Raw genomic sequence first — 72,089 nt, 5'->3', positions numbered from 1 at the left:
CATTTACTGGCTGTGTGACCCTGGACAAGTCACTTACCCCTGTTTGCCTCAATTTCCTTATCTGTAAAATGAGCTGGAGAAGGAAATGGCAAACCACTCCAATATCTTTGCCAAGAAAACCCCAAATGGGGTCACAAAGAATCAGTCACAGTTGAACAACAACCACATCTTTGCCAAGAAAACCCCAAACAGGTTTGTGAAGAATCGAATACTACTGAGATGGTTGAATAACAACAATAAATACCTAGTCACTTCCTAACTTATGAATGGGTCATGGTCAAAAAACCCAGCCATTTGTAGATCAGTTATTCTGAAATCTGGATGTATTTTCTTATAGAAACAATGTGATTAAAAAGCTAAACTTTTCAGTGGCCAGCCTCTTCCCATCTCCAGGTTATTTAACTGATAATAAAATTGATAGATAGGATTAGCTCTCTACTAGACCTAACCACACTTTCTTCATACCATTGGTTCTATGTGGAAATGGTACTACAAGTTCTAAATGGGATAGATACCAGAAAAAAAAAAGCGTTCTTCTCTGTCCCAATTACTAATCCCCTTCTTCTCCCTCCATTAGGGTCTTTCCCTTCTTGCTTTTTATAGGGGTGAGGCTCACATCAAGTTGTGGGTGTGCATGCGTGCATGTGGGCATGTGTGTTTGTGTGGATGGTATCTACTTGGGTAGGAGTGGAGATAGTATCTTTGGCAGTTGGGAAATGGAATGGGGGCAGGGTGGAGCTAAATCAATGGCTCCAGGATTTTCTTGGGCCTCTACCCTTTTTCACTTTGCAGTAATTTCCTGATTCTCTTTCCTCCCACCCCTCTACCTTCCTCTCCAATTTTTAAGCTCATTGAGGCTACTAACTGTTTTGCTTGTATTTATTTTCCCAGCAGATGGCCCTGGCTGTGTAATTATTAGGTGTGTGGATAGGGATCAGACCCATGATTTCATAGGCATAGGGAACTTGCAGATGAATGAATTCCCTCACCTTCTCTACAAATTATAGGCTTACTGAGTTAGCAAGAACCTGTTCAATCCTGTCCAACTCTTCATGCCCCCATTTAAGGTTTTCTTGGCAAAGATGCTGGAGTGATTTGCCACTTCCTTTTCCAGATCATTTTAAAGATGAGGAAACTGAGGCAAACAACATTTGCCCAGGGTCATGCAGCTAATGTCTAAGGCCAGATTTGAACTCATAAAGATGAGTCTTCCTTACTCCAGGCCTGGCATTCTATCCAAATCCAAGAAGCTGCTGTGCTCTATGAGCAACACAGAATCGCAGTAGCTCAAAAAACAAAAATAGAACAAAACAAAATCCTCATGAAATGCACACATTTAGAGACATCTCCACTCCAAATGTTCATATGGACTGTTTGTGCCCAACCTTCTGTAAAGTCTCATGAAATTATATGGGTATGATCAACCACAGTCAGACACATTATACCTTGACCCCAAGACAGTGCTGTCATTTTGGTCCTCTTTGAGCACAAAGGACAAGAATGAACCGTATTCCCAGTACCATTTCCACATAGAAACAATGCTATGAGGAAAGTGTGGTTAGGGTCTAGCATAGAGCTAATCCTATCTATCAACTCTTTCTCTTAGTTAAGTTGAAGTATCTCACTCCCAAAGACAGAGCTCCTTCAATCTGTTCTGTCTGCTATATATTTTCATATGTACACTTTATCTGATTTCTGTTTTGCTATCAACTTGTATAAAAGGATTTCTTTGATATTTGCTTTGTGTGTTCATCATGGAACTGGCATCGAATGGGAAGGGAGTCAACCTTGAATACAAAGCTTAGGTATGCAGATGAACAACAGCAACAAATGCCTTCTAGAAAGCACTTAATCAATGCTTTATCTTACTTATCTAATAACCATTATTCTATTCAGAATAGTAGCATATAAAGTGAAGAGATAGTGAGGAGATAGTCTGTGAGCATCTTGAGGACAGGGACTCTGCTATTGCTTCTTTTTTTATTTCCAGAGTTTAGCACAATGCCTGCCTGTGTTTAAACACTTGATAAATGCTTATTGACTAAACCCCCTTGTCTTCTTTTAGACACTTTAAATCTACGATCCCACACCTGAGCAGGTGAAAAAAGCCTTGGAACCAATCTTTTCATTCCTCCTCCATTTTCCACTTCTTTCCTCCCTTCTCCTCTCTGTATCACTTAGTAGAGAAAAGAATTTGAAGAGCAGAGATGAGGTAAAAGGAGGCTGGTAGATCCCACTACATCTAATACAGTCTTGTAGTCTTCATCTTGAGTGATAAAGCACTGTGCCTGGATGCAGGAAATCAGGAAGACCTGATTTCAAGTCTGGTCTCACTTAATAGCTATGTGACATTAGGTAAAGTCACTTAACTGCTATCTGCCTCAATTTCCCCAACTATAAAATGGAGATTATAATAGCACTTACCTTATGGGGCTGTTGTGACAATCAAATGAAGTAATATTTATAAAACACTTATGTCTATATACAAATACACAAAATATGGGAAATAAGTAGTGGGAAGTGGGAGAATGGTGGCAGCCTGTACAAATAACTTGGGCCTCAAAACTTATTGACATGAAGATTCTCTCCTCATTGGTGGCAATCCATGCTACACACGTGTATGAGGGTCTGGGCAGAGTTGTCCAGAGTGGAAGAGAAGAGAAATACATCTTTTCATTCTCTGAAGTTCTTCTGGCTGCTAGCACTGAGAGAAAAGATGGATGAGAAATTTCAACCATGCTTCAAGGCCATGAAGGCAGAAAGGTTTTGTGAAGAAGTCGACATGTAGAACTCTAATCATGTCCTCATTCTCAGTTTGCTACACTAGAGACCTCAGGGAATTTCCCCTTTTGGTGAAACTTGGGACTCTTTCTCTTAGTTAAGTTGAGGTATCTCACTCCCAAAGAGAGAGCTCCTTCAATCTGTTCTGTCTGCTATATATTCTCATATGTATACTTTATCTGATTTCTGTTTTGCTATCAACTTGTATAAATGGATTTCTTTGATAGTTGCTTTGTTTGTTCATCATAGAACTGACATCAAGTGGGAAGGGAGTCGAACTTTGGATATAAAGCTTAGGTATGCAGACGAACAACAACAACAAAGCTTAGGACTCCCCTTTCCCCTTAGGAAACAGCATTCAGGAGTTTGCCTTGAATGTAAAAATCAGTTTTCCTAGACTAATAATATTTGAGATTTATTTAATATTTAGACTAACAATTTTTAAGGAAGCAGGTAGAATTCTAGACTGGTAGCTTCTCTCTCTGAGGAGAATAGGGTGACCTGGGTCTGGCTCCAACCTCTTGCTACCCCTTCTGGAAGGAATCAAAATTTTCCTTGGAGAAGGGTCAGGGGGTTGGGCTCAGGGGGAGAGGAGATGCCAGAGATATCTATTTTTGCCTCCCTGAGAGCCACACATGAAACCTCATGTTATACATATAAATATGTATATACAAACTGTGCATGTAAATCACAAAAAAGGACAGTTAGGGGTGCAGTAGATAGAGTATTGGGCTTAGAATCAGGAAAACTCATCTTCATGAGTTTAAAACTGGTCTCAGACATTCACCAGCTGTGTAATCCTGGGTAAGTCACTTAAGCCCTTATAAAAGGATTTGTTCTGTGAAGTTTGGATTCAGTCAATAGGCCTCACTTGAGGAACTAGAAGGCCACATGTAGCCTCAAGGCTGCAGGTTCCCCACCCCTGATCTAAAACTTATTTTACTCCTCTTTTCTCTTCCAACTAGAGGAAGGTGATTGGACTGGAAAGGAAAGAACAAAAATGATTAGAAGAGAGTAGAAACAGAAGTTAAATGAAGGAATGGCCAGACAGCATCTAAATATCCTTAATGAGTGCAAATTACTGGGAAGAGAACTGAAACGGCATTGTGATTATTGAGCTGCTGAAGGTGGTTTCTGAAAATATTTTGGAGAACAGGAGAGATGCTGCAAGATTTGAGAAGGGCAAATTTCCCTATTTTCAAAGAAAGAAGAGTCTACAAACTATAAACTTTGAGCTTGACTTATTCCTGGAAAAATCCTAAAACATATTATTAAGTAGGTGGTTTTTGAGCACTTATAAAGGGAAGCAGGGATCACTAAAAGCCAGAATGGCTTCACCAATAACAGAGCATGCCAGACTAATTTAGTTTCCTTTTTTTTTGACAGGGTGGCTGAACTTTTAGATCTGGGAAATGCTGTAGACATAATATACTTAGGTTTCTAGACAGCATTTGACAAAAACTCTCATGCTGTCCTTATGGGCAAGAAAGAAAGATATGGGCTAGATCAGGGGCTGGCAAACTGCTGGGCTAAATCTGGCCTACTTCTTATTTTTTGTGTGGCTCAAAGGCTAAGAACATTTTTATATTTAAAAAAATGCAATACTTTGGGGGCAGAGCAAAGATGGCGGAGAAAAGGCAGTGACTCACCTGAACACTCCCTCAAACCCCTCTAAACACCTTTAAATAATGCCATAAAACAATACCTGCAATAGTAGAACTCACAAAAAGATGGATGAAATAACGTTCCAGCCAAAGACAACTTAGAATGTTTTCAGGAAAGGTCTGTTACACCTGGGTGAGAGTGGAACATACTCCAACCAACCATGCCAGCAGAGACTAGCCCCCCAGCAAACCAGAAGTAGGTCTTGGGAGCCATTGAGTCAGCAGTGGCAGGAGCTTCCAAAACTCTCAGCCCACAGACATTAAGGGGGTTAAACAACTGGTCAGGAGATTACAAAGGTCTCTTTTTTAGCACTGAGGCAGGACTCTGTTGCTTTGCCCATACTCAAATCCAGGTCCTAGTCCTAGGTGGCAGTCCCAGGGTGAGAAGGAGCACTAGCACAACAGAACTTGCAGATGTAATAGAATAGGGACCCTGATCACAGTGCCAGGGCAGAAAAGAGTGCTTGCGGTCACTCACAGACCATAGTACATGCCAGGAGAATAGTAAATACACCTCCCCTTTAGGTCATACCACCTTGGAAGAATTGAAAACTTACAGGTCCCTAGAAGTATTTCTGAAAATAGCTGCCCCAAACTGCTGAATCTTGGGACAGTGTGTCTCTACACTGACAGCAGAGCCCAACTTTACAAAGAGTTAAAAGTCAAGAAATAGGCTGGAAATATGAGGAATTAAAATAAAAAATTCTGACTATAAAAATTACTGTGGTGACAAGGAAAATCAAAACACACTCAGAGGAAAATAACAGTCAAAACTCCTACATCCAAAGCCTCCAAGAAGAATATGAATTGGTCTCAGACCGTGGAAGAGGTCAATCAAATAAAATTAAATCAGAGAGGTAGTGGAAAAATTGGGAAGAGAAATGAGAGTGATGCAAGAAAATCTTTTAAAAAAAGAGTCAATAGCATGATAAATGAGACAAAAAATGCTAAAGAAAATAACACCTTAAAAAACAGACCAGGTCAAATGGTAAAAAAAAAAAAAAGGTACAAAAAGCTAATGAGGTGGTCCTTGAAAAGCAGAATTGGCCAAGTGGGAAAATAGGCACAAAAATTCACTGGAGAAAATAATTCCTTAAAAATTAGAATTGAGCAAATGGAAGCTAATGACTTTATGAGAAATCAAGAAACAATAAAAACAAAACCAAAAGAATGAAAAGATACAAGACAATTTGAAACATCTCATTGGAAAAACAACTGACCTGGAAGATAGATCCAGGAGAGATTATTTAAAAATTATTGGACCACTTGAAAGCCACCATCAAAAAAAGAGCCTAGACATTATCCTTCAAGAGATTATCAAGGAAAATTGTTCTATTATTCTAGAACCAGGTAAAATAGCCATTGAAAGAATCCACTGGTCACCTTCTGAAAGAGATCCCAAAGTGAAAACTCCCAGGAATATTACAGCCAAATCCCAGGTCAAGGAGAAAATATTGTAAGCATCCAGAAAAAAACAACTCAAATATTGTGGAACTGTAGTCAGGATAATACAAGATTTAGCAGCTTCTATATTAAGGGATTGGAGGGCTTGGAATATGATATTCCAGAGGGCAAAGGAGCTAGGATTATAACCAAGAAACACCCATCCAGCAAAACTGAGTATAGTCCTTCAGGGAAAAAAAAATTGATATTAAATGAAATAGAAGACTTTCAAGCATTCTTGATGAAAAGATCAGAGATGAATAGAAACATTTGGTTTTCAAATAAAAGTCTCAAGAGAAGCCTAAAGAGATAAGCAGCAAAGGAAATCCTGAGAGACTTAAGGTTAAACTGTGGGAAGATGATACTTGTAACTCAAAAAAACTTTCTCATTACTAGAACAGTTAGAAGGAGTATATACAGACAGAGGGCTTAGGTGTGAGTTGCATATGATGGAATGATATATAAGAACAATAAAGTTGAGGAGTGAGAGGAATGAATTGGAAGAAAGGTAAAGGGAGAGGTAGAATGGGGTAAATTATCTCACATAAATGAGGAAAGAAAAAGCTTTTACAATGGAGGGCAAAATGGGTAAGGTGAGGAGTAGTGAGTGAACCTTACTCTCATTAGAATTGTCTCATAGAGGGAAAACCTTGCACACTCAATTGAGTATAGAAATCTATCTTACCCTACAGGAAAGTAGGAGAGAAAAGGGATAAGAGAAGGCAGGGTAGGGAGGGGGTGTGATAGAAGGAAGGGCAGATTGGGGGAAGGGGTACTCAGAAGCAAAACACTTTTGAAGAAGGACAGGGTAAAAGGAGAGAATAAATGGGGGAAATAGGATGGAGGAAAATATACCTGGCTGTAGTAATTGTGAAAAAAAAAACTGAAGCAATTTTTTCTGATAAAGGCCTCATCTCTCAAACATATAGAGAACTGAGTCAAATTTATCAAAATAAGAGCCATTCCTCAATTGAGTTGAAAAAATTCCATAATTATAGGATTGGAAAGACATGGCTAGGTTAGAGTTTCCTTGATAAAGATCTGAGTATTTTAGTTTATTGTAAGTTCAATATGAGAAAATACGATGACATAGCAACAACAACAACAAAAAAGCTCAAGTTATTTTACGCTAAATTAAGGATATATTTTTACTATACTTTGCCACATCAGGGATACTGCATTTCTGGATACCATATTTCATGAAAGATGTGGATAAGCCAGGAATTTTCCAGAAGACAGTGACCAAAAAGATCAGAGGACTGGATACTATGCCACAAAAGGACTGGTTGAAAGAACTGAGATGTTTAGCCTGGAAAAGAGAAGATAGAAGGGAGATATTGAGTGAATGAATGAATGAATAGAAATGCATTTATTATGCATGCCCAGGAACCGTGTTAAGTCCCTGTGGATACAATTATAAGTAACATGGACTCTACCATCAAAGAGCTAACATTCTAATAGGGGAAAACAATTCATATAGGAGTGTAATATCCAGAGAGGAATGTTTTGAACGGGGAAATCAGAGACAGTAGTTATTGGAAGCACAGGATAAATATCTGACCAGAGATTATATTTAATGGCTATCTTTCAGTATTTTAAGGCTGTCATATGGAAGAGATATTGAAACTGTTTAGCTTATCTACAACCATGAAAAATGATGTAAATTACTATTAATTAGAAAAATGCAAATTAAAACAGCCCTGAGGTACCACTTCAACCTATCAGATGGGCTAATATGGCAAAAAAAAAGTAAAATGTTGGTTATTGGAGGGGATGGGATGTGAGAAAACTGAGACACTAGTGCCCTGTTGGTGGAGTTGTGAACTGATCCAACTATTCTGGAGAGCGATTTGGAACTATGCCTAAAGGGCAACCAAACTGTGTATACCCTTTGATCCAACATTACCACTGCTAGGTCTATATCCCAAAGAGATCTAAAAAAAAGGGAAAATGACCTATTTGCAAAAAAAAAATATTTATAGCAGCTCTTTTTGTGGTGGCCAAGAATTAGAAATCAAAGGGATGCCCGTTAATTAGGAAATGGCTAAACAAGCTGTGGTATATGATTGTAATAGAATATTATTGTGCTATAACAAATGACAAGCAGTATGATTTCAGAAAAAAAAACTGGAAAGACTTACATGAACTGATGCACAGTGAAGTGAACAGAACAGGAGAACATTGTACACAGTAACCACAACACTGTATGATGAATTGTGACTGACTTTGCTATTCTCAGTAATACAATGATCCAAGATAATCCCAAAGGACTAACGGTGAAACATACTATCTCCCTCCAGAGGAAAAAAAATGATGTTTGAATATAGACTGAAGCATGTTATTCTTCACTTTCTTTCATTTTTTTCTTTTGTTCAAGTCTTCTTGTACAAAATTACTAATATGGAAATGTTTTATATAACTGCACATGTATAACCTATGTCTGATTGCTTACTGTCTCAGGGAGGGGAGAGGGAAGAGAGAAATGGAGTGATAGAATTTGGAACTCAAAACTTTAAATAAAAACATTTTTAAAATTGTTTAGCTTAGCTATGGGGCAGAACTAGTTGCAGGGGATGGAAGCTGTAGAGAGGGAGGTATAGGCTTGATATAAGGAAAAACTTCTAACAATTACGGCTATGCAGAAATGGAATGAGATGTCTTGGGAGGTAGCTTCACACTAATTGGAATTTTTTGAGCAGAGGTTAGAGTCAGACAATCACTTGCCAGCAAAGTTGTATGAGATTTATGTTTAGATACCCATTGGTATCTGGCCTCTGCTGTACCATCCAACTCAGGTTCTGTGATTCTAAGAATTCTCTTATTTCCCTCACCAAAGCTGGCATCCTAGGTTAGATGGGTTGTGGTCAGGGTTGGTAATAATTGTCATGATTTTATTCTGCTCCTTTCTTTTACCTCCTTAAACTTTGATTGACAGGGAATTGTACATGTCTGAATTATGAAAGAAATTGCCATGAAATGGATTTTAAAGCATTACTAAAATTCAGGTAGACTGTTTCTGTCTTCCCTTATGGGGTCACTTTTTTTGTTTCGTGTTTGTGTCCTTTAAAGATAATTTCCATTTTACTTCAATATCCAGTGTGCGTAGTTAGATAAAATATGGACACTTCAAGAAAAGAGAAAATGAAAGTGTTAATAACTATGACTTTGATGATAAAATATCTATAAACCTAGTTCAAATATAAAAACCCTACATATGGAAGAAACACAAGCACAACAGCAGATATTTCCAACATGATCTTACTACTAAGGATAAAATCAGTTACTTTGACAAATAAATAAATGATGTGTATTTGCATGAATGTGTGTTGAGTACAGAGAATCGTGTTTGGGGAAAAACACTGGATTTTTAAGTAAGACTTTTAAATCCTCACTGTTTCTCATTGACTATGTGATTTCAGTAAGGCATTTAACTTCTGTAGACCTTGTTTTTCCTCATCTATTAAATGAGGAGTTAAACTAATCTCAGAGGTCCTTTCCAACTCTCAATCCTGTGAGCCTATGACCAAAAGGATCTCTCTCTGTAGCTTACAGAATACATGCATTTCTCTCCCTTTACTCAACAAGGTGTTGTATAGAGTTAGCTAGGTTGTTAACAACTAAAATAGTGGAGAAGCAAAGCTATCAAGAAAACATACACTCACCAGCATACCTATTATGGCTAGAAGTTGACTTCTCCATCATTTTTCCAATCTCAAAAAAGAAATAAGCTCTCTCTTCCTTTCTGTAATTTTCAAATGCCTTAGTAACAAAGCTTAGGGAATGAGAGCTTTTGCGGGACCTCTCAGAATTTGTCAGTCAGCACCATTGTTTTGAATTTGTTGAATGCTTATGGCTTATAAAACAGCACAATGTGCTAAGTCCTCTGGGGAATTACCAAAGAGATAGAAGACTTGTCTCTAGCTTTCAAGAGTTTACGTTTTCTCAGATTGACAAGACGAGATAAAGATAATGCATAGTGAGCGAGAAACAGAAGAGAGCACAAGAGAGTATGGAAATGATGTCTGAGAAACAGCACAATGTGAAAGGCATAAAAACACTTACAAAGAAATGTAATAAGAGAAGAGAATTAATAGAGTACAAACCGTGTGATTAAAGGCTGAAGAGATAAAAGGCTTTCTCTTAAAAGATTAGAAGTCACAGATGTTGGTAGCCAATAATATTACAACATATCATTTTTGTGGATCAGTATGTCCAAATGTATTTTCCATTCTCTGCCCTCAAAAGGCTTTGAAGGCAAGTATGGCCAGCACCCCAAAAGCCATGAAATTGGCAGGAAGAAGCCAAGGAAGGATAGAATTCGAAATGGATGAGTTGGAATAGCAAGGGTGGGAAATCTATGACCTCTAGGCCATATATGGCCCTCTAGTTCCTCAAGTGTGGCCCTTTGACTGAATCCAAACTTCATTTAACAGGTCCCCTTAATAAAATGATTTGTTCTGTAAAACTTGGGCTCAGTCAAAAGGTCAAACCCAAGGACCTAGAAGGTCACATGTGGCCTCAAGCCTGAAGGTTCCCCACTCCTGGAATATGGGAATGAGAATGGAAACATAATTGACCTGCTTGTGGGAACAGGTACCTTTTCTTCCTCCTTCTTCCTGACAGGACTGTGATATTGATACCTCCCTCTCCCCATTTAAAAAAAGTTTGGGAATCCATTTCTTGCCCAAGCTGGAAGTATAATGACAATCATGGGCTAAATATCACTATGATCATCTCAGAAGCCTTAAACTACTCCGTTTCTGACCTGGGCTGGTTCTCTTCTTCTTAGATAATTTGCCCAGCCCTCCTCCCCCCATCCTGGTAGCCATTTATTTCTTTTCAAAGGTAGGGTAGGTGTGAATTCCCTTAGAATTGCCCGGTGCTACAGGGAGAGATCTTCCACATGCTTTTGTCCCATTATCCGTCTATGCAAACTCTCTATATCAGCCAAATTGTTTTACATACAGTCAATCTTCAACTTTCCCAGGGTAATGTTCCTGGAAAATGAGCAAAAGTATGCAAATGCTGATATACAGAGCCTGTAGGAAATAGGAGGTTAGGTTCCCACAACTACCAAAAGCTGTAATGTTTTCCTGGAGATTGCTGAGAATACACCTTTCTAGGTATAATTATTTAAAAAACATTAATTCTGATAATATGTATTTTTCCTCACATAGCAACCTTGAAATAACCGATAAAATGTAGGGGAGGGAAGGGGAGAGGTAACACGGAATGGGCCAGGGAGGGCCAGAGGCTGGGATATCAGAAGAACCCCATGTGAAAAAAGGAAAGGGGCAACACCTGCCATCTCTAATCTCCCTTTCAGCTTGATGGTTGAACTATCACCAATGAAAATCACATGTCTCAGGGTGAGTCCTTGCTCCATCCTAACCAGGATTTTTGCCAAGGGCAGCTTGGCCCAGCTCTTCCTGGTGTTACTCTCCCAACTCTGAAGCAGCCAAAGAGGTTGGATGCTTAGCTTTGTTGAAAGGGTGGGGTGACCACCATCTCATATACCGACAGACTTAGCTGCTTTTCCAATTTTTCAATTCCCTTGTCTCACACTGGAGAGGTTACCTTCCCACTTTCTGGAGCAGATTCACAAATACTTTTACAAAAACTTTCCTCCTTTTTTCTGGATTGTGCATCTCACCTCTCTTTTTTTTTTCTCTACTGCACGTAACGGTGAATGTATGAGGTTACCAACATGAAAGTGAAAATGAGGTTAACTAATAAAATCACAGGAAGGCCTGAAGTCCCAAAATTAAATGTGCCAGTGTTGAGGATTGACTATACTTGACTTGTGTCTTTTGGACTACGAACCTCTGTTGATATCATCATTTCTACCCAAAATTCCCAGCCCCCTACATGCTACTTCGCTAAATTCTGCCTGAGCTTTACAGTTCTGCTAAAGCTATAATTCTTCTGTGAACCTGATAACAGCCCAATCTAGTCTATACTTTTTTTAGTCTATACCTTCTTTGTCTTCTGAAACAATTTATCTATACCTCTTATTAGACATTTAACATCTACTGCTTTAAATTGTAGGCTCAATTTTCATGTATACTTCTTTCTATATAGATCTCTAGAAAATAAGTTCACCAAACAAAGGAGTATTTATTTAGGTGGAAGCAACTGGTGCTTTCACTCTTATGCTGGATTTTGTGTGTGTGTGTGTGTGTGTGTGTGTGTGTGTGTGTGTGTGATTTCCTCCCCACAGCAATTCAGAGAAATCTCCACAACTTCTACCTTGTGGTCCTTTGATGATCTGTAACCTAAAGAAAGGGCGCGCGCAGTGCGAGAGAGAGAGAGAGAGAGAGAGAGAGAGAGAGAGAGAGAGAGAGAGAGAGAGAGAAGAAGAAGAAGAAGAAGAAGAAGAAGAAGAAGAAGAGAGGGAGATAGAGAAAGAGAGGAAGCAAGGGAGAAAAAAGAGAAAGAGAGAGAGGAGAAAGAGAGGAAGCAAGATACAAGAAAGGAAGAGAGAGAGAGAGAGAGAGAGAGAGAGAGAGAGAGAGAGAGAGAGAGAAGAGTGCTTGTTGTTTTAATCAGTAGGAGACTGATCATGTGAATTTAGATCTGGAAGATCATGGAGTTTGTAAATATAGCAGACAACAAATGGAGCAGACTGAGGTTAATTTTCACTTTTTATTTTCTTGGCAGGGCCATAGACTAGACTTGGATTGAAATGGAAAGTCCCATCCCTGGAAGGGATAAGGAAGAGCTCTTTCCACTCTATATGTCTTGGATATATAGAAATGGCTCTCTTTTAGTAAAACTCAGAAACTCCATAATTTCAGTGTACTATTCTTATCCCACATCCCCAGTAATAATGAAATTCTGCTATACTTTTTACCCTTTGTGAGAAAATATTTTTGGTAATGGACTGTATGTCTGTTATTCAAGGACCAATTTAGCTAAGGTTGGATAGCTTCATCACCATGTTGGCTTCAAGTCTCACAGTTTATGTTTTTGGATGGAATTCCCATGTGAGGGTTTAAACACCGCATCTTTAAAGTATTAAGTATGAGATTAATTGTAGAGGCAGAGCGATCCTTTCTTAGAGATCAGGAAGCTGGGCAATGGCTTCAGTGAATAGTCAAAAGAGAATTACAGATGATGAGAAAGAAGGAAGGAAAAAATAAAGGAAGTAAAGAAGGAAAGAAATGAAAGAAGGAAAAAAGGAAGGAAGAAAGTATAAAAGGAAAGAAAGGAAGGAAGGAAGAAAAGGATGGATACATGCAATTGGCATGTAAATCCTACCTATCTAGTCTTCTCCAACAGTTGTCCTTCTCTTCCTCTCTGTCTAACTTATATTTATTTTGTATTTGTTCTCTAACTACATATATATATATAGATAGATAGATAGATAGATAGATAGATATAGATAGATAGATAGATATAGATAGATAGATAGATATAGATATAGATATAGATATTGCTTCTTCCAATTAGAACGCAAGGTTAAGAGTAGCAATTTTTTTCCTTCAGATTTGTATCCTGAATACCTAGCATAGTGTCTGGCACATTTTTGTAAGTACTTAACAAATGTTTGTTGATCTGTCCATTGATTGAAGAGTTTGTACATTGGAAGGCTATGCTTGCTGCTCTCAAAGGCTGCCCTTAATTCTCATGTAGACCAAATTTCACTGTAAATGGATGTATGTTGAAATGCAGAGTATACTGTGTCCTGGTCTCTTCATCCTTCAAAGGAATGGTATTCTGTGGAGGTATTATCATTGCCTGACATCCATTAAAACTGATTTTTAGACTGAATTTGTAAAACTGATCTTGTTTTTCTTTACCATCAGAGAAAAGCTTTTATCCTTATAAACTCATGATAAGAGATGATATAGCATGGTGCATAGAAGGAGGCTGGGTTTGGAGTCAGGAAAACCTGGGTTCATTATCTACTTTTGACATATACTGGCTATGTGAGCATAGTCAAATAAACTGTAATTAAATCAACACTCTACTTGCTTCTAGAACATTACTGTGACTTACCAAACCAAAACATCCTTTCCTGGCCATCACCTATCTATGTGTGAAGTCTCTTCCTTCTGGAATGTAAGCTTCTTGTGGATAGACACTGTCTTTTCCAGTTACATCCAGAGATGTGGGAGCCAGTTCCAACTAGCTTAGGAAAGCTTATTATTAAAATTTCTGTGTGAGCATTTATACCTTCAAAATAGCCAAATGCTCTGAATCGAGGTTCGATTTTTATTTTTTTTTAATTTCCAGACTTAAGAAAGTGATGGAGAAAATATTAACAGTGCAAATTAAACTTAGAAGTGTGTCATGACATTTTTCCTTTCAGAGAGCTTTTGTTCAACATTTACCAGTACATCCCTGGCTGTATCCCAATCAATCAGCAGACAACCTGATATGTAGTAAGCACTCAATGAATTCGTTTGTTTCCATTCATTTATTTACTCATCCAACTTCACCATTCAGTGTCCCAAGCAACTCTGGCTATAAGTTAGAGATGAATCAAGTCAACAAGCATTTATTAAGCACCTATTATTTGCCAGGCACTGTACTAAGTTCTGGGGTTACAAAGGCAGAAAATAGGCTTTGCTCTCAAAAAGCTCACAATCTAATGAGGGAGAGAACATGTAAATAACTATGTATAAACAAGATAAATATAGAACAAATTGGAAATAATTACTGAAAGAAAGCACTAACATTAAGAAGGGTCAGACAAAGCTTCTTCCAGAAGGTGAGATTTTAATTGAAACTTGAAGGAATCTGGGGAAGCCAGGAGATGGAGATGAGGAGGGGAAGAACTCCAGACTGGAAAAATAAGAAGTCAGTAGTTGGAGTGTCCTGTGTGAGGAACCGCAAAGAGGCCAAATGAGTTGCAGAGCTGCATCGGTGGAGGGAACTTCCACACTGATAATTCCCTAAACTTTAAAAATAACAGGTCTAGACCAACAAAACAAAACAAATTCAAACTCTAAAATAATAGTCCAAGCAACCCCCCCTCTAAACCTAGATAATAATCAATCAACCAGCAACAGCAACAATTAAAAAACCCCCTACTTAATCATATTCCATGTTTTGTACAATAAAGTATATTCATCTTCATCTTTCCCTACCCCTCCTAAAAGCCACATTTGATCCCCTAAGTACCCCCCTTTCCCATGGCCAAAATCCAGTTTCAATTGTACCAATTTTCCTGGAACAGTTTAAAAAAGAAAGCGTATAAGCAGAGTGATGGATGAAATGAAGAAAAATAAGACGTAAGATTATTTATCAGGAACATGTTATCCTCCCCACAATGAAATCCATCACACTGTGGAATAAACTCTCAAAGGGACATTTAGAAACTGTGTGTCCTGAGAAATTTAAAATGTGGTAGAAAATACACTATAGGAACATTCCTAAAATGGCAGCATACTGAGTAGATGTGACCTAAAGCAAACCTTTCTTGTCTCTGACATCTTGAATTCTAGCTTCATGATAGCAAAAGCAAGAGATCCTTATTTGGAGCTAAGATCCCATTCCCTATCTCATCTCAATAAAGTAGAAACTAGATAAGCTTTTCTATGGGAACAGCTGTGGGAAGGCTTCACTTATACGTGCCTTAGCTGCTGGGGAAAAAGAGTGAGAACGAAGAAAAAATTAATTCATCAATTCCCCCCCCCCTGATTTTAAGGTAATGTCCTTTAAATGGCAAATTACACTGTCTCTCTTACATTTTTTCCTTCTCTTATATGATTTCTTTGTCTGCCATATCGAAAGTTCAGCATGACTCTTTTCTGTTGAAGCATCTGTGTACAGTTCCCCAAATTAGCAAACTTGTTACATTTGTGAAAGGACTAGAGTGAGAAATCTACCACATTAATATTGACATATGACATATTTTCTCAGTCCTCATCCTTCTTGACATCTTTGTTGCATTCGATACTTCCTTTCTTCGTTTTGGTGATACTACTCTCTCCTGATTCTTCTCTGCTTTCTCACTCTCCTTTTCTGGCTTCTTATCCATTTCACTCTTAATTATGGGTGTTCCCGAAAGCTCTGTCCTGAATCCTCTTATTTCTGCATTCTCTCTCTCTCTCTCTCTCTCTCTCTCTCTCTCTCTCTCTCTCTCTCTCTCTCTCCTCTCTCTCTCTCTCTCTCTCTCTCCCCTTTTTAGCTTTCATGGGTTTATCATCTCTTTGCAGATAAGTCCCTGATATACATATCCAGCCCCAGTCTCCCCCAGAGCTTCTGCCCACATGAAAGGTATAGGACATTTCAAATTTGATTCAAAGATACCTCAAAACTCAACATATAATGGCAGAACATTTTATCTTTCCTTTCAAAATCACCACTCTTCCAGATATCCCTATTTCTGTTGAAAACACCACTATTCATCCACTTCCTCAGATTTCTAACCCTGGAATTATTGGACTCTCCCCTCTCCAGTATCCCACATATCTAATCAGCTGCCAAATCTTGCTTTTCTACATCCATATCCCTTGCATCTGAATACTACTCTTTACTCACAAAGCCAGCCCCTTAGTTCAGACCCTCACCACCTCTTGCCTAGATTATTGAAATGGCCTCTTAATTGGTCTCCCTGCCTGGATTCCCTCCCTATTCCAGGGTATCTTTAATTGCCAATCTGATTTTCCTTATGCTCACATATGATCAATGTCTCGACTACTCAATAAACTCCAGTGGCTCCCTAGTCCTCTAGGATCAAATATAAACTCTTTTATTGGCTTTTAAAGTTGTTTACTATCTGGTCTCAATCTATCTTTTCAACTTCATTGTATATTACTCCCACTTCTAAACTCTTCAATCCAAACAAACTGGCCTTCTCTTTGTTCTTCCCACATAGCACTCCACCTCCCAGCTCTATAGGTATGCATGGAATACATTCTTTCCTGACCTCTTCACTTCATGGAATCCCTCTCAAGCATCATTATTTACATGAAGCCTTGTCTGATCTCCCCAGTTGCTAAGATCCTTCCCCCTACTACCTTTATTTATTTACCTTGTATTTATTCCACATATATTTTTCTATATAGAATACATATGTGCATATATAGTTCAATATGTGTATATGTATTTATGCATATGTATACATCTGCATATATACAATTATCTATATGAAAAAATATATTTGAAAATGCTCGTTTCCCTCATTAGAATTATATATCATATAATATTTGTAATATAAATCTAATAATATATTACCTATAATATATGTGATAATATAATATAATTATTGTTATAAAATATATACATATACATATGTATATATGTAAATTTATGTGTGTGTATATATATGTATATACATACATATATATATATACATACATATATATGTATATACATACATATATATACATACATACATATATATATGTATATATATACATATATATATATACATACATATATATATGTATATACATACATATATATACATACATACATATATATATATATGAAAATTCTAATGGGGGAGACAACAAGGGGCATTTTCATTCTTTGAACCGTATCCAAAGCACCAAGCTTAGTGATTAGTACATAGTTAGTGTTTAAAAATGCTTGTTGATTGTTTGAAGGGGTCAAAAGCACTAACAGAGGAAGTAGTTTTGGTGACAAGAAAAAGGACCACCTCTTCTCAGAGAGCTGAGTAATGGAAAACAAATGGGTGATGGTGTTGAGGAGACCTAAGTTATGGAATTGGGGAGAAAAGGGAAATCCCAATGAAAGGATTCTGTTTTCTGGGGAAAGGATGAGACAAGGTATGTTGATGGAGTGTTCTCTACTGGTTTGCCTTCTATCAGTCTTATAGACCCTTCTCAGTTTCCTTTACTTGATCATTATTCATGTTGCACCCACATGTTTGAGTGTATCTCAGGACTCTGTCCAGGGACCTCTGATATTTTCTTTTTACCATCTCAGTGACTGTATCAGGTCCCATGGGTTTAATTATCTTCTTAATGCTGGTGACTTGCATATCTCTTTCCTCATCTCTTTTTTGAGCTCTAGTCCTACAGGACCACCTGCCTATCAGACATCTCTAATTAGATGTTCTGATGGAACCTTAAACTTAACATGTCCAAAAAAGAATGAATGATCTCCTAACCCTGTGTTCCTCTTCAAAATTTCCCTTTTCATTGTTGTTATTGAGGGTAGTTCTATCCTTAAAGACATCCAGGTTCTCAATCTTAGAGTAGTCCCTGACTTTCCTCTCTCCTTTAGCTCCCAATATTCAATCAGTTGCCAAGTCATGCTGAGTCTACCTCAAGACATCTGTCCTAGTCATCCCCTTCTCTGTATATACTCAGCATTCGCTTTCTTTCTAGCCCTCACCTTACCTCTCATTTCAGTCAGTCATTCAAAAAACATTTATCACATGCCTATTATGTACCAGGGACTGTATTAAGTGATGGGGATACAAGTATGAAAGACAGACCCTGTCCTCAAAGAGCTTACAATCTAATGGGTAAGATAATACATGAAAGGAAGCTAAAAAAAAAAAACAACAACCCAGAGGGAGGTACATTGTAAGAATGTGATGGAGATGTCCAAAGGGTGAGTGGATGAGAAATGAAGAGAGGGAGGACCTGGGCACCCTCCTTAAAAGGAGGCTTCAGGAGGAGTTATTTCCTTGGTTCTCTAACCAAAGGGACAGAGACAACTGAGGGTGTTCAATCACTGAGCACTGAGTACACCAAACATTGAGAATTATTACAGTCATTTGTAATTGGTCGTCCTGCCTTCATTGTCTCCTTTTTCTAATTCATCTTCCACTGAACTTAAATCCAATTCACTTGCAAGTTGTGGCATCACCTTCTTGATGACATGGTACTCTTCAAGAATGAAAGACAAACAACAACAATGATTCCTTTAGGATAGGCTTTTAGTATAAGATACAAACACTCCCTTCTGGACTCACAATCTGGTTCCAACCTGTCTTTCTAGGCTTATTTTATATTATTCCCCCTTAAGCATTTTATGTTCTAACCAAATTGACCTATTTACTATTCCACCTCTTACCTGTCTGTCTTTGCACCAATTGTGGCCCATGCCTGGAATGCTCTATCTCCCTCTCTCATCTGGACCTTCTGGCATGTCTCCAACTTTTTTCAAATACTTGAGTAATTCTTGATGCTCTCAATTGCTGGTCCTGGGGCAGCTAGGTGGCGCAGTGGATAGAGCACCAGCCCTGGAGTCAGGAGGACCTGAGTTCAAATTCAGCCTCAGACCAAACACTTGACACTTACTAGCTGTGTGACCCTGGGCAAGTCACTTAACCCCAACTGCCTAAAAAAACAAAACAAAACTCAATCAATTGTTGGTCCTTCCATGCTCCAAAATTATTTCATATATATTTTATATGCTCATTTGTGTTCATAGGGACACTCCCCAACCCCCATTATAAAGTAAGATCCTTGTAGGCAGTGACTGTTCTCATTTTTGTTTTTGAATCATCAGTGCCTAGAACAGTGCTTGTACATAATAGGCCCTTAATAAATGTTTATTGAATTGAATGGTAGTTTAGTTGTGGGAAGAATAAGCATGGGAAGCAGCTAAAAAATAATGTGAGAGCTGTTAATGGTACTAAATTTTGTGGTATAGTCTAGGAGTTCAGAGAAGGAAGGGGTGACCAGTTTCTGCTGTAATGGTCAGGGATGGCTTCATGAAAAAAATGGAACCTGAGATGGATCTTAAAGACATTATTTGAGCAATAAGAAAGGGAGGTGGGTGAGAAGCTTTCCAAGGGGGTGGAGAACCAAAACATTTGAGGTGAGAATGAGCGTGGGCACATTAACATGAATGATTTCATTGAATCCAACCAATAATCATGTTCAAGAAAGATTTATAAGCTATAGTTCCTTTAGAGGTTAAAAGTTAGTCACATGTAGGTAATGTTTTGAAGGGAACACTGTTCTCCCACCAAACATCCCTGGGCAGAAGGGACTACTTAGTTGGCTGCATCCTTGGTCTGGGCCCAGGAGGAATGCAGCAGTGCAAAACAGGAGGAAAGCTGGATTTAGAAGACTTCTTTTTAAATCTAGGCTCTGACGTTTACTCCCCGTATGACCTTGGGCAAGTTGCTTAACCCTTTTGGGCTTCTGTTTCCTTATCTGTAAAAGGAAGGAGTTCCTACTAAAGTCCCTTTGAAGCACTTAATCTATCGATGTATTATCTCTGTTTATGTTCCTGGATATGAATTTCCAGGTCAATTTTATTTTAGATTGTATGATTTCAGAGGGCAGGGAAAGGGCTTTAATTCATCTGGTTCGTGGCACAATGCCATGTTTAATAAATTCTTAGGAGAAGCTAATGTTTATTTTTCTCATTTGGGAATTTCTTCCCAGATGCTAATTTAATGTGAACAAGAGACTACACTTATCTCACTCCTCTCTTTTTTTCTGGAGAGCCTAAAATAGAACATAAAATTTTCTATAATTTTGATCGTATTCATTAGAACATTAGACCCCTGGACAAGAGCCATGCCTGAGAACTTGGTGAGTATTTAGTAGAATTAAACAATAAAAATGTAGAGAAAAGACTATGAGGAAGTACTATCAGAATTAACTTTAGGTATTCTTGGAAACAGAAGGAAACAGAAGATGACATAATAAAAGTTTTCTAGCATAAGACCACCTTTAATTTCTATTGAAGAAAGAATATGAGAAAGTCAGCTTGAGCTGCAGCATGAGCAATTCAATTTAGTTATTTTTAAAAGTGGCATAGATACCAATCTAGAAGTGCCTTTAGAGGCCATGTAGTCCACATCCCCCCTCAATTTTTAGAGATGAGGAAACTGAGTCCAGAAAAGTCAAGCCATCACACAGGTAGCAAGTGGCAGGATTTGAACCCAGGTCCTATGAAACTAAATCCAGTGTTCTTTCCACTCACCCAGTGGTGATAGGGACCCTCTTACTATAGCGTACAGCAATTCTTCATCAATACTTTTAAAAAAATATAATATCAGACTTTACCAAATGAATACTTAAGGCACAATATGATGCATATGTGATCTGGGAGCAGAATGATAGAAACAACTTCTTAAAAACTTAAGAAGTAGGGCAGCTAGGTGGTGCAGTGGAAAGAGCACCGGCCTGGGATTCAGGAGGACCTGAGTTCCAATTCGGCCTCAGACATATAACACTTACTAGCTGTGTGACCCTGGGCAAGTCACTTAACCCCATTGCCTAACCAAACCAAACAAAAAACTCATGAAGTGGCATATAAGGAAACCACTAAAAAAAATGCAGCCTCCTGGTCTCAGCTTCTTTCTATTACATTGAATAAATTTCAGGTTTTTTTAGCAGTAGTTTTATTTTATTTTTTGAGAACCGAAAGACAAAAAGCATGCACAACTCTTCATTCTTGAAATTAGATTAAATTAGAAATTTGAATGTATAATTCCAACACTAATATTTTGTCAAACCACGCAGAACATGCAGAGACTGAATGGGCCCACCACCTGGACTCCAAGATAACAACCACGAACTTACAGTAGCCAAGGATTCCTCTGTACTTATCAGTTTCTGCTACTTCAACAAGGGATATTTACAGAGTGCAGGAGAGTCCTAAAGTGCTATTAAACAGCATTGCATTTACCTTCAGTAAAGTGCCAAGTTCATCTCAGTTAGCAGAAGTTATCTATTTGCTGAAGTCCAGTAAACCATCTGGTTTTAACTCTCTCCCTTCTTCTCTGCATAGAAAATTGTAAATGGCAACAGAAATTCAACTAGAATTAGAGTAAAACAGACAATGTCCTACCATCTAGGTCCTTTGGTTCCTTCCATTGAGAGGTGGGAGGTCTACTGATTTTATGGGTAGTACGGTCCATTTCCTAAACTGCTTGATTGGAGGACCAGAATGTCACTGGTCTCAGTGATGATAATTATTATTAGCTCATCTTTAGATTGTATTCTAAAGTTTTTAAAAGTTTTTTTTCTCCTACCAACCCTATGAAATAAGTAATCTAAGTTGTATTATTCCCATTGTATGGAAGAAGAAATTGAGGTGTGGGGTAGTTAAATAACCTGAGATAGTAAGGCTTAGTCAGAATTTGAATCTAGGTTTTCCAAATACAAGTCCAGTGCTCTTTTTTTTCTTTTTTTCTTTTTTCTTTCTTTTTTTTAGGCACTTGGGTTAAGTGACTTGCCCAGGGTCACACAGTTAGTTCGTGTCAAGTGTTTGGTCTGGGGCCAGATTTGAACTCAGGTCCTCCTGACTTCAGGACCAGTATTCAGTGCTCTTACTTTTACCAAAATGGTAGATAGAGTGCTGGAGCCAGTTAGACACCTGCACCCAAATCTGACCTCAGACACTTACTAGCTCCGTGATCTTGGGAAATTTATTAAAAAAACCCCAAACCTCCAAACCTCTCCCTCAGTTTCCTATTACTTAAAATGGAATAACAATAGCACCTACCTCCTTGAGATACTGCGAGGACAAAATGAGATAATATTTACAAAGCATTTTGCAAACCTTAAAATGCTATATAAATGCTAACTATTCTATCCTGGAGCCTTTTAGATATCTCTTGTAGAAATCCCAAGGCCAACAACAAACTAAAACAAAAGCATTGCTTATCACATCTTCTAAAAGCCAGAAATATCCATCCATCCATGCATCCATCCAAAATCCATCCACGTACCTGTCAAAAATACTTGTGAACTGTCTCTTTATCCGCTAGATGGCAGCATAACTCAGTTGAAGTACGTTGAAGCAAATTACCTGTGGCAAATAGATACCTATTTCCAAATGAATCATTGGCATTTGAGGGGGAAAAAACAGGTAGATTGGGTCATTGTATTCATGCCACCCATCTTCTATGATTCTTCCTCCCCGCTTTCAGTCTTTAATCTTCCCTTCCTCTCCGCAATACCAGCACACAAAAGAGCCACATATCGTGGCTTTCCTTGCACATTTAGGTCACGATGTTCTCCTGTGTTCTTAAAGGTTAATGAAATGGAATCTCTGGGCCACCCAGCCCCTGTGGTCAGTTTTAATTATTTGCTAATGTCTTGTTAATGACATATTAAATGACACGGGAATAAATTTTGTTTCCGTGTCTAATCCTTAGACAAGAGGGCTCCAGCTTGTCAAAGTGACATAAGAGCATTGATACTTGAGCAGTCCTGCCTTTGCTCCAGTCCCATCTATATTAGGTGACAGTGGAACGCTATGAGATACTAATGCCTCCGATGGTGATGTTGTTAAAACCCTGAGTGGGAACTCCCTTCTTAGTAACACAGAGCATACTTAAAGTGGAGTAGTCTAGTGTGCAAGAAATGCCAACAACTCAATTAGTGAACTTGGCACTACGCTTTCAACTTGCAAATGTCCAAAATATGTGGCCCTGGAAATAGCTGACATAGGTCACCACCTGGTGCTCCATTCTTATAGAAGCTTCTTTTTTGACTCCTGGTGCTATAATAACCAGAACTTTGATTGGGTTTAGAGTCTACGTGCAGAGCAATGGTAAGACATTGAGAAGGTACAGATTATATAAGCAACTTGTCACCCCAAGAGCCCCAAGGAGCTTCTGGTGACGACAGTATGTAATTAGGATGGCTGATTAAGGTCCACGAGTTGATTGTAAGATTGTCCCTCAGTTACAGAAGTCATAAACAGCTTCTCTGTAACTTCAGCTGAGTACTCACATTCAAGAAATTCCTCTTTAGTTTCTTTCAAACATTTGCTTAGAGGCACAGTAGATAGAGCTTTGGCGTTAGGAAGACCCACGTTCAAATCCTGCCTGGGATACCTACTAGCTATGAGACCTAGTTAAGCCTGCCTTTATCTCATCTACCAAAAAGCACCCCCAAAACCAAAAAAACCCAACCAAACAAAAAAACCTCCCAAGGTCATTATGAGGGGGAAAAAAAGAGATACTATTTGTAAATCACTTTGCAAACCTCAAAGAGCTAAATCAATGCTAGCTATTGTGGGAGGCCGAGTCCTTATGGAAAATCTCTAAGTCCTTATAGACTTTAGGCCTCCCACAAGTTATTACAAGCATTGACTCTCTAATAATACTAATAATAACTATAGTAATAAAGCTTTACTATGCCTAAAGTAACAACAAAGGCAAAAATCCCCATTTAGGGGAATTTCCCTGAGTCTCCCACCCACTGAAAAAGAAGTAGGCATAGATAAAACATATCGATAAAGCTTTGGCTTGCCTGTTGATATTCTTGCCTTTCCTATGAGGCCCTCATCCTGTATAAGATAAGATGTTTTGCCAAGGTCATACAGACCTTGGCTAAATGTCAAAGGATCATTTCATAAACAAAGTTTTGTTAGTTAAAAGGCAGAAGAACTTCAAGAGAAGCTAATAAGAGGTAGCACCTCATCTCTTCCCCTCCCAGACATCACCCAATTAAAACACTGGAAAGTCCAAAGCAGTAATTGATAAGCAAGGTTCAGAGAGAGCAACCCTGGAGATGGACAATTAAATCCATGCTACCTTTCTATTCAGGATGTGGGGCCATAGGTTAATGTATAACTACTCAGGCCCTAGAGACGGCTCTTAGGGTGATGAAATTGGACATATCGGAAGGCCCCAGCAGCCTAGTTCTACCTACTCTAACTAGGACCATCTGACTGTGAACATGTATTCTGCTGAGTTTCCCCAAATAAAAGTAGACCTTTGCATATGTAGTTGTGTGCATGGTGTTATTTCCCTGCGAAAGGAAGTATAGTGTTTCTCCATGGAGCAGATCTCAAAGGTGGGACAAACTGATCACCCCATTCTTCACCACCCCAACATATGGGGAATACTATTTTGGCAGTAAAGTTATGGTAGATGTAGGACAGATGTGAAAAATATTGGGAAAGTAGAAGCAATAGGATCTGGCAACCAAAGGTTCCATCTACTAGCTGACAAGTATCTTGTATGTTTTATTAAGAACAGAGGCACTCATATATTTGACTATGTGCCATCACTTCATAATTAGATTTTCAAGGTCAGCACTCAAGAAATTTTTTTTCTCCTTTTACATACTTTAATTTCTCTTACCCCCCCCCCTTGCATTGCATGCCCTTTATCCTACCTCACCCTTTATATAGGATGTCTCAAAATTCTTAGTGAAGTTTTAAGTCTTAATAGCTTAAAACTGCACCAAGTCTTTTCGGGCACCCTGTATACATGTCCAGGCTAAATTCCAAACTCCCTTCCTTCTGATCCCTCAGAATGTATATCAATCAATCAATCAATCAACAAACATTTATTAAGTGGCTACTATGTGCCAGTTCCCCGTCTGTAAATGAGCTGGAGAAGGAAATGGCAAACCACTCCAATATTGTTGCCAAGAAAACCCGAAACGGGGTTACAAAGAGTCAGAGACTACTGAAAAACAACTGAACAACAATAACAAAAACACTTCAGGCAGTGTGCTAAGCACTAGGGATACAAAAAAGAGGCATAAGACAATCCTTCCCTTCAAGGAACTTACAATGCAATGGGAAAGCAACATGCAAACAAATATACGCAAAGTGAATATAGACATACATACGTATGTATGTATATTATATATACTATTTGATTTTATATAATATATAATACAATATTTATATTCAATATATAGTTACTATTTAATTTTAATTAAAAGATGGGAAATTATTATTATTATTATTTCTTTTTTGGTGAGGCAATTGGAGTTAAGTGACTTGCCCAGAGTCACACAGCTAGGAGTGTTATGTGTCTGAGGCTGGATTTGAACTCAGGTCCTCCTTACTCCAGGGCCTGTGCTCTATCCACTGCACCACCTAGCTGCCCTCCCCAAAATTAATAATTTAATTTACTTAAAAAGAGGGGTATAATTAAAAATGGGAAAGCACTAGAATTAAGAGGGGTTAGGGAAAGGTTCCTGTAGAGGGTGGGATTTTAGTTGCAATTTAAAAGGAAGCCAGTGAGGTCAGTAGTTGAAGCAGAAGAGGGAGAGCATTCCAAGTATTGAGGACAGCCAGAGAAAGATGAGACAGAATGGTATAGTAGAAAGAATGCTGCCTCTTGAATCAAATAATTGGCTTCAAATCCTGTCTCTGATGTTAACTACCTGTATAACCTTGAGGAATTCCATTAGACTCTCTGTGCTTCAGTTTCCTCATCTGTTTAAAGAAAAAAAAAAAAGAGTTGCACTAAATGATCCCTGAAGATAGCTTGTGTGCCTATGATCCTATACAGCTGTTTCACGTTTGGAATGTATTCTCTCCTTATCTCTGCCTCAGAGTCTCTCCTTTCCTTTAAGATGCATTCCAAATAACTTCTTCAGCAGGAGGCCTTTTCTGTTCTCCCCAACATCTAGTATCCTCCCTCTCAAACTACCTTGTATTTAATTAATTTGTGAATATGTGTATTTATTCATATTCATATTATTATTATTATTATCATCTTATGTGTGCATATGCATTCCATTAGAATGCAAGATTTTTGCAAGTAGGGGTTGTTTCATTCCTGGTACTTGTATCACCAGTGTCTACCACATGCCTCGAGCATAGTAGGTGCTCAATAAAAACCTGTTGATTGATTCTATGAAATACGAACAAAGTGCTTGGAGAGGTCGGAGACATATAGGATAATTTCTGGCTTTAGAGATTAAAAAAAGATACATGTAGGAGGGGGCATTTTAAGTGTCTTAAAGGATGGGTAGGATTACAATGGATGGAAATGTTGGGAGGTGGACATTCTCAGGACAGTGAATGGAATAAGGCAGAAGAGGAAAGAATATTTTTTGGGAGCATTTGGTAAAATAGTTTGGCTGGAACATAGAGCTTGTGAATGGCAACAGTATGAGATAAAGCTGGAAAGGTAAGTTAAAGCCTGGTTGTGAAAGATGTTGAATGGGCTTTACTCACAAGGCAATGGGGAGCCAACAAAAGTTGTTGAGCAGGGAGGTAAATAAAAGATGAAAAGGCATTACAGATAAGAAAAGCACCATGAATTGAAGCACTGAGGCTATGCTGTCCTTGATTTATGTAGGAGGCAATGGGAATAAATACCTAGCTGGACTGGATCACTTGAGTTAAGGAATGGATGGCAACATAACGGAGAGACGAGCAAATTTTCAAACAGGAGAGTTCACAGGAAGTAGGGAGAAATGACTGGTTTTTGAGCAAGAGTGAGACAAAGAAAAATATACTTTAGGAGAATTAATCTGGTAGTTCTCTTGGATGAGCTGGAAATACTTCAAATGAGAAAGAACTAGGATACTCTTGTGGCAGTGTCAGCAATCTCAGAGAAATCTCAGAGTTGGAAGAGACCCTTAGTGGACATCTATCTGGTCTGTCATATCTCACCAAAAGTTCCTTCTGCAAAATCCCAAATAAGAAATCATTTAGCTTTCTCTTGAAGACCTCTAGTGAAGCATATTCTGCTACTAACTAATGTTGTTACTGCTGTCATTTTTCTCTCGTATCTGACTCTTCATGACTCCATTTGGGATTTTTTTGGTGAAAATAGTAGAGTGGTTTGTCATTTCCTTTTCCAACTTATTTTACAGATGAGGAAACTGAGGCAAACAGGGTGAAGTGGCTTGCCCAGGGCCACATTGTTAGCAAGTGTGAGAGGCCAGATTTGAACTTAGGAAGATGAATCTTCCTGACTTGAGGTCCAGGAGCCTTGTCCACTGTGCTACCTAGATATCCCACGAACTAATGTAACCTATTGCATATTTAGGATAGTTGTATGGTATAATGAACAGGGAGGCAACTTCAAAGCTAGGCCAGACTTGTGTTCAAGTCTTCCCTCTGACTAATGCTGGCTATACGATCACGGGCAAATTATATAATCTCTACATGCTTGAGGGAACTCTCTAAGATTATAAATTGTAAAGAAGGGTCCAAGCTACATAAATAGAGAGAGTTTCCTCACTTGTAATGTACCAATGAAGTCACAGGTCCAGTACCTATGCTTTCTCTATCCTAATTGCTGGGATATTTATCCTTACATCACATCTAAATCTACCTCTGCCACTTCCATTGCTCATATTTTTGCCATTTGGGGCAAAGCCAAAATGTGTTTAATTTTTTTCCCACATGACAGTCCTTCAAATACTTGAAGATAGCTATTATTTCCACTCTGTTTTCTCTTTTCCAGATTAAATATACCCAATTTCTCCAGCTAATATTCCAGATGTGGTCTTTAACCTACACACAGAATTCTGGTTCTACTCCTAAGGATTCTCTCTATCTTGTCAATGCCCTTCCTAAAATGCAGCACCCAGAACTAAACACCATCCTCTAGCAATAACCTGGTGCTATCATCTTTGTTCTGGGCACTCAGCCTCTCTTAAAGCAATCTAAGATCCTACCCTTTATTTAAATTGTCATGTATCTCTGTTAACTCATATTAAGCTTGAAGTTCCTTCCTTAAATGTCTGAGATGTTTTTCATACAAACTGTTTTCTAGCCATTCCTTCCCTAGAACACACTTGTTCAGCTGTATATTTGAACCCAAGCATAGAAATTATTTCATTATAGGAAATAATACAATTTGTCTTAAGGAATTAAATTCACTATCATGGTGTCATTAAAACAGGTGAGTATCGGAGAGATATGGACCAAGGTTTGTGAATCTTTCATCATCTTACTATGCTCTCTTTGATTAGTTAAGTTCTTTCCAGAGATTGGATGCTTACTAAAGATAGGACCCTGTCAACCCCCACCATTCTGTTCTGGAAAAGTGGGGTTAGGGGTTGGGAGATCATTTGAGAAGCATCTTCTAATTGAAAAACAAGAAAATTGTCCTTTTGCTTATGGAAATGATACTAATGAACATATGCTCTAATTTTGCTATTTTTTTGTCCTATAGTGGTAGTTATGTGGCTGGAGCCCTAAAGAGTGATGGACTTAGAGGCAGTAAGACTTGAGTTCAAATCCTGCCTCATACATTTAATGACTATTTTACTTAACCTGTCAGGCTCAGTTTCCTCCTAGGCAGATAGGTGGTGTAGGGGATAGAATGCTGAGCTTGGAGTCAGGAAGACCTCTGTTCAAATCATGCCTCTGATAATTACTTAGCTATGTGACCTAAGCACTCCACTTAAATTTACTTAGCCTCAGTTGCCTCATCTGTAAAAAGGGGGGGATAGCATCTATCTTACAGAGTTGGTCTGAGAATTAAATGAGATAATATATGTAAAGCATTTTACAAACCTGAAAATGTGACATAAATACTAGCTGCCATCATCATTATTATTAATAGTAGAGATAGAACAAATTCTCAACGATTCTTCCATTTCATTAATGGTAAGCTTTGTGAGGCAGCTATATAGCACAAGAATGGTATCTCTGATGCTCAAATGGAGAATGGAGTTCTCCTTTTCTCTCTGTGACTTTTAGCTACAACCTTGGCATCAATATAGGGATCTAGACCACAAAATTTGTTCGTTTAGAAACACTTAAATACTTTGAATAGGTCCTGGTGTTGCTAGTATGAATGACTTCAATTTGCTCTGACACCAAGCTCATTTCAGTAGAAACCTAAAAAGTAAGGGAGGTTTTATATATTAACTTTGTTTTCCATAGCACCTGGGAACTTAATAAATGGTTAGGAAATGCTTGTTGGATTGCACTAAACTGAATCAAATCTCTGCATCAGGAAGAATGACCTGTCGATAATGTGTAGAAAGCTTGAGAGAGGGAGCAGGTATTAGAGGCAGGGATATTACTAAAAATCCAAGCAAGGGGTAATAAAACCCTAAAATGGAGACAGGGTGTTAGCTGCAAGGGAGGGCAGAGGATGGATGCAATTGGAAGGTAGAATGAATAGAAACCAAGAATATATGATTGGTGAGGGAGAAGAAGGAGATAAACATGACTCCTCCAGGGCTATGACAGTGTCTAAAAGACAGTCTCTTTCTCCTCTCTTCTTAAAGGAAGTGGGAAACTGAAACCTCTTGAGAAAAAAACACCAAGCAAGCACATGCATAGGAGACATAAAAGAGCTCTGGGAGACCAAATTGCATGACTAGAGGGAGCTATAGAGAAGACTGAAGACCTGTGTATGGGGTGGATGGTCAGCATTTGTATTGCCACTGCCCTAGCTACTGTGGCTAAAGCTACTCTTGCTCCAACTGGGGGCAGATTGCTGTAGAAAAATTTAAATGTGGAGGCATTGCAGAATGGTGGTAATTGTCTCTGATGCTGAGAATGAAGCCAGTGAAATTCCTACTTCCCCATCCCTTATTTCCCATTCTAGACTTCTGTTCATTTTCTGTATTTTCATGTGTCCTTGAAAGAAACCAATTTCTCTAAGACATTATTCAGTGTGTGTGTGTGTGTGTGTGTGTGTGTGTGTGTGTGTGTGTGTGTCCTTGGGGGGATTAAAAGCAGTGGAGTGGGAGGTTGTGGTTACCCAAGCACACACACACACAGAGGGAAATTCTTTTTCTAATTTCTAGAATTTTCCCCCAGCTGGGACTTGAGTCTAAAAAAAGACATTTTATTGGTACAAATTATTATAGTTCCCCCAAAGCAGGGATAAGATTAAATGAATCCGATCTCATACCTAGACACAATTCAGTAGAGTTTTGATAGGAGCTGGATTGTTTAACTGAAGCAGAAGGAAGCCTCTCAAAGGCCTCAGGCAAATTTCCCTCTACTTTCTCTCCTATGGCAGGTTAAATGAACCCCATCGCCATCCTCTGAGGAACAAGAGTGGGGAAGTAAAAGCTGCACCCTACTAATACCTCAAAGGAGGAGCTTAGAGTTCTCCAACCAAATGAGGGTGGAGCCAGATAAAGGCTGACTTAACTCTTTAGCCAAATACCACTTACTTTAACCACTGTTGGACAAATATTATTCTCACTTAATAAATGACAAAAAGTGGCTGACACACTTGGAGGAATGGTAGTGAAAGTGATTTAGCCACCTGAGCCATAACTAGAATCTTTTTCCACTTGTACCAAAAATGGTCGAACACTTGGTAGCAGAGAGGGTAAGGGGAGAGTGAAGGTGGTAGTATTGTTGCATTTGTCATCTTGCCAAGATGGGGGTGGAGGGCAGAACTTTACCCCATGGTTGTTGGAGGGAAGGCAGACCTGGGCGACTTGTGCCAAGGTCATGGTATTGTAGAATGGTGGCTATGCCATACAATAACTTGGTTGATGGGGATGTGAGAAAGGTTGCTACTCTGACTGATATCATTGGTTAACAGAGGAACTCTTGAGGTGAGGTTCAGGGGTGGTGGCCACCATAGGGAAGGAGTCTCCTTCCCTCATCTTGGGTTCTAGAGCAAAGCTCTGCTCACGCTCTGTTGATTATACCTTTTGCTGCCAACAGTCAGAAAATAGAGAATGCCTCTCTAACTTGTCTCTTCTATTCCCCTCAAACTAACAAAAGATTTAAGGAATGAATCTCAGGACTAAGAATTTGCTGCCTTCTAACTCACGAAATGGAGTATAAAGCAGAGAAATAGTAAGCTTTTTCCTTAGGGTGAATGATGACTTCACACTACTTATTCTTTGGCATGAATTAATTGTTCAGTTCAATTTGACAAACATTCATTTTGAGGGCTTAGTATGGCCAGACATTGCACTAGATGCTATGGATGAAAAGATAAAAGCAAAATAATTCTTTCTATATCTAAATGTATGATCCTATAATCTTAGAATGCTTCAGATACTTGAAGACTGCAAACACATTTCCCCAAAGTCTCTTCTTCTCCAGAGTAAATACTCCCATTCATTCAACTGATCCTCCTATAACACAGAACTGGGTTCACATCTTGGCTCTGCCACTCATTACCTGTATCGCCTTGAGCAAGCCACTTTCACAGACTTAGTTTCCTGATCAATCTAATATTTTAAAGGATATAAATATTGATTTAAATGCTCCTTTCCCTCTGTACTTACCATGGCAATAGTGCTCGCTCAGAAAAAAATGTCAATGTGCTTGGTTTGGGGGATTCCATCAAATCTTAGGAGAACCAAAGCCCATATACTGAGATTTTTATTCCTCAGACAACCAGGAAGTCACATGAGCAGTTCTAGCCCCTGTCCTTTGGATCAATTGAATCACATGGATGCATTCTTGTCCCCCTACAGCAAAACTAGCCCAACCTATGAAAAACAGGTGCAAATCACAAAAAGGGGAATGACATTAAATAAAACTGGCAAAATTTGAGATGGAATGTGGGTGGCCAGAGAAAAGTACTCATATTTAAGGCTTTTGAACAAGGATATGGTCAGACATCTATGCATTGGGAACATTAAGTTGGCAGTTGTGTGAAGAATGAAATGGAGAAGAGAGAAACTAGAGGTAGGGAAACCAGTTTTGATATCACTATAAAACGCTCTAGGTGAGAGATGGATCTGAAATAGGGTTGTGACAGTTTGAGTGGAAAGGAGAGTACAGCATACATTGAGAGATGTTGTAGAAGTAGAATTAACACAGCTCGGCAACTAATTGGAAGGAAGGGGTGATGATGGTAAGGCAAAGGGAGCATCCGAGATGACTGAGGTTTTGATTCTGGATTACTGGAAAGGTTGTGGTAAAAAAGTAAAGACACTGACAAAAGGGCATATTTGTTCAGGAAAAGGAAGTATTGCATTTTGTACATGTTTTGTTTTACTACTGGGCTGATAACCATTTGAAGAAGTCCATCACACCACTGGTGATACAGGGAAGAGATGAATGATGGCTTAATCGAGAGGTAAGGTCATCAGTCAAGAGAGATAGCTAGAGTAAAGGTAAATTTAGGAGTTCTAGGCAAAAGAAGTGTTTGAATACACCCTGAAAGAAATGTGAAAGGAAGTCAATCTGAGATGAACAAAGATTGCCATGCAATGGCAAGCAGTTAATTTAATTAAGATAGCATGAATATAAACCAAAAAGCACAACTTCATGGTTACTGGCTTGGAAGTAGGAGTGGAAATGGTGATGGTGGCCAAGAGTTAGGAATCAGCAGGTTGGAACAGTAAAAATCAAGCATGCAAGAAATCCAAAGGTGGAAAATGGTGCCTTGTTGCAGAGTGCCTCTGGAGTCAGAGGATTTGGGTTTACTTCCTGCTTCTGGTACTTATTACCTATTTGATCTTGGGCGAGTCACTTACACTTTCCTTGTGCTCAGTTTCCTCATCTGTTAAAAATTTAGGAGATTGGATTAGATCTTTTCTAAGTTCCCTTCCAGGTCTATGTCTGCGATCTATGGAATAGCTGACTTTGGGGATAAAGGTAATGAAGAGAGAGAAATGAAACTAGCACAGAGGTGATGTCCTGGGAGAACAGGGAGGGTGGAGGGAAAGAGGTTAGAGTGAAGGCAAAGAGATAGTTCAGGAGAAGTGAGGCAGTGGTAGAGGTGGATGGACAGGAGACAGATCTGTATTAAAATGAGTTCCACTTTCAAGTGGATTGTGGTCTCTATTTTTGTTCCATGTTGGATTTGTCAAATAGTTGGGAGAAATGGGAAGAAGCCAAAAAGAGGTAAATTTCAGCTTGCCATGTGATACAACTTCCTAATAGTAAGAACTGTACAAAATTAAAATGGGCTGCCTGTTAAGAGAGTAATTTCCCATTCACTAAGATCTTCAAATGGAGGCCTGGATGACCACTTGTTGGGGATGTTGCAGAACAGCTTTTCTCAGGTGGGAGCTGGACTAGATTTCTGAAGTCTCCAACAGCACTGAGATTCTGTGATTCTAAAAGCTAAAAGTAATTCCTTGGTAATTAACTCCCTGAGAAGTAAGTAGGACATGTTTTAGTATTCACCTTTTATAGATTGAGAAACTGAGGAGCCTGCCATCCAATTGACACTCTCCTGGTTGCCTCCTTGCCAGTAGCATAGTCTGGACCAGCATCCTTGATTCCTGGCTTTCATTCCAATGCTCGTTCCACTCAATTTAACTTCACAATTGAGTAGTGCTGTTCCTTCTGCATGGAGTTACTTTGGGTCAATTGCCTCTAGTCTCTGCTGGGATAGATATTCAAAGCACTCAGTACTAGTGGAGCCCTATGCCCTGGGTAGATTTGGATTGGACCTCTGCTGTCAATTATCCCATAGCACATATTCTGTAGTTACATATTATAAATGTAAGCATGATCAGTCTTGATGGAACCTAATCTCATAATCCTAGCATGCCTGGCATTCATAGGGAGAATTTTAAAGGACTCAGCTGGAGTGTAATACATACAGTGTTCTAATAGATAGAGGAAGGTATGAGCTGAGAAACAGAGGTAGAAAAAGTAAGATTCCTGAGAAAGAAAGGAAGGGAAGGGAAGACAAGAGAAGAGAGGGACAGAGAGGAGAAAGAGAAAGACAGAAAGACAGAGAGACAGAGACAGAGAATGGGAGAGAGAGAGAGAGAGAGAAAGAGAGAGAGAGACAGAGAGAGAGACAGAGAGAGAGAGACAGAGAGAGAGAGAGAGACAGAGAGAGAGAGAGAGACAGAGAGAGAGAGACAGAGAGAGACAGAGAGACAGAGAGAGAGAGAGACAGAGAGAGACAGAGAGAGACAGAGAGACAGAGAGAGGACAGACACACATAGACTGAGACAGAGACAGACAAGGCAGCATGGTAGTCTAGGTCTATGATATCTATGTATCTATTTATTCTATATCAATCTAAGTAATTTTAGAGAGCTTGCAAATAAATTGGAGACAAAAAATCAGAAGGGAAATAATTGCAGGCAACATGACATTGCTGTTGACAGGTGAGAAGCAACAGCTGCAGATAGGTCAAGCTGATCTGACTTTAATATTGGATGGCACACTTGGAACAAAGTTGTCACGCTCAGAAGCAATTATTGAGACATCTCTAAAAGTGGAGACACAACCACTCACTGTGGGACACACAAATCATTTTTTTCTTTTTAGCTGTACTTTTACACATAAGCGAATCCTCCCTGGAACACAATCGTTGAGTGTGGAAATGGTTAAATATCACAAAGTAAGAAACCCAAGCTAGTCTTTAGGATCTAGGTCCTTGGGGAAAAACAAAATAAACCCAAACAAAAACCAATGGGTAGAAATTGTAGAGAAGTGGATTTTAGCTTAATTTATGGAAGATGTTTTTCAATAATTAGGGAAATCAAACAATTGAATGAGTTTCTTTGTGAGATAGTAAGTTCTCTGCCATCTAATGCATTTAAACAGAAAATTAATAGTGAAAATTATTGGGAACACCATAAAGGAAAGTGATGAATTTTTGAGAGGTTTGACTAGATGACTTCTAAAGTCACTTTCAACTAAGATTCTATAATTCTTTGCTCCTACGAGTCTATGATTTCTCAATGAAATTTGCGTTTCTGTGTATCTGTCTGCAGACAAAAGAGCATAAATGAAACTGGGAGCATTCTGCCCAAGGGCAATACCACAGGAAGAACAAAATTCCATCACTCTCAAACACATAGTGATCAATCACGGCTAAATTCAGAGCAAGCAATAGCAGTTTCAGAATTATCTTTCCATTGCCCAGTTAGTTCTTAAATCTAAGTATTACTTTCTTTAAGATATACTTTGTACTTTGATTAGAAGTGTTTTTGTGAGAATGTATTGAGTATGGATCCTTAGATGAAATATAAACATGATTTCATTGGTTATTTGTCAGGGGTGGGCTGTGATCAAAGTTCAGACAACTGGATAGGAAAAAAAAGGCATATATTCTCTTTCGAATGTCATCAAGGAATGATTGAGGATTTTTCAACTATTTTTTTTTTACTTTGAGTATGGCAGGAACTACCCTTTAACTATGAGATATAAAATGTATGGGAATCCTTCCCTTATGGTTTAAAAAATATTAATTTAATAGATAGAATAATGGGAAAGAAATTTAGAAATTATCTAGTCCAATTTTATTTTTAAGATTAATAAACTGGGACTCAGAAAGCTTGTCCAAGAGTCACTTAGTATGACTCAGGAATTAAATGACTAGGTAGATAAAATTCTTGTTTTTGTTATTTAAATACTGATCCAGATTATCTTATTGATTTTTTTTTTATTCTTTAAGAGTGACCTAGATGCTTGATCTTAGAACTGAGATATTATTTCTGGAAGTGGTACCCAGCACAGGAAGAGAGCCAGCCCTGGGAAAAATTGTGAAATAAACTAAGTTTTTGGCAGTATCCCACCTCCATTTCAGCTCTGTTCCTTGCATCCTTCACATATGGTTTTAACCAAGCTTTTAACCTGAGTCCCAAAGCCAAAGAAAAGTCCTTTTTCACAATTAGCTGTCATGGTCTCCCCACAAGTTGGTAACTGTTCCTTTGATCATATTGTTTCTTCTGACAAGAATGTTTTCTTTATCTCTCTTCTATGGGTAGTCTGCAACTTCCTTCAAGACCTAGCTCAAATGTCACATCCTCTTTCAGGATGTTTCTTGATTTCCCTTTCTAGAAGTGATCTCTAATTCATTTGACTTCATGGCACTATTCTTCCTCTACTTTTAGATTCTAATTTGTATTATATCTGTGAGTATATATAACTTTTCTTCCCCTACTAGATCGTATTCTCCTTGAGGGCAGGGACAATGTACTATGTAATCAATATCTTTCTGAGCACTAGCACAGGGCCTCGTACTTAGTAAGTATATAACAAATGCACACTGGATCTTTGAATTGGTTATAGCTTATGGTGTGAATTCTGTATGGGTTTTTGCATTTGAGTAGTGTGCTCTTGAAGGCAATATCTTAAGACAGAATTTCAGGATCTGTGGCAGTTAATGGGTTAGTAATTTTTGAGGAGATGAGCCCTCCCAGCTCCCTTCACATCATCTGGTTGTTTGTACTGCCTTTTTGCAAGGCTGGTTCTCTTTGGGAAGATATGGTATGAGAAGGTTCCAAGGTACTTTAAGGGAATTAAAAAAAGGGGAATCAAAATTAGAAAAAAGTGATGGTTTTTATGATGTTGATATTGGAAATTTTCAGAAATGACCTGCTACCTATCTCAGTAATTGCAGTCAATAAAAAGAGCAGGGTTCCATCCATATTTTTTCTTTCCCTTTCAGTCTTATGAATATCCTGAAATGACATTAATAATCAATGGGGTGGTTCATAATGTGTACTTTGTGACTGAAAAGAAAGTCTAGACAACTTGATTCTTTGGTCATGATGACTTTCTTGGAACTCAAGTGGTATATAAACTTTCTCTCTGTCTCTGTCTGTCTCTACGTCTGTTTCTTCATCTGTCTCTCTGTTTGTCTCTGTCTCTCTTGCTGTCTCTGTTTCTCTCTGGTTTTCCTCCAGCTAAGTGAGAACCTGTTGCTGATTTATTACAGAGCACTTCAGCTGACCTAGAATCAAAACAACTTGAAAATACAGGAAACAAATATATATAAATAAGTTAGGAAGATAAGACACACACAGAAATAACTTCCATACAAGCTTATATATGATAAGTACTGTCAGAGAAGTACAGGCAGCTATAAAAAGACAGGCCACCTCTGACTGAGGCCATCAAAGAAGCCTTCATAGAAGAGGTGGAATTTAGACTTGGGCTTGAAAGGTGGGCAGGATTTCAACTGGAAGAGATGGGAGAAAGGGCGTTTTTAAGTGGAGAGAATGAGTTGAGCAAAGATTAGAGAAGGGGAGTGAGCAGTACTTTATCTGTAATTGCTGGGCAAGAGTACTTTATCTGTGTGTTGAAAGGTAAACAAGTCATTTAAGGACAGTTATCTTCCCAGAAGAGTTTGCATCGAGACTGCAAAAGGCCTTGAATGGCAATATGTACTTTATTTAGTAAGTAATTAGAAGGCATGGAGGATTTGGGGGACAAAAAAGAAAACCCCTTAAATAGTAGTCAGAAAGCTGAGTCATTATGTGATCAATAAGGTGGTATAATGGATAGAGTTCAAATCTGGTCTCAGATACTTACTAGCTGTGTGTCCTGGGTAAATAAATTTAACTTGTCAGCCTCAGTTTTCTCATCTATAAAATGAAGATGATAATAATAGCACACACCTTACAGGGTGATTGTGAGGATTAAATTTTATAATATTTGTAAAATACTTTGCAAACTTTAAAGAGTTATTGATATTTTTGTTGTTGTGTCATTTCAGTCATGTCCAACTCTTTGTGACCCCATCTGGGGTTTTCTTGGCAAAGATACTGGAGTGGTTTGCCATTTCCTTCTCCATTTCATTTTACAGATGAGGAAACTGAGGCAAACAGGATTAAATAACTTGCCTAGGGTCACATAGCTAAGAAGCAACTGAGTCCAGATTTGAACTCAGAAAGACAAGTCTTCCTGACTCCAGGCCTGGCACTCTATCTACCCACTGTACCATCTAGCTGACCTATATTATTATTATTATTACGATGGATTACAGTGGGGAAGTACCTAGAGGTAAGTAGTCCTACCAGTAGGCTATTGCAATAGTTAGCTCTGAGAGAATAATCTGAAATAGGTTGACCTAGCCTCAGGGTTTAGTGAGTATACTAATCTGTGTCTGTTTCCCTATCTGTAAACAGGGATCAGTAATTTGGATTTCTCTCATAGTACTCTATTAAAATTACTTAAGTATCATCAAAAAGAATCAGCCATCTACAACAAGCATATTAATTTTTTCTTTTGAATATTCATAGCATACACCTGATTTATGTTAATTCATCTGCATAGCTTGTAGCTTACCAGAATGTGCAAAAGACATGGGTTCCTTTCCTTTAAGACAAACTTAGGGTCCTGATTTTGCAACACATGAGAAGGGGCTTTAGCTACTGGAAAATATATTTTTATGTTTTGCAACTTGCTTAAGTAAAAAGCAACAACAACAATATCAGGTGTAAGCCAGGTGTCACTTGGGGGAGTGGGAGGGAGAGGGGTAATGAGGGGTGGAAATGGGGGCCAGAAATAAGGAAGTTAAGGACAGGAAGGAAAGTATCACAGAATCAACCACAATCCCCAATAACAGGCCATCACAGCTCTACAAAGGTTGTGAACCATAGTTCAAGACAGAACGGGGTCTCATAGGCCATTAAGTTCATCTTTTTCATTTCACAGATGAGCAGACTGAGGCTCAGAAATGTGAAAAGACCTGTCCAAGGCTGTTATAACTAGTTTATTGCAGAGCCAGAAGTAGAGTCCAAGTCCTTTGATTCCTTGACACAGGTCTCAGAGCTTTATCTGAGACTGGAAGTGCCCATCTCCACTGACTGTAAAATCTAATGCTACTGTTTTTCACTAAGGCAAAGGAGCTTTGGGAATCTCATTTATCAAATATGTGAAGTTTGGGGATTTAAAAAAAAAGGAGAGTTTCCAGTGAATTCTGTACTTTGAATTTGCTCTTCCAGGTCAGTCATTTGCAGTGCCTCATATGTTTAGAGAGTTCCAAAAAATATTGAAAATGTTAACAATGCTCATAATTCCATGTTAGTGAATGAGCCTCAAGGGCTGCCTAAATGTTGCCAGTTTCATGTGACAGCCTCAAGTATTAGGATGCTAAAGTGCAGAGTAGAATGAAACGCCTGAGAATGCAAAGAAGAATATCACAAACAAACATTGATTAACTTTTTACTATGTGCCAAGCATTGTGCCAGGGATACAGTGAAAGGCAAATAGAATCATAGCCATTAAGGACTTCACATTTTAATGGGGCAATACGCAATCAGCTATGTATGTACAAGATATATACTGGGACAACTGGAGGTGATATCAGAGGGAAGGCAATAGCAGCTATTAATTGAGAAGGCTTCTTGCAAAAGGTAGGATTTGAGCTGAGTCTTGAAAGAAACTTGGGAATCCAAGAGCCAGAGATGAAGAGGGAAAGCATTCTAGGCAAGAGGGGCAGCCAGTGAAAAGGTGACCCCAGGTAACATCAATCTAGTCCACATCTTCTGACTGTGACATTCAGTAGACAAGGGCAAGAGTGAAAATAAATGCAGCAGCACCCCCCGAATGGAAGCAAAGTGAGTAGCCTGAGTAGGAGAGCCCAGTGAAGGGGACAGGTTACAGGTAGACACTTGGTGCAGGTGATCTGCTAACACTAGAGCTTTATAACTCTGCACCAGTTCTAAAATAATCGTGTATTGTCTTGAAGGTTCTCATCTCATGTTGCATAGGTTTTCAAAGGACTCTGATTAATATGTTCCTACTGCGATGGAAGATTCTTGGAATGAACATGAGACAAGTCAATGTCACTATTGTGTCAGGTGGAGTTTTTGTTTACCCTTTCGAATAAGACCTGGCTGGCCCCACCAGTGGTTCAGCTGACACTACATTGTGTAATCCTGAGGGGGTAGAAGGTTGAGGAAGAATCTGTCTGTTGGGTTGGCAGGAGGACATGATTCACTAGTAGTACATGAGAAAGTACTCTGATTAAGTGTGGGAGCCAGATGGAAGCAAACTGAAGTCCTAAATTCAACATCCTTGCTCCAGCCGAACTCAAAACACCATTATCGTCAACAGGGAGCAAGCGTTTATTGAGTGCCCAATGGGTGTATTTTCCTGTACTGGGCACATCATCATTAAATCATGCATTTATGATTTGTCCTATTGAAATGTAATATGCTTAGATACCAAGTGCTTTTTGGTTGGAAAAGCCATTGGAGATCATCTAGTTCAAACATTTTGTTTTAAAGATAAATAAACTGATGCCCAGATAAGTAAAAAGATTTGCTTATGGTCACACAATTATGAGTAGATCCTGGACTAACGGGTCTCCTTGGACCTTTATTTTCCTTACCTCACATTGCCTTCTCTATGAATGTCAAGTATATGGAGGGAATTGATTTATTGTAAGACTATCTGCCATTCATATCAGTGCTTAGTATGGTTGGTATACACAGTAGGTACTTAATAAATGTTGACTGACTCAACATTTTTCAGGGCCCTCCAACCATGTGTTTCAATAAATGTTCTGATATTCTGTCAAAGGAAGTAGAAAAAGACATGAAAGGAAATGAAAATAGGAGCTGTGTCTGGATGGGACCCAGTACATGTATAGGAGGCCTAAGTTGGAGGTAATACAATTTTGAGGGCATCAACAGATTGATTAGAAAGATATCTGAAAGAGGGGAAGATATGTCTTCCATGTATTGTCTCCCCAATCAGACTATGGATTACTAGAGAACAGGGATTGTCTTTTTTTTTCTCTTTATATCCCTAGCATTCAGCACTATAAATATATAATATTCATATATTATATGACTATTGTATAATATGTAATACTATAATGTATTATTTAATGCATTATATATTATAGCATATAATAATATAGTATGTAATAGCTACTTAATAAATGCTTTTCCATTTAGTCTTTCATTCATTCATACTGAATCAGTGGGAGAAAACCATGAACAACCCAATGAAAAAATGTCTAACAATTTAATATTACTACCAAAAGAAAAAAACATCAATTAACTACTGACCTACATACCTACTTTTCTCTCTATATAAAATCTTGATGAAAATAATCTATACATTTATTAAGGGCATCCTTGATGAAGGTTTAAGAAGGTGACAATCAGCCTGTCACAAATCATATCGATATTCTATGGTAGATCACAGCTTTACAACCTCAAAATTAAATGACTCCATAAAGAATCCAAAATCCCACCAAGTTTATCATTTTTCTTTTCCTACTAAAAGACATTTGATTTGGTAAATCAAAGCATCTCCTTTTAGGCTCTTCTCTGATAAGGTGTTTCCCACACATACTTTAAAATCATAAAAAACATTCCTTGAAGGATGTAACCATAGAGGGAACTTTCTTTGATTCTGATTATTAATAAATAAGTGAGGCAAGAAATAGGGAGACCCATACTTCACCAGTTTTTTGGAGATGTTATGGGTTGAGTCTAAATGAAAGAAGGATTCTCCACAGATAGTGAGGTCCTCTGTGTACTCCCATTTGTGGGTGACATTGTGTTGATTTGATCAAGCCCCAAAATATTGCAAAGCCTCCAAAATGAGATCCACCATCATTCAAAAGAGTTCAGCCTATCAGTATAGGAAGGTTCAAGTATATGAAGACTGCCTATGATACATAGTTGGATAAACAATTCATAGAGGCAGTCCACCTGCATATAGATCTTAAACATATACCATGAATGGATAATGTTCTAAGCCTCAAATTGAACATAAGGAAAATAGCAAGTTAGGTTGCCTTTGGGAATCACAAGTTCTTCTAATAATCCCAGGCTTCTACCAGAAACAAAGACTCAACTTTATAACATCAATACTCTTCACCTGAAGCTGTATGGTTGCATGTAATAGGAAACCAAAGGTTCTGAAGCATTAAAAAGCAAAGAAAGGCATAGTATATATCAGGAGCATGCAATATATTACGGATCAAAAATTGTATAAAGGGTCATTAAAGATATAAAAGACCAGAAAAGGAGGTGAGATGATCATTTGACAGGACTAGGGGTTGACTTTTTTTTTGATTGAGAGCAGGGATTGTTTCATTTCTTTATTTTTTTCACCTTTACATCTCTGGTACTTAACACAGTACCTGGCTCATAGTAGGTGCTTAACACTTGCTGATTGATTGATTTATTAATGAATAGCCTGTAAGTTTCATTTGAATCCACATAGTGTAAAGAAATTAAGAAGGACTATTGCACATTAAGTGGACTCCTTGTGAGAGCTTGCAAGGGGATATGGACAAGTGTTGCAAAGGATGAGAAGTGGATGAATCATAATTTGTGGGAATGTCCACATTATTGATATCACAGATTCATCAATATGTCAGAATATTAATGCCTTCAATCATTATCAACCAACCAATAATACACTTTAATTCAAAGTTCATTATATACAAGGAACCCTGCTGGGTGATTTTTAAGGGATGAAAAAAAAACGGTATGATGTGGTACCTGCCCTTAAGAGGCTTGCAATCTAGTTAGAGACAAGATATAAACAATAAGAGATAACTGACAATGCAAGGCAGTTCAGAAGAGGGAAAGATCTGGGGGCAGCTAGGTGGCACAGTGGATAGAGCACCAGCCCAGGAGTCAGAAGGATCTTGAGTTCAAATCTGTCCTCAGACACTTGATACTTACTAGCTATGTGACCCTGGGCAAGTCACTTAACCCGAGTGCCTCACCAAAACAAAAACACAAAACAGAAGAGGGATAGATCACAACTGGTTGGAGTTCAAAGGGAAGAGGTACAATTTTTGGGGGGATGAGTAGGACTAGGCTAATGCCACATTGAGCAGAGTCTTGAATGGCAGAGGAGTTTATCTACACATAATTGGAAACCATTGAAGGTTTTTTAATACAGGAATAGAATAACATATTGAAAAGAGTATACTGGAAAGAATAATCTACTACTGAGATGATGAAAAAAATTTAAGTACTTTCTGTGGCACTGGGGGAATATCATAGATGAAGAATATAAGGTCTCTGCCTTCAAAGACTCATAGAATTTGATATTTAGAATATTACCAAGACACTTAGACATCAGGCCTCAATTTCTTCATCTGTAAAAAGATGGGGTTGGACTAGATGGCCTCTGAAATGTCTTTCAGCTATAGACTTATGTTCCTATTAGTTTATAGTTTAGTAGGCAGTAGAATGTAAAGAATGTTGAACCATGATGACATAAAACTGGGATTCCAGTCCTGGCACTAGCTAACTAACTGTGTGACACTGAGTAATACATTTCACTTCTATTGGTTTCAGTTTCTTTATCTACAAAATTAGGAGATTGAACCAGATTGTTTCTAAAGCCTATTCCAGTTCTAAGATTCTTGATTCCATTTGTACTGATTTCACTGCTTGTCAAAGCAGCCCATTCTACTGTTGCACAGCTCTAATCATTACAAAACTCTTTATCCTGAGTTGAAATCTGCCTCCTTGTAACTTCTATCCATTGGACCTAGTTCGACTTCTAGTAGCAGCACAGAATAAAGCCAATCTCTCTTCTACATGACAGACAGCCCTGTAGATCCTTGAAGATAGTGACCACGTCTACCCTTCACCTTCTCTTCTTCAGGATCAAAATCTTCAGCTCTTTTTACTGCTTCTTATAGGATATAGATTCTAAGCCATTTTAAGATTCTTGTCAGAAGAGTAACATGATCCCTCTAAGGGAGCAGGTACAGGATTTCAATTCAGTTTAAGGAAGACTTTGGACTAGGAATTATTAGACCTGAATTTGAGTGCCCATTAAAATCAGCATAGATTAATTAGCACCTAGCAAGACCCAGAAGGAATAGGAGACAGAACAGATTAGGTTTGATAATAGGGGAGGGAAAAGAAGGAGAATAACAAAAGACTGAAACATGAAGCATCCTCTGGAATGGGAGGTGTGGACAGGGTATCAGGGAGGGGCCTTGGTCAACCGAGGGACAACATGAAGACACCTGAGGAAAGGCAGAAGGCAATAATACTAACCCTGCCTACTTCTTCGTTTTGTTCAGGACTATTTTTAATTAGTGTAGAATGTTGTAGAAACTGGGAGAAATGTGATTTATCAGTCTGATGTTTTCTTTTCAATTAAACAGTTGATTTTCCTTTAAACCTTTAAGTCATTGTGCCAAACATACAAAGAGCTTCATGTACTTTGTAATGATATTTTATGACATTTTTAGTATTATTAATATTTTATTAGAAAACTATTATATTTCCTTAAAAGGTGTTATTTTAAAAGGTTTGGCATATTCTTTCTTAAGTGTGGTTTTACAGTGTCTGAGTAGTTTTTCTCTTCTAATTTTGCAATGAAATCCATAGATATCAATATAAAGAAATTTGACTTACCATTCAGGAAAAAGTTTGCTAGACAAAGTGAGGTAGCTTATATTTTAGCTCTGGGGTGCAAAATGTATAAGAGGACGAACCCCTTCAGGACCCTGTTTATACAGTGCATAGAAACAAATCCCTCCAATATACAACATGTTACAGTTTTGGATACAGTGGCTCATGATGGCCTCTCTCCTTGGACTTGGTCTGGGTCATAGCATATTAAAGGAAACCAAATTAGATGAAAATAGCCTGAGCCAGGGTATGTTTGATGAGACAAGAAGAATAGGATGCTACCATGGTGATGGAGAGCAGATCAAACCAGAAATTGAATAGGAAGAGAAAGAAGTAGGGAGACAAAGCTCAGAAGAATTGTCGGTTCACAGGATTTAGAGCCAGAAGGATTCTTTGAAAAATCTATTCCAATCCACTCATTTTCCAAATGGGTAAAATGAGACTCAGAGAGGTGAAGGGACTTCCCTAAAGTCACATAGGTCATTAAATAGCAGAGCTGGGATTTAAAATCAGGCATTTTGACTACAAATCCAGTGCTTTCCTGCCTGTACTAGAAGAGGAAAAAAAAATCTTATTGACTCTTTAAAGTTCAGCACAAGTGCAATACCTTCATGATCCTTCTTTGATTTCCTCCAGACTTATAGCCAGAAGGTAGCTTTGCCATTATCTAGTTCAACTTTTTCATTTTATAGATGAGGAAGCTGAGGTATAGAGGGATGAAATGACATAGGGTCTGATTTAGACCTGAAAGGAAACTTAGATTCCAAACCCCACTTCATCTTCCAGACCAGGAAATGGAAATTCACTAAAGTTAAGTGAAGTAACTTGTCCATAATCACACAGGTAGTTTGTGGCAGAACTGGGTCTTGAAACCAGGCTCTCTGATTCCTGTACTCTTTCTGCCATACCATGCAAGGGCACACAAGGGCTAAGTGGGATTTTGACCAAGCTCCTCTGATTCCAGATTTAGTACTCTTTCCATGACATTCTGATGCCTCTTTTTCCTTCTTGCTCAATCCTTTGGTGTTTACTTAGTGATGGGCTATCCTAGAATACTTGTTTGTCTCCATGAGGAGGAGTGTTCCCCTGGGATCACCCTGACCTTTTAGTGGGGTAACGTTATCTCGGTGAGTCTTAAATGGCCACACTGCTTTTGATATCAACGTTGGTGATTCTGCTGACAAGTGGAGGAGAGAGAGAGAGAGAGAGAGAGAGAGAGAGAGAGAGAGAGAGAGAGAGAGAGAGAGAGAGAGAGAGAGAGATGATCCTAGATATTTTAAAGAATAAAAGAACACAATCATGCCATTTCCATGGCAACCAATGCTTACGATTTTGTACAGAAGTCATAAAGACCAGAGGAATCATTATGTTTTTAGACTATTTGTCCCTGGAACAAATAGTTAATAAATAGGAAATAAAAAAATCTATAGTTCCTAAACATTCTGTGTATAAACATCGGCTGAAACAGCCTGTTTGCTCTTCATGTTCTCTGGGTGAAGCATGTACGAGGCATGAATTTTCCATAAATGATGCATTTTTAATGAATTAATGTATTTTTAATGAATTGGTCCCTCCCCTCATTCAAATGGATATGATCCTCTCTTTTGCAATCTGGGGAGGATGCTTAATCCCTGCTTGGGTACTCAGCCTGCAATGAATGGGTTGATCCCCAAGGTACAATAGTCTAGTCTTGTAGTGCACCTCATCATCGTTAGAGAGATATGAAATGGCAGTACAAAAGGGATGCGTGGGAATGGAGTTTCACAAAGTGTCAGCGTTGATCAAGACTGCAAAGGTGATAAGCAGGGGTTTGAACACACTCCCCGGAAGCCAGCCAGCTGCAACAGATGAAAGCATTTGGGGCTTTAACACAGCACACTATGCATAGAGATTTATTGTGCCTTTCCAAAGGTTTTCCTTGAATCTCCAGGATTTGGAGAGTGTCAGTCCTTTAGGACTCGTTTCTTTCCATCTTTTAAAATAATAATACTTTAAAAACAGACATACAAAAACCCAGGAGCTACAGAATGAAAAATGGTTGGAAGTTACTGAACTAAATTCCTCCTGCTGAGTGATGTAAATCCCACCCAAATTCACAGGAAGATTAGAAATGAAGCCTTTGGTTTTTTAGCTTATACAGGGACGTGTGTCTATATATGTATGTGCATGTCTACATATGTGTCTATGTATACATATACATACATACATACATATATACCATATAATACAATATATTTTTCCCCCTTTTTTTCCTCTGCATTCATTCTTCCCTACCATATATTTAGAGAGCACTTGGCTTTTCTGAACTAAACTGGCAAGGGTGAGGAGGAAGGCCAGGTACCACAGTTAATTGGCATGCATGGTGGGAAGTAGGGCAAGAAAAATTCTGGTTTCCCAGGGTGCCTTGAGAGGTTAGCAGGAACTAACAGGCACATTATTATTTTTTCATTTATTCGTTTTTTCATCCCTTATCAGTATTCTCTCAACATTCTGTTTTCCCAGAAGACTATAAACTGCATCATTTCCAGGTGAATGTATCCTGGGCATTATTAAATATCTCAACACTCCTATATTCAGCATAATAAGGATTATAGCTAGAAGAAATTTTTAGAGGTCATGTAGCCAATGTCCTCAATTTTTAGATGAGAAAACTGAGGCTCAGAGAGGAGAAATGATTTGACCACGGATGAACAATAAATAAGTAGCAGCACTGGGACCCTAGCCAGACCTTCTGACTCTCAGGTCAGGGTTCTTTGTGTGACTTTATGCTGGCTTCTAAATGAGTGCAAGGACTATGTCACATGAAAATGTCCACAAGTCTGGGCAGCCTTACAATAGAAATTTTACTAGAGATCATAGAATCACAAATGCAGAATTGAAAGGAACCTCAGAAGTGATTTGGTTCAACCTCTTTCTCCCTTTTTCTTACAGATCAGGAAACTGAGGCTCAGAAAGAGGAAATGATTTGCCCAAGGTCATAAAAGGTAGCAGAGATGAGATCTGAGCTGGATCTTTTAACTCCAAAGCCTCCAAATGAAGGCTTTCAATGCCTCACAAGTGCCATGTCTCAAGCCACTCCCCGATCTAATTTATCTTCCCCTCAGTTGCCAAAGTAACTTTTCTAAAGTGTAGGTCTGACCCTAACCCTCCACTCCCCTTCCTCCTCCAATTCTATGAGTTCTAGTGGCTTCCTTTTACTTCCAATTTCAAATATAAACTTCTTTTCTTGGCATTTAAAGGTCTTTCCAACTTGGTCCTTTTCTGCCTTTCCAGTCTTCTTGTACTTTTTGCAACCTTTCATGAACTCTGCAATCTAGATAAAATGGCCTTCTTGAATCTCTCTCAAATGCTCCAACTTTTCTCTCTGGGCAATTGCATTGGCTGTCTCTCATACCTAGAAGCTTTGTGCCTTCATTTTCTACCTCCAGTGTGCCCAGATTTTTCTCAAATCCTATCATCTGCAGGTGAGAGGTTTCTCAGTCCTCGCCTTCCGCTCTCTGATTGCACTCCGTCTATTCTATATATCTCCTTGGTGCCTGGTTGTTTACACACTGTCTCCTAATTAGAATATAAGCTCATTGAGGGCAGGGACTACTTTCTACTTTCTTTGTCTCCCAGGGGCTTAGCTTAGTGTGGTCCTACCATACTTAACAATATTTGTTGAACAATTTACTGATTAACTAACTGGCTGACAAATCCATTGTTCTTCAATACCCAAAATCAGAATATTCGCCAGGGTAGTTTGTCTCCCTAGGCTTGACCTGTGAGGATTTGAACTTTTTGCCTGTGCTCTTCAAAGTGGGATCAAGTGTTAGCTTTTCTACGTGTTGATCAGTTTTGGTCTTTCACAGAAAGGAGATAAGCCCCAGCTAAGGTGGCTCAGTGGATATGCTGAGTGTTGAACTTGGAGGCTCAGGAAAACCTGAGCTCAAATCTTTCCTCAGATACTTACTTGCAGTGTGATCCTGGGCAAATTACTTAATTTATTTTATCTTCAGTTTCCTTGTATATAAAATGATAGCCCATGTGTCACACAGATGTGAAAATCAAATCAAAATTATATATATGTCTGTATATATGTATGTGTGTATAGCTATCTATCTATCTATCGATCGATCTATCTATTTACCTTTGTAAACTTTAAAGTGCTAATTATTATCAATCAACCTTTAGCTTGAGAGGAGTACCCAGGAGACAATACTTTAAAAACATAATATAACATGTGAAAATAAGCATTCCACTCTTCAGGTTTTCTTGGCAAAGATACTAGGGTGGTTTGCCATTTCCCTCTCTAGCTTTTTTTTTTAAAAACAGATGAAGAACTGAGGCAAATGGAGTTACATGACTTGCTCAAGATCACACAGCTAGTAAGTGTCTAAGGCATGCTACCCACTGTGCCACCTAGCTGCCCCAAAATAAGATGGTCCTGCACATTTAACTATAATTTGAAAGAATTACATGTCCTATGCCTTAAAGAGGAATGAAAATAGAGCGGTAGTCCTGAAGTGTCTACTTTACCTCCTTTCCTGAGTTTAGAGCCATGGCCTAGGGCCTTGGCCTTTAGGGATTTACCTGAGGGAGTAGGGAGAAGATAAAGTCCCATCCTCCCCTACCCAGAAAGAAGAGAAGAAGCAACCAAATATCCATAATCGACAATTAGCTTCAGCAATCCACAATTTTATCCTCTCTTCCCATAGCCTTATTGGGACTGGCTACTCATACACACAGTCCTACAATCCTATTCCTCTCCTCTCCATTCATCCCTCTGGATACTTGTAGAAATCCATTACCAGGGGTTCTTCACCTTGTTGTTGTTGTTTTTTGGCTTTGGCTTTGGCTGCGAAGTGAAGCCTGTAGTGAAGCCCATCTCAGAATAAAGTTGTGTAAAATAATGCATAGGATAAATAGTTGCACAAAATAGGTTAAAAGGAAACCAAGGACCGGTGAAAATAATGATGCATTTTCCCCCATTCAAGTTCATGAACCCCTTGAGAACTATCCATGGACTCCCTGGGGGTGGCCTGGACCCTAGCTTAAGAACCCTTGCATTAAACTGTACTGTTCCTTATAGCAGGGTCCCCCCATCTAACATATCTTTAGCATTTTATTACAACAGTGCCCTAGTAGACAATAGCTATTTCTGGTGTCGAATTGAATGGGATCTCCTTTCCTTCTTTTCCTTTTCAAGGCTACTTTTGAAATTAATTTTACCCAGCTTTTTGCATACATAAATGCTAGGAAGCTGAAAGGAGAGAAACAGTATAATTTCCTCCAAATTTCCTCTCTCTTCTTCTCCCCACTGTCCTGCCTGTGATCTCTAAAAATGACCAACAGTTGGGGGGATGCTGATAGTGTAGTAATGGGGCTGGCAGGAGCATTTCTCCAAATCAGTCACTATTAAAAGAGCTGGGCAGAGTAGTCCTCATTAACCTTGTGAATTTAAAGGAGACCTATTGTTCTTTGAAATGTCACATGTAATTGGACAGATCAAATAAATTAAATGAAGTGAATAAATTCTAACAAGAAACAAGATTGGTAGCTTCTCAGAGCAAAATAATTCCCTTGTTATACATGAGTTATAAAAGAAAAGGGAACAAAACCTGTCTCCATGAGTTTATGTCCTTTATCTCCAAGGTCAGGCTAAAAGTTACCTCTTCCAGGGACTCTTCCTTGATTCCCCCAATATCTGCTCAGCTATGGCTTAGTCTGAACTGAAGATTAAGGAAAAAAAAAGGTAGGGGGTAGTGGCTCATTTTAATTCTTTCTTTCTTTCTTTCTTTCTTTCTTTCTTTCTTTCTTTCTTTCTTTCCTTTTTTTGTTTTTTTTTAAAGCTGTGCTATGAATAAGATGAAATTCAAAGAAGAGAAAAAAGCTGTTGTTTTAGGTAGATAGGACAATGATAATGGATGGTGTAGATAAGGAGGAATTATTTAATTCCACTTATGCTTCTGTTTTGTCTACCAAGGAGAATGAACTGCAGACTGAGAACAAAAGTGGCTAATAGCAATTGAAAGCCAAGATAATTAAGCAGATTGTAAGAGAGGTAGCTTCAATGAGATCTAATCACCTGGGTCAAACTTAGATCCCAAAGCATTAAAAGACTTGTGGATTTGATGGTTCAAATATTGTCAGTGATCTTGGAAGATTTGTGGTGAATAGGAGAAGTGCTGAGGTACCGATGAAGGGCGAATTTCTTGATTTTTCAAAAAGGGGAAAAGATAGATACTTTAAACTATAGGGCAATGAGCTTTATACAATTCTAGGCAAAACTCTAAAGTAGACTTTTTCTTTTCTCTTCTCTCTCTCGGCAGTTAGGGTTAAGTGCCTTTCCCAAGGTCACAGAGATAGTAAGTGTCTGAGGCTGAATTTCAACTCAGGTCCTCCTGACTTCAGGGCTGGTGCTCAATCCACTATACTCCCTAGCTGCCCCAACATTTTCTTTATGTTAAATAGCAATAGCCTTCTATTTTTTTTTTTCTGCCTGAAGTCTCTTTTCGCTTCAGTGCATACTCCATCCACCTACTGATTTCTTTAAAATATAAATTGACCATGTCACTCAAGAAACTCCAGTAGCTCCCTATTGCCTCAAAGATCAAATATAGACTCTTCTCTTTGGCATTTATACCTTTTCACAACTTGAACCCAATCCAGTTTTTCTGTAAATCATTCCCCTTACATATCACTCTATGGACCAACTAAATTATCCTTCCTGTTCTTCTTAACATATAACACCGTACCTCTGGTCTCTGTGACTTTGCAAAGACTGCCTCCCATGCTTAGAACAAACAATCAACAAATGTTTGTCGAGTACCTGCTATGTGATAGACAACCCAACCTCTTAGAAGCCCTTGTTTCCTTCAAAATACGGTAAACAGCTGGAGAGAAATCCACAGCATGCTTAAGTAGAAGATATGTAACTGTGAGTTATTCTCAGTGCAGGTCCAATGGAAAGGAGATTATCTCTTCAGCATCCTTAAGGTGTATGTGTCTTCTTCAGGGGATGTCTAAACCCCAAGGTATCAGTCTGTGTCTGGGAGGCACTGGATGAAAACTTGTGGAACTTGGGAATTCCACTGGAATTTCTGGGCATTGCCCTGTGGCAACCCTAAGCTCAGTTCCCTTCTGGGGGAAACTTGTGGGCTAATGCTTCATATATTTTGTGTATTTTTGATGGCCTTCTGTGAGTCCTTTTCAATTGCTTAATTTTCTATGGGGGAAAAATTAAGTCTATCTTTTACCATTTAAATATGCATTTATGTGCTTGCAAGGGAGATATGGATCCTGTAACCTACATTTGTAGGTAAGGCAGCTAGGCACAATTGATAGAGCACTAGACCTAGAGTTAAGAAGAATGTAATTCAAATCCAGACTTAGTTACTAGCTATGTGACCCCGGGCAAGTCACTTAACTTCAGTCTGCCTCAGTTTCCCCATCTGTAAAATGGGGATAATGATAGCACCTACCTCCCAGGGTTTTTCTGAGGATAAAAATCATATAGTATTTATATAGTGCTTTCTGAACCACAAACGCTGTTGTTGTAGTTGTTATAAAACCAGGTATGAGTATATTTAGAGATTTCTCAGAATAAGCCATGGCTGGGTCATACAAGCCAATGAAGTAATGGATCTTTTTGAAAGTCATCCCTCCTTCCTCCTTCTCCCAATCTGACATGGATCACGTGACCCTAGAGCTTGGTGAGTGGGAGGGTATGGGCTGGGCCATAGGATATGCTCCATTTAATTCTATTGTATTGATTACCTTTATTTACCTCTCCTTTAAGAGAGCACTTTGTTCCTGCAATTAGTTTTGCTTATACTAATTTGATTCTAGTTTCCTTCAACATGCTTGAGCTCCCCTTAACCTTCCCAATCCTGAGTTCCTTGGGTTTGTTTTCATTATTTGTTTATTCTGGCCCAGGGGATCTCTCTCATATAAGAGGCTCTGGCTCTGGGCTCACAGGGACCTGATTTATTCTAGGAGGTCTGACCCAAAAAAGGAGAGAGTTATGCTTTTATCTTCCAATGGCTTGTTATGCTTCTATGCTGTTAAAAAAAAATCAGGGAAATTTCTAAGACAAAGCTTTATGTATCGGTCTCCACCTAGCATCTCCCCTAAATGTAGGTAACAAAGACCAATAGCCATTTATTTCCTTCAGCACAGAAAATGCTTAATATGCAAAAGACTCACAGGTACTAGTTAACAAATACAGAACACATAAAACAACTCAAATAGCCCATAACACTCATTATACTCCCTGTGGAAGATAAAGACAATTTTATGAGGTTGTAGAATACAGATTTCACTCTCACTTTGGTGAAACTTTCGCTTTCATTATATGGGTTGCATTATCATTGAGTTATCCTTGCACCTCCCAAAGTTCAGATTTCTGGTCTGCCAAGGGACAGGTTCTCCTTGGCCCTTAAACTGTAGGATATATATATATATATATATATATGTGTGTGTGTGTGTGTGTGTGTGTGTGTGTGTGTGTGTGTATGTATGTATATGTGTGTGTGTATGTATGTATGCATATATGTATGTGTGTATGTATGTATATATGTGTGTGTATGTATATATATGTGTGTATGTATGTATGTGTATGCATATATGGATATATACACACACATATATACACACACATACACATATCTATCTATCTATCTATCTATCTATCTATCTATCTATCTATCTATCTATATCTGTATCTCTGATTGCAAGTCTCAGGCCTGTGTTCAGGGAAAGAAACGAAGAAAAAGGCAGTCTGGGACCAGCTTCATCTGGTCAAGCCATGTGTTTTTAGCTGCTACTTATGCTGGTGGGGGGAGGTGAGTCATGGGGAGGGAGAGAAATTATTTGAGCCTGAGAATTTGCTGATGAAGCATTCCCAAAGAGAGATGTGTAAAAAGAGCCTGGAGTTATTACTGCAGTTCTTCCATTATGTGACCTTAGGTAAATCTTATAGGCTTTGGGGGTGGGGAAGGTTTCTCCACAAGAGTCCACCCTTAAAGGACACTACGAGGACATTTGTCTCCAATGCCACCTCCTCCCCCCTCCCCCAAGTCAGAGATCTCACTCCAGCTGTGGAGTTATCACCAGGAGGAAGCACCCTACACTCCTGTGGCCTCTCTCTGATTGGATATATTTTGATAACTTCTTTAGTGCTTTAGCAAATCTTTAAGCCTATAAATAACAGATGAGTTGTCAATCTGCATCAGCAAAGGGAGTTTTTACACATCAGGATTTCCTTCCACTTCATGGACAACTTGGATATGTTACTTTGTAATTGCTTTCAAGTCATTGAAGTAGGCTTCCCATGGGCAGGTTTTTTTCTTTTAGAATCACTCCAATCAGGGACGATCTTAGAAATATGTGGATATTTTAGCAGCGTCATTTGTGTGGCTCTAGGATGGCTTTTCTATACCCAAAATATCTGCCATAATTTTGTCACAATTAAAGTTTCATAGAAAGAACACTAGATTTGGAGTGCAAGGTTGTTGTTCAGCTGTGTCCGACTTTTTGTGATCCCATTTGGGGTTTTGGCAAAGATGCTGGAGTGGTTTGCCATTTCTTCTTCAGCTCATTTTACAGATGAGGAAACTGAAGCAAACAGGGTTAAGTGACTTGCCCAGGGTCACACATCTAGGAAGTGTCTGAGGCCAGATTTGAACTCAAGAATAGGAGTCTTCCTGACTCCAGGCCCTATACTCTATATCCATTGTGCTATGCCTTGCTGCCTGGATTAAAATTCTAACTCTGCCACTTATTACCTGTATGACCTTGGGCAAGGCATTTAACATCTGTATACCCCTTCATCTGAAAATGAGGTGGTTGCATTATAGATGGCTTCTCAGATCTCTTCTGGTTCTAAAGGCCTGTTATGATTCTATGATCTAAATGTTATCAGCTTATTCTTAATGAATCAGCAGGAATTAGTTTTAGGGAGTATGGCTCTGGGTGAATGAGCTGTAGATCAGGGAGAAAAAATGGTTACCAGGGGTATTGAAATGGAGTGATAGGGGCTGGTAAAGACAAATAAGAAAACCAGATTAGACAGAGTTAAAAGTTCTGAGTGAGTACTGGTTCCAAGACATGACTAAGATAATTAGGCTCTTGGAACCTCGGTTTCCTCATTTTATGGAGATAGGTAATATGTGATCTATATATCACAAAGTTGTGAAGAAAGAGCTACATAAGCCTCAAAACATTATATAGAAGCATGTGGTATTATTGCTGTTTACCTACATCATGATTTTGCCTAAGGTTATCACTCATCAGCTTTTACTACACTGAACAGGCCTTCCCTTAACATCTCTCTTTCTCTCTCATCAATTAGGTTTTAATCAATCAATTGATAAACATTTATCAATGTTCTACTAAATTCCAGACATTGAGCTAAACTCTAGGGATGCAAAAAAAAAATAGGCAAAAGACAAGTCTCTGCCCTCAAGGGGCTTACAATCTAATGGGGAAGACAACAAGCAAACAAATCTATACAGAGCAAGGTATATACAGGATAAATAGGAAATAATAAACAGAGGGAAATACTAGAATTTGCTAGATACTAGAAACACTTTCCATTTTTAAATTTAAATTTTGAAGTATTTTATTAGCTCATTTTCCAAGTCTGTAATTCTTTCTCCAATGCAGAATCAGAATTTTGGAATTAGAAGAAAATTCAGAGATCATCATGTATTTTTAATGAAGCTACTTGACTCCACCTTAAAACGCAAATCACTCTGGCCCATAATAGCCCCAACCCAAGTCTCTATGGCTCATTGATTAGGTTTTGATGGCTTAGAATGAGTGTAAATAGCAATTGTTTTTGTTCTGGCCAGAAACTCTGAGGATTTTCCCCTTTTAGATCGATACTTTGTGATGGTAAATTGAACCATATTTTGTCTCAACTCTTACCCAGCCCTCAGTCTTTGGATGGGTGTGGCCTCAGAAGACCTGGGAGAAACTTTAGTTTTGAAAGGCCAAGGTCACCCACTGCAACCTGGGCCATCTCTAGTCATCCTGACTTGAGTCCAGTCTTGCCACTGGACTCAGATGACTCTGCAGGAGAGAATGAGACTGATGACTTGCACAGCCCTGCCTCACTTAAATCCAATCCACTTGTAAGCCACGACATCACTCTCCTGATGTCATTGGTCCGCTATGAGAATGAAAAAACAACAACTCACATACAAGCAAAATGGAGTGGAGGTAGCTGGTCTCTACATGCAGAACACATGTCCTAATCCAATGTACAGAACGAAGCATCCATTTCAAACTCAATAGTTTACTTGCTTCGGTCAGGTTTTTTGGGCCTCAAACCTCTCTACTTCACCTCTTATATGCCTCAGTGGCTTGATGTTCTGATATATTTAATATGACATGGTAGAATCACCCCTGAGCAACCTCTATTCTGCTCCCAGACTTAGAGTAACCAGCTTCCAAGTTTCTCCTGCTTCTTAATTGTCCTCTGCCTCTTAGACTACCACTTCTAGATATTTCTTTGAGAAGAATTTCTAAGTGGCCCTCATCTTTCCTCCTGATACCTAGAACAAATTTCTGCAATAGCTTTTAAAGAGGAAATTCCATTTCGCTACTATTTTGTTTGCACACATTACATCTCCTAGGAACCTTTGTGAGGGGAACTTCTAGTCCAGGATTGGGGAACCTGGGGCTTCAAGACCACACTTGGTCCTCAAGTATGGCCTTTTGACTGAACCCCAAATTTCACAGAACAAATCCATTTATTAAGAATCTAGTCAATGACCATCTTGCCATTGTGATTAAGGCATTAATACATTCTCCCTATCTCTACTTGAGAAGGATCCCATAAACACCACTACAGCCCTCCAGGCTGAGTTGACTAAGCTCCAGAGAATAATAGAGATCCAGCTGGGCCAGTTACAACTTGAGAATGCAGCTCTGTGGGGCCATGTGGCAACCATCAGGAGAAAAGCACTTGGCTTAGAGAGCACACATCTGGGTCTACATCCTACTTCTTCAGGCTTCTCTTTCACCCCCTGAAAAATTTTATAGGGCTTACTGATTAGTTGCCAAACTCCTTGGCTCAGATCCAGCCGTTCTTGAATTCCAACCCCACAACTTTCCCTCCAGTTAGACCAATTTGGGGTTTATGTTATCATGAAGTATGGGTTGGGTAAGCAAGCTGCTGGACGAGACAGCATATGACAGAAGGAAATTCGATGATGATGATTTGAGGGTGTCATCTGGATGGCTTCGAGGGCTGTTGACAATCTCCTGTAAACTTAGATAGCCAATTGAGAGATTTGTGAATCCCACCAGGACTAAAAGTCAACTATTAGCTGTTCCAGAGCCTTCTGGATTCTTACCCAAGATCATTAGTAGAGCAAAAAAGTACTTGTTGACCAGTTTTTTTAGGGCTTATTTAAGGCAATGGAAAGTTAGCTAGTTAGCTACCTGCCTTCCTATGTGTGATCATTGAAGGACTACTTCAGTCCCAAATCAGGACGAGGCCATTGCTGTAGGGGAGCCTAGCTGAAACTGAATCCTGTGGCAGGGTCCTCTGTTTCTCTGAGTGTTTTTGGCTGTAGTGCATTCAGTTCAGACGTTTCACTGTGACCTAACCCACCAAGATGCTCTAAAATAAAAAGAAGGGCATAAGGTGAGATTACAGCAATCAGGATGCCTTCTGTAGGATTACCCACTCTCCAGCTTCCATGACTTTTCAGGCCTGGCTGATTAGTTGCTTACTGGAGCGTCTCAAACACTGCACACTTTGAGTATGGGATTTTGTGAACTGGGACACTTAGCAGTGATATAGATTGAAGCCTGTCTTGTCAGGAACACATCCCCATGTAACCTATTTTCCCTCTGGTGGTGGGGTGGCTGAAACAATCAACTACCAACCACTTCACATAAGTCCCAATTTCTCTTTCCAGTCTTATAATGCATATTTCCCTTTGTAGGCTTCCCAGTCAGATTGTTTTTTTTTATTCTTCCTCACACACATACCACTTCGTTGACCACCTCTTTTGCCTTTGGTCGACTGTCCCTGGTGCTTGGAATTCACTTCCTTCTCACTTCTGACTTTAAGAATCCATTATTTCCTTCAAAATTCAAAATACTCTTTTCTACATGAAACCATACACTACCACCCCTCCCCCCTCCTCCCCAATGTGTTACTTTCCCTCCTTATCTCCTGGTCAAAAGACTTCTTGTTGTCTAGTTTTTTTTTTTTCTTCCAGTCATGTCAGACTCTTTGTGACCCTATTTGGGGTTGGTTTTCTTGGCAGAGATACTGGAGTGGTTTGTCATTTCCTTCTCCAGCTCATTTAGCAGATGAGAGAAATCAAAAGTTTTAACTTATATTTATTTCATATATACTTAGATGTATGCATAGGATCATAGATTTAGAGCTGGCAGATGCATTGTAGCCTATCAATACCTAACCCCTCATTTGACAGATGAGGAAACTGAGGACTGAGGAGACTATGCAATTTGCCTAAGGTCACACAGTTATTAAGAATCTTTTGAGCCCAGGTCTTTCTGACTCTAAGACAAATGTGCTATCCATTACACTGTGCTGGCTCTTTCAATATCTCTATCGATAGAACGTAAGTTCCTTGAGAGCAGGGACACTTTATTTTTTTGTCTTTCTGTTTCTAGCACCTAGCATTGTGCCTGGCTCATTGTGGCTGCTTAGTAAGTGCTTGTGGATTGATTGACAATCTTAATTATGCACAATTTATTTATCTTCAATCTATGTGCAAAACTTTCTCTCATTCCTGATTCTTCTTGAAGTTGGCTATCAGCCTCTGAATGGTCCACACATCTCCTGGTGACTGAAGCAGTACTTCTGCTTTTCTCACTGTCTCCAGCAATGCCTCCAACCAGTCCACATAGGTACTGTTCTGACCTGCAAGCCTGGACGATCCCATGAGTGCCAGGAGATACAGAAGCAGATGCCCTGCCTCCACATTCCACCCACAACTGAACTTGGTCCTGGGGCCCTCATCTCCGGCATCTGCTGCCACAGGAACTCAGTTATTTCCAGGGCAGGAAACACTAGCAGCAGCAGGGAGCTGCAACAGCTGAAGCCTGGGCAAAAGACCAAGGGGAATAGGGATAACCCAGAGTGCTAGGGCTTAAAAGAGCAGCGGGAGACTCAGTAAACTGAGTGAGTCAAATTGAAAGCATTCTTTTGGGTTGGGCTCAACCCCATTTTCAGATACCTAGGCTCTTAGATGCTTGCCTGACCCTCTACCAATCCTTCTGTTTCTACCCCTTTGCATCTTCATGTACTCCAACTACCAATCTATATTTCCAAACCATGGACAAGCTTCCACCTGGGGCCTCTGTCTGTTTGTTGCTTGATGATACACTGTGCAATCTTCTGTTTTGTTTTTCTGTCATTTGTTATCATCATCTACCTCTCCACTGAAGGGACAGTCCTGTTCCTTGCACCCAATCCTAGTCAGGACCACCACCTCTATTTCCTTTTAGGACCAGAGATTCAAACCATGTATCAGGGATTTTTTGCCTTGGGTTTATGCACTTAAATTTTGTATTTTGATATCTGTATTTCAATATAATTGTTTTTTTTTGTAATTATATATATTTTATGCATTTAAAAACATTATTCTGAGAAGACGTCCATAGGCTTTACCAGATTGTCAAGGGGTCAATGACACAAGAAAGGTTAAGGGCCCTTGAACTATAGGAAGTTTTGATTTGTCTGGTCATAGACTCACATGGTCTCTCTACCCCCATTCGCCACCATCTTGCCCTAGGGCACCAGTGTTGTGCTCAAATGAGGCAGCCGGGTGCGGTAATGGTCAGAGTAGAACCAAGGAAGAACTGACTTTAATTTCTCCCTCAGACATTGTTTTAGCTGTGTTACCCTAGGCAAGTCACTTAATTCCCCTGACTTCAGTTTCCTCATCTATAAAATGAGAATAAAAATAGCATCTATCTTGTGGTGTTGTGAAGATCAGAGAAGGTAATATATGTAAGATGCTTGGCAAGTCTCGAAGCACTGTGTAAATGTTAGGTATTATAAAAAAAAGAGAAGAGTGACCTTCAGTGTTATTCCTCTCAGGAAGTGGAATCTACTCTTCTGTCTGATACTACTTGGAGCTGGCTGTTGCCATGGAGAACAATTAGGGCAACGGTAGGTAGCAGGAGCTCTCCTAATGAGGAAACCTGAGGGTGGAACTGGCCATAGAGAATGAGGAAGAGACATAAATAGGAATGTTTTTGTACCTGGGGCATATGCCCCAGGTTGTGCCCAGGGTAAGCGCCATGAAGCATGTACTCAGTCTGGTTGATAGTGGGGAGGCTAGAACAGAGACCCTAAGACATATGCATGTGTGTAAAAAAAGAATAGGGCAGGAAGGAGCTCACTGCATATACCTGTCATCTGCGACATAGCTGGGGAGTGTGCGATCTTGAAGGAGGTCTCCTTTAAAAAGACAAAACAAAACAAAACAACTTGGTTAACCTTGGTGCTAAGCTCTTTCTTCTGAAGAACTTCAAGTCCTGTTAATGCCCTCTAAATTAGGGGCCAGGGGCAAAGACCCAGTCACTCCATCCTAGTTAACAGTTCTGTAGCCAGGCACAAAAACCTATATGTCCAAAGACCAACTGTGTATGACAAATTGAAGTAACTCATTGTCTAGTTCAATTCCTTGTCATTTTCCCAGGATTGAACTATTGTTGCCAGAAACACGGAGCTTGTGGTCTCTGGGTTTGGTATCATTTCTCTGACTTAGATACCATTTCTCACTTTTGGGCCTTTATCTGTATGACTTACCTGCCTGGTTCCTGACCTTGGGTTATGTGCCCCCTACCCACTAACGAACTTTCTAGCTATAATCTGCCACCTCTTAAACCCTATTCCCCGAACTTGGAAAGATTCAAACAACTCCAGGGCAGGGACCATTTTATTTTGTTTTGTATTAACAACACTTAGCATAATGCCTGGCATATAGTAGGAGATTAATACATGCTTATGGATTGCTTGCTTGCTCATTTTTGCCCTATGATGGGCCTCAGCTCCTGAGGTTTGTTCAGGATTAGGACCAGAGGAAAAGAATACATCTCCTTCATTGTTGAGAACCCCCCCCAAGTTGGGACAGTTACCATTTCTACTTTACAGAACCTCTGCAGCCTGACCAACCCGGTCTGCCTCTGCTGTGGGTATGGATGGATCCAGTTTGAATATACAGGTATAACCTCTAATCTCTCAAATGTCCCTGATGTGTTCCTGCATTTTATGAACTCCTTCCAAGCCCTGCTGGTGATCTACTTGGATGACATCAGTCTTCTCATAAGATTCAGAGAATTATGGCCAGCTAAGCTGGGTGGTCCTGGCCTACCCAAGTGAGCAATGTGTCTACATAAAACTAGAAATTGCTATTTCAACAAGGATGGTAATCTAATTAAAGTCAGGAGATAAAAGTCCTTGGTCAGCTGCTAGACTAAGATGCTATAATGGTGCTCTAAAGTGTAAATGGAACTTTCATGGCAGAGCCCCAAGACTATAAAGGTCCTATAGTGATTTCTGGGGATGCCATGGAAAGTTTGTGGGCAGTTTTTCACCATTGATTGCAATTCTCACAGATGCTCTAAAGACCCTCAAGTTATTCTGGCTACATACAGAGTAGGCATTCATTTTGTTCTGTAATAGCAACACAACAAAGGGGAATAAATAACTTTTGATTATGTTATATAGAAACTCTTAGAATTAAGAGCTCTACAATCTACCCATAAAATAGAACATTGATAGACTGATAAGCCCAGTTTAAAGTGTTAGTAACTTCAAAATTATACCTTCTTGAACATCAGTATTATATAGAAAGCCAGTGAATATTAATAGTTTATAATAATAACATTTATATGGTGCCTACTATGTTCCAGCCACTATGCTAAGCATCTGAAAAATATTTATCTCATTTGATTTTCACAACAATCCTGGGAGGTAGATAACTATTATTATCCCCATTTTACAGTTCAGGAAACTGAAGCAAGTAGAGGTAAAGTGACTTGCTCAAAGTCACACAGCTTGTAAGTGTCTAAGGCAGAATTCAAGCTTAGGTCTTCCTGATTCCAAGGCTACCACTATCTACTGAGCCACCCAAGTGCCTACAACACTTTCTACTTACTTAATGCCTGAGGCAGGATTTGAAGGTAGGGCTTTTGGACTGTAGATCCAACACTCCAGGTAGCACTTACTAGCCCCATCCCTGGGAGGATTCACAGTCTCCCAGATTAAGGGATATAGAGCTGAATGGGAATATTAGAGATCACAGTATTTGCCTGCTTTGGACTGTGTATGACTTATCACTGAGGTGAGCTCCCCAATTGCTTATTGAAGCTGGAAAAGCAGATGATATGGAATGACACACCTGGTAGAAGAAGCAGCAGCTTTTGTCTCTTGCAAGCAACTCTGAAGAAGATAAAATGTAACTCAAGGAGAATGATGGAGGAAAGAAAAGTTCTGGACCCCTGTCTGGACCCTTCTTCCCCACATAGAGGAAGGATGCAACCTATTTGGCCTCTAGTAAAGGCCCAATAAAGCTCCTGGTTTTCTTGCTTTTCCGTGTGTGTGTGTGTGTGTGTGTGTGTGTGTGTGTGTGTGTGTATGTGTGTTTGTGTGTGTGTGTGTTTTCCCTACAGCATGCACCTTATGAACAACAAAAGGGACTGGAAAGCCTGTGAATTTTAGTGATAAGAGCAGTTTCAATTGGTGTGGTTGCAGATATAGCAGCAATAAGGGGTTGTGCTTACAATAAAGAAAGGGTCAGCATTGAAGAGGGAAGCCAGAAAGAGGAAGATCCCATTTATTGTTTGATCAGAAGTAAAGATGAAATGTGAACTGGCTAATTAGAAACCTTGCAAAAACTGTTTATGGCCCAACATAAGTCTTGAATATTAACCTATCAAACGGTTCTGCTAGCAGTGGTTATGTTGCTGGATTCTGTTTTAATCATTCTATGGTTCTTTATTGATTAACATTCCCTTTTTCTGTGTGGGAATAAAGCTACCTGTTTCATACTTAATTGGGATTGTACATTAGGTACCCTTAATTTTTTTCTTTAACTTTGCCCCTTGCTGGAGAAAGCCCTTAGACTATCACCATTTCTATACTTGGCAACTCTATAAATAGCAACTTTCCCCAGAGTATCTGTGGTATAGGGTGAAGAGCCAATGAATATGGGAGTTGGGAAGCCTCATTTCTCATATTGAGAAGTCAGGCTACCTCAAGTCAATAAATCCAGGAAAAACTGCAATACAGTTAGAAGGCAAGGGACTGGTGCAGGTGCAGAAGGCAGAATGCAGTCTGCCTTCTTAGACAATCTCCTGTATGTGCAAGACTTCCTATACATACTCCCCATAATGACAGGCAGACAAATCTCCTCTGACTGTGCCAGTCAGTTAGGAATTCTGGAATATTCAAATCTCTGCTCTTAAAAACTCTATAAAAGTCTGCGGAAGATTAGTAGCCCACAGACTGTGGCATATACTAGACATCTTCACCTCCAATATGCCCCTTAAAGGGATAAGATATATCCCTGAAGGCACATTTCTCCCAGCCTCCTGCTAGTACTGTCCCAGGAAATAAGTCATGAGGGCAACGCCAGATTTTACAACCATCCAGATCTCCTTTGAGGTATAAAGACCTCTATTCCTTGGAAGGGCAGCTAGTGATGGGGCATCCTCACGCATGTTGCCTTACTACGATTGCAAGGCTTACATATTGGACTAGAGGGGCCTGTATGCACAGAGACCTCAGGTTCAGGGCTGCTTGGGCAAATAAGGTGGCCCCTTCAGAACTAGCAGTAATGAACTTTGAGGTTATTTATTTCCACATGACCTTGTGTATCCTTCAAAAATAACCACCTCTAGCTTGGTTTTCCATATTCTTCATCACAGAACTGCAGCCCTATTTGGGTGCCATCCTGGTAACTTGACTAGAATAGCTTGCTTACTTTCTTCCATATACTATGTTCCCAACTGCTTTCAAGTCACATCAAGTCAAGAAGCATTGCTGGGAAGGGGATGTATAGTAGTGGTGTGAAAAGGTGTGCACTCACATTCATGGAAAGTGAACAGGGCGAGCTGGTCCATGAACATGCATAAAACAATTCATCTCAAATGCAGAATCTTCCTGCTCTAATTAGGTTTTTAGGATATGAGTTCCATCCCTTCCCCAGCAGGTTAATCCTCTGATACCTTGATACAACTTGGTTTCATTGCTCTTGCCCAACTAACATTACATTGTTCTTTTCTCAGATACATCTATTTTAGTCATCTTCTCATCCTCCATTGCCTTCCAGTATCTCTTTGAGAGAATTACAAGTGTCAGACATCTGAATTCCTGCTAGTACTATATTTTCCAGGTTCCTCTTTAAGAAAAAAAAAATTCAGGGTGGCTACCATCTTGTTTGCCCAGAAAATATCCTCCAGGAATCTTCCCAAGAAGAAATTCTGACCCATGGTCAGCTTGCTCCTGTGGTCAGAAATTACACAAGATGTAGGCCTCCAACTCTTCCTTCTCTTTCTCTCTAACTTTTCTTCCTCTTCCTCCCTTTTTTCCTGTTCCTTTTTCTCCTGTTTCTCATTTTTTTCTCCTCCTTCTTTCTCCTTGTTCTTCTCCTCCTCTTCCTCTTCCTCTCTCTTCTTTCTTCACTTTATTTCATTTGACAAAGATCTTTTCAGAATTTTTTTGGCTCCCTTATCCTTACTGGTCTTAATTGCATTATAGTCTTCCATTACATGATTGTGTGACTCTGGGCAAGCCACTTAATCTTAGTGAGTTTAAGTTTCTTCATCTATAAAGTAGAAATGGCAGTAAGAACTAGGACACAGGGTTGTTATGAATATCAAATGAGATACAATAATGTATGAAGAGTACTTTGCGAATCTTAAAGTGCTAAATAAATGTTAGCTATTATTATTATAATTAATGCACCGCAATTAATTTCTCCATTCCCTATTGTTGAGTATTTAGGTTGTCCCCTCCCCCTCCTTTTTTTTTTTAACAATTACATATAATACTGCTATAAAAATCTTTGAACAAATAACTTTTATTTGTTTGTTTTGATATTATTTTCAATATATATTGTTAACAATGGCATTATTGAGCCCAATAACTCTTACTGGTTACTGCCATAGGCTTTACAAAAAAGTTCTTACCAGTTTGAAATTCCTTTCTTCTTTTCAGAATTTCCTTTCCCATTCTTTGATCATTTAGCCATTGTAGATGGTGGTTACCTCTGTATTTTAGCAGTTTTTTAATATATATTCTATTCTTAAGTTTTTATTTGTGATATTTGTCACAAATATTTTCTCAAATTATTATTTTTATATTTTATATATATATATATATATATATATTTCTTTCATGGTATTTGTTGTATAGAAAGGTTTTATTTCAAGAGCAAGCACATTCATCTTCCCCTTAATAATTTTTTCTATTTGTTGAATTTAAAAAGAAATGTTTCCTCTCCGTAACTGAGATGAGTACCTCATTCCCCCCCCCCATCTGTTTTATAGGTTTTAAAAAATATTTTGTTTTGTAATTCTGACACTCTCTATGGGACTGTGATCAAGTCACTTAAACCAGTTTGCCTCAGTTTCTTCATCTGTAAATCAGCTGGAGAAATGACAAACCACTCCACTATGCTAAGAAAACCCTAAACTGAGTCACAAAGAATTGGACATGACTGAACTCTCATTTTTTTTTTCCCCAGGTCAGCTAGGTAGCACAGTGGATAGAGTCCTGTGCTCGAAGTTGGGAAGACTCATATTTTTGAGTTTAAATCTGATGCTGTAGCTATATGACCCTGGGAAAGTCACTTGGCCCTGTTTGCCTCAGTTTCCTCATCTATAGAATGAGCTGGAGAAGGAAATGACAAACCACTCTTGTATCTTTGCCAAGAAACCCCCAAAGGAGTTATGAATCAGACACAGCAACAAAGGTATATTGTAAAAGATTTAGGCCTAAATCTTTACCTCTCCCCTCACCCCCCAAATTGCTAAACTCTTGTCTTTCTTACAATTTCTCCACCTTTACCAGAAGCCCACATTTCACTCTCACAGCAAGATGCCCATCCATTACATTCCTGTGGTTGTCGTTGTTGTTAGTAGATTTGTGGTTTATTCTTTGTAGGGAACTTAAGGTAAGAAAGTTTCTTCTGCTAGTGTAGGTCACCAGCTGCTTTTCAGTTTGTAGTCTTAACGATTTGCCTGGGGCCACTGAGGGTTTAACTGACTTGCCCATTGACACCATGTGTCAGAAGCAGGGCTTGAACTTAAGGGTTCTTGATCCCCAGACTGACTTTCTCTCCATTATACAACACTGCTTCCCATAGTTTAGTGTAATACAATGTAATTTTTTTAGCACGGTATACACATTGATATATTTAGAATATTTTCATTCTGCATAGCTTTATTAGTTTTGCATGATATTCCACTATCATTTATATGAAAGAGAAGATCAGAAGAACACTGGACCAAAAGTCTTGGGTTCAAATCCTGTCTCCAACACTTAGCAATTATAAGATCATGGGCAAGGCATTTAAGTTTTCTGAGAGTCAGTTTACTCATTTATAAAATGGGTAAAATATTACTCTACCTATTGAACTATGGGCAAAAATCTTCATGAATCTTAAAATGCTATATAAATGGAGATTTGTCATCACATTTGAATGAATTATGAGTGGGGTTTATCCCTCCAATTACTTAAATCTGATTTTATTTGTATAAAAGTTTTTTTTTTAATATATAATTTTGTTTACATAGTTCCTGGGTTTGTTTTGGCAGGTGTACTCCCAGGTATTTTATAGTGTTTAGAATTATTTTAAGTAGGGTATCTCTTACTATCTCTTCTTGCAGGGTTTTGTTGGTGATAAATAGGAATGCTGATAATTTATGTGGCTTTACTTTATATCCTGCTACTTTGCTAAAATTATTAATTGTTTCAACTAACTTTTTAGTTGGATCTTTAGGATTTTCCAGCTATTTCATCTCTTTATTATTTGGTCAAAACCCATGTTGAGCTTTCTGTGAAAAAGAAATCAACAATTTACTTCTTTGGGGATGTGAGAGGTCCAATTTTTGTTTGTTAGTTTGTTTTGCCAAGAAATTATCCAAAATAGCTCTTTTTATGAAATGGCATCTAAGCTTCATATGTGGTGATATTTTGTGATGGAAATCATGCAAATAGACTGAGAGATTCCCCTGGCGTCCATTCTGGTAAAAATGGCCCTTTCCAGTAACTTCAATAGAAATTTGATTGTCCCTACCTCTCCTTCAGTGGTTCAAATTGCAGTGAAAATTACATTACATAGCTCTCATCTCACAAGTATTGCATCTTTGCAAGATCGACCAAAGACTGGTTATTAAGTGAATTGGTTAAGGCTAACACTGCTATAAAAATAGCCCAACATAACCCCATGTTTCTTTATTTACGGTATGGGGACAGGCAGGTTAGATCAGGGGAATAATAAAGATATAGCATAATTGTCATCAAGGTGTTTTTCAGTTTCTAATGCATTAAAATGTGTTCCTGTGCACAGGATGGAGGAAACGTGCTGGATGATATAATAGGTGGGTGGATTCATAGCTAATTGAATAGTCATATCTGTACCTTGTTGATTTCAGTCTGAAGTCATATATCTACTAGTGGGACTTAGGTCTGTGCCATTGGTTCAACATTTTTATCTGTGATTTGAATGATACATAGAAGGAATGAATATCATATTTTGCTGATGATATGAAACTGGTATATTGGATGACATTCTCAGGATCTAAAAGTTTCTTAGCAGACTGAAATGATGGGTTAAGCCCAACTAAATGAAATTCCCTAGAGATACTTATAAAGTCTCATAGGCAAAAACAAAAACACATTTAGAAACCATAAAATAATGGTATAAGTAGCATTGGTACAAGAAATTTGGCCTAATGTAAAAAATATTTGAAAACACTTAGAGTTTTTAGTTATCTGCAAGCTCAATATAAGCTGACAGTGTGATATTATAAAAGCATCTAATGGGATCTTAAGGTCCATAAAGAGAATATAATATATGGCAGCAGCTCAAAGCAAGGGGCTCAAGGTCATTGTCCTGATGTCTTTAACTCTAAGGTCAGCTTTGGCCAAACTCCACTTCCATACTTGAAAAAGTCCAATGACATAGGTCTGGTGCCCACTACTTCTTAGGTAATGGGCCACAGATTCTTCCTCCACCTTACCAAGGCCTAGGAATTGAAAAGGGAATTTGGAGAAATAGTAGTGGTGTATGCAAAGGGCAGCATGAAATTCAACAAGAATGAACAAATGCAGAAGACTGCATTTAGTTTCCAAAAACATTCACTGTTAAAATATCAAATAAGAGAAACTTGACAATTCAAGTGAAAAAGACCCAGGGGTTTAGTTGATCACAAACTAAATTTGAGGCAATGGTATGATACGGATGCTAAAAAAGGCAATGTAACTGTAGGCAGCTAGGTGGTGCAGTGGATAGAGTGTTGGGCCTGGAGTCAGGAAGACTCTTCTTCCTGAGTTCAGATCTGGCCTCAGATATTGACTTGCTGTATGACCCTGGGCAAGTCATTTAACCTTATTTATCTCACTTTCCTCAGCTGGAGAAAGAAATGGTAAACCTTTCCAGTATCTTTACCAAGAAAACCCCAAATGGGGTCAGGAAGAATTAGACATGATCCTTACTAATTCTAAGACCATATGATCATAAATTTTTAGTGAGAAGGGCCCTAAGAGATCATCTGTTTTTTTATTGATCAGGGTATTTATTTGATCAAGAGTAGTCACAAACTTAGAGCCAGAAATGAATGAATGAATAAGTGAAAAATATATATTTTTTAGTTATTACTCTGTTCCAGGCATCATTACCAAACACTGACACGTTTATACAAATAAACCAGATAATGCCTGCCCTCAAAGAGCTTACATTTTAATAGGGGAGGACAGCAGCCTAATTTAAGGAGGTGGTGGGACTAATGGGACAGCATGGTACAGAGATAGCCAGGAGGTGGCATGGTAGGTCTGAGTCAGGGCACCAAGCCCGTGAGGGTGGGTGGGATGTTTTATGTCCCTAGGTGAACAGGAGCCCTCATCAAGACAACCAGAGGCTACAAGGAAGCTGCTTTGAAGAAGGTACAATTTGAACCTTTGCCCACCCACAGGCCAATCAAGTCAAAATTTTGCTCCTTTTAGGAATTGGGGAGTATGAGAGGGAGGAGCCCTATTACATATTGTTCCCCATCACAATAAGTGACATTCACTATATGGAAAAGAACAACAATAATAATAAATGTGAATATTTAAAGCAAGTCAATACAACTACTTGAAAATAGTTTTTTCCCCCTCCGAAGTACACAAGGATATAACCACCTTGGATGTTTACTTGTAGTGAAAGAGTATGCTCATCTCTGCACAACTAACTTAGTACTGGGCTTTTCCCAACTGTACAAGAAATATCCTGAGGCTCTTAAAGGCTATCAGAGAAGGGTGCTTTGGGAGCAAGCAGTGGCTATCTAAAGGTGTGGAAGGTACTTCCAGTTATAGGGATAACTGCACATGTTATTTAGAAAGTTTTCACTCAAATAAGCATCTTTTTTTTGTTTGTTTTGAACAGAAATAATACCCTCCTGTAGGGAGGAGGCTGGAAAGGAGAATCGCTGCCATATTGGCAGAGTGTTAAGATCCTTCCAAAGCTAGAAAGAAACAAAATTTACCATTATTTAAGGCAACCTGTGTCGCATTAAGGTCATGTGATACTTTGACTGTTCTTATTTCTACGCTAAAAATAAACAGATGACAGTGTGTTCTGTTGATAGGTACACTGTCATATCAAATGACCTCAGGCTCCCAACTAGTGCTCATAAGCCTAGAAGTCTTTACGATTCATGTTTCTTAGGGAATTTGGACTTAGTTTCTGAGGCTTTCATTATCCCTTCCTCAGCCCCTCCCAAGGGTAATTAATAACTATTCCCTACCTCACAAATCAATGTTGTTTTCCTTAAAAATCTATCTATGAAAAGTGATATATTTTTAACTTATATGTAGTACTCATTGTCACTTATCTCATTTAAAACAGTGGCAACTAGATAGATTCATGACCATGGTCAAGAAAGACACCAGATTTCCTTATTTCTTGGGTTCAATTTAGTGTCCCCTGTATACACAGTCCTCACTCAAATGTCTATAGAGCCTGGGACAGGTGCACTGGTATATCCTGGAGGTGCATTATTATTGGTCTTTGGCCTAAAGGAAAGAGAAAGGGCCTTAAACCTGAATTACTCTGGCTCTCACTGAGTGGCCAATAAATAATAATCCCAGCCCAAGCCTCTGCTTGGTCATTGTTTGGGTTTTGATGGCTCAGAGTGAGTGTAAATAGCAGTTCTTTCTGTTCTGGCCAGAAGCCCTGAGGTCTTCCACTCTCAGATTGATTGAATTTTTGTTTGTTGAGTAGGTAAAAGAGGCCATTTTTTGCCTCATTTCTTTTCTAGCCTTAATCACTGAATGGGGGTTGCCTCAGACAAATTGAGACCTGGGAAGGACCTTAACTTAAGAAGGCCAAAGTATCCCATTGCATCCAGGGCCATCTCCTGTCATTCTGATCTATATCTGCCACTGAGCCTGGATGGCTCTGGAGGAAAGAGTGAGGCTGGTGACTTTGCACATCCCTGCCTTATTTAAATCCAGTTCACTTGCAAGTCATGACATCACCTTCCTGATGTCATTGGTGCTCTTAGAGAATGAAGGACAAATAACAACAACTGTGCTTTCCCATTTCTCAACAAAATTTGAATTTCTTCAGCCTTGTTGTCTTAGCTAGGTGAGGGAGAAAAAAGCAATCTAAATGTGAATGCTTTCATTGTAGTCCAGGCAATTTGCCTTTTGAAATAACCATAACCCCTTGTCATCCCTGGCACCCCATCAAGCATGCCCAATTCTCTATCTGAGGCATTAGAGGTGGAAAACCAATCAGATGTACCAGAGAGGAACCCTACCTCTATGTAATCCTTGGACACCTTCAGATTCTTGCATGCATTGATGACAGCCCCATAAAAGCTAGTGAGACTTTGGTACCATTGTACCATTCATATGCCAAGTCCTAGGAGCAACTTTCCCAAAAGACTGCTAAATACCTTCTCCTTCCTTAACCTGGAGGCGATTCCCAGGAGATGTAGCTGGTTGTATCCCTATTCTGCTCTTTATTTCTTTTTGCTCTTGTCTTGCCCCCTCTTCTAAACCTCATCCCCACTTGGAGTGTCTCAAGTTCCATGCCTTCCCTCTTGTTGGATAAAAAAGGCTAAGTAAAGGGCCTATTGCTTTTAGCATTGGCTGGCTCATCTGACTCATTCGCAAGGCTCATCTGAGTCCCAGCAAGGAGCTACAGTAGCCCAATTACCTCCTTACTCCTTCCACAGAAAACTTTAAGCAATGAGATTTCCTTTTTGGTGGTTGTCTATACTCTTAAGCTTGCAATCTTCTTTTCTTATCTCACCAAAAGAGACTTGGAAGACTGCACCTTTACTGTGGCTGTGAATTTCCTTGCAAAAGAAAGCAACAAAACAGAACAGAACAAAAAAGCTTGTTGGAACTTCTGGTTAATTTTTTTTAGAACCAGACAAAACTACTCAAAGTATTTTAAGATCACAGAATTGATGTGGGTGCAGGGATATGCTGGAGCCAGCTTCTATTGGCTCTTGAGAGTTGATTGTTAAATTTTCTTTTCTTTCTTTTTTTTTTTAAATTTTTTTTTCCATACGCTTTTGAGTTGAAAATTTTTTCTCCCTTTTTCTCCCCCCCCAAGACGGCGCACAATCTGACATAGGCTTTACATTTACATACCCATTAAACATATTTTCACATTAGTGAAGTTGTAAGTAAAAGTTAAAACCAATAGGAGGAACCATCAGAAAGATGAAACAAAACTCAACTGAAGGTAAAAATAAGTGAGAGCAATTCGACTTCCATAGTTCTTTCTTTGGATGTGGACAGCATTTTCCATCCGAGGCCTCTGGAGATGTCTTAGATCCTCGTAATGCTGAGAAGGGTTCAGCTTAACATTCTTAGTCATTGCATAACGTGGCTGTTATTGTATACAAAGTCCTCTTGGTTCTGCTCACTTCACTCAGCATCAGACCATATAAGTCTTCCCAGGTTTTTCTGAAGTCAGCCTGTTCATCATTTCTTTTTAAGTCCTTCTTGAGTCCTGTACTTGAAGATCAAATTTTTTGTTGAGCTCTGGTCTTTTTATCAGGAAAGTTTGGAAGTCTCCTATTTCATTGAATATCCACCTCCTCCCTTGAAAAATGATGCTCATTTTTGCTGGGTAATTAATCCTTGGCTGCATTCCAAGCTCCTTTGCCTTTTGGAATATCATGTTCCATGCCCTGCGGTCTTTTAATGTAGAAGCTGCAAGGTCCTGTGTAATCCTGACTGTGGTTCCATATTTAAATTCTTTCTTTCTGGCTGCTTGCAGCACCTTCTCTTTCATCTGGTAATTTTGGAATTTTGCTATTATATTTCTTGGCATTGTCAATTTGGGATCTCTTTCAGGTGGTGATCGGTGGATTCTTTCTATGGTTATTT

This window comes from Phascolarctos cinereus, unplaced genomic scaffold (assembly GCF_003287225.1).
Source record: "Phascolarctos cinereus isolate Bilbo 61053 unplaced genomic scaffold, phaCin_HiC Scaffold_7;HRSCAF=346, whole genome shotgun sequence".
Lineage (NCBI taxonomy): Eukaryota > Metazoa > Chordata > Mammalia > Diprotodontia > Phascolarctidae > Phascolarctos > Phascolarctos cinereus.
This window is presented reverse-complemented; position numbering follows the sequence as displayed.